Source organism: Poeciliopsis prolifica, unplaced genomic scaffold (assembly GCF_027474105.1).
Source record: "Poeciliopsis prolifica strain line A6 unplaced genomic scaffold, Auburn_PproV2 SCAFFOLD013, whole genome shotgun sequence".
NCBI classification, from domain to species: domain Eukaryota; kingdom Metazoa; phylum Chordata; class Actinopteri; order Cyprinodontiformes; family Poeciliidae; genus Poeciliopsis; species Poeciliopsis prolifica.
The window spans coordinates 9120651-9192739 of NW_026562388.1; the positions used below are offsets into that span (position 1 = coordinate 9120651).

Genomic DNA, 72089 nt, shown 5'->3' on the forward strand with positions numbered 1-72089 from the left:
TATAGTAGACTGTTCTCAAATCTGCTTTCTTAAACAGCAAGTCCATGACATCACTACCTATGAATGCCATTGATTGTTTATTTTCCTAGCTTGACCCACAGCATTGCTCAGATCATTTATGGTGACCTTTGTGTGTATGTGCGGTGACCCCGCATGAAGACAAATTCAGAGGAGAAGTCAGTGATACGCTCACAAGTATGCACATGAGTTCTTGTTTGGACATTATGCTCACGAGGTTTCTCTCAAGGCAGCCTGAGGTTAGTCTTAAACTCACCTCAGGTCAAATTTGATCTGGTTTTAACTTTAACAGATTCTATAAACAGAACCACTTGAACAATGATTTAAACCTTTACTAATAAACAAGTCCCAACATGCAGTAAAACCTCAAAAAGGTGAAAATAGAAGAACACAAATGTTTTTACACCAATAATGTTATTGCAGCATGTGAGATGAACTTTAACATTTTTTATAGTCTTTTGTTGTAGATATGTACTATACATCTACCAGCTGTGCAAATCTGGAGATGGAAAATTTAGCAATTTAAGATGTTTTCTTGGCAAATAATATTTGTCAAAGTTTGTAGCATCTTTGAAAGAGGAAAGATGCAATATAAGTTCAGTCCATTTATCATTTAGGGGGTTTTTAAAATAAACAGAGGCCAATTTGAAGGTGACAGATGCTGTTGCGATGCAACCGCAAATTTCTTTTAAGTAGTTTTTGATATATATCTGTAACATAGTAAATTGATTATGGTATAAAATGGCCCCATGTGCCTGGAAAATATATTACATTCCCTCTCACTCTTTTGAATCTATCTCTTACAATTTCTTCTAAAAAAATAATCCTATATTCAACTCAGTTCATGTCTTCTCTTACTTCACTGTGATGTTGCCGCTACCATGTAGCAGCAACATCACAAAGACCTTTTCCATGCCACTTCTGTCTGCTGGTCAGCTAAAAGGCCACGTCTTTGAATATTTCCAGAGCAATATCGTGTCTTTCTTCATATAATGACTTGAACAACTTTATGCCACAACTTTATCGCTGAATGTTTTCATACTTTTACACATCTGTGAATGAAAATAGTGATGTGAAGAAAGCATTATGTTTTAATATGTTTTATATATGTTGTGTTTTTTTTAAACACAGACTATGTACAAAGTGTGCTGTGCATTTTCAAGTAATTCCATCAGTTGTTGCCATCTAAAGTTTTCCATCTAAACTTTGAATCTATTCCTACTCTGATGTTAAGTTTGCCATCTAGTGTTCGTAAATGCTGAACTGCAGCACTAAGGTGTTTTGTATGAACATAAAAGTATAGCCTGTGGGAAGCTGCCAAGCAACGCCTACATTCTGCTTTAAATTCCTGTTAAGCTTCTGTTTTGCAGTAAAATTTGTAGCAACAAGTTTTTTAACCAAAAAATATCAAGCAATTTTTGTAGATACTTAAATAGTTAGAGTAACATCAGTGTATCTTTGGAAAGTGGTTCTTACCAGGCTTAATTTCATATATTGATGAATATGTTATAGCCTTTTTTTTTCTCTTAAGTGTTAAGTAAGAAAATATATTAGTCTTCTAAGCAGAAAAGTAATCCTTACATAAACCTATAAATTACCCCAAACATAAAAAGGCATGACATCAGAGGAACAAAAACTTTTTAGAAATAAATTTTAAGTAATTTCACCTCTGATTGGCTAAAGCTTTCCCATTTTATAAGTGATATCAAACCTGCTGCCAACCTGCAGATTACTTCCATGTGTGTATACCCTCTGCATATTTCAGTAGGTCATGCATTCTTTCAGCTCACAAAAAAATGTATCAAGCCAGAGGGGTAAAGTAGGCATCATCTAATTTCAGATAATTTCGAAAGGCCTTTTTTCCTTTATGCTGCATTCACAGAGTCATACAGTTGTGTCTGCTTCACACATAAAAGCCTGTATTTTTATCCTAATAAAAACATTAATCTCAGCTCAGTCATTTAATGAAAAGCAGATTTTTTTTTCAATAATAATTTTTCAGTCTTTATATCTCCTAAGACAGTTTGATATGTATGGATGTTCTGCCAGAAAACTGACAGCAGAACACGCATGGAACGTGGAAAAAAATAATCTTTCGTGTGCACTTTTGCCATCCACACATATGTTCTTTATTATACACTCTATGACAGTCAGTACATGGAAACTCATATAGAAAAACAGACTAAAACAATGAATGGAAAATAAAATAGAAATATTTATGCTTGATAATGTAATAAGGTGAAAGAGGAGTCAGTTTTATATGAATTTAGTCAGATATTCTTCTTTCAAAACAATGCAACAGAGATTGTGAACACCGGAGGGCGCAAGTGCACTCGGAAAAACCGCTGCAAGCAAACAGTTCCCAAAATCTTGCAATCAATTGTCAAGTATTTTCATGAGATGGACATGCAGATATGCATGTCATTATTCATCTTTTTAGACTGAAACAAGGAAAACAATGAGTCTAGCACACAGGAGAGCCAAGCTGCAGGACGTAGTGCTTCTTGAGTGAGAAACCAGATGGGAAGTCACAGCAATGGTGATTCCAGGTCTACAGTTGTCACAGTTTTTTCCACAAAAAGAGCAGATGTTTGTGGTGTGAAGACTATCCGTGTTGTACGTTCTTGTTGTTTTCCTTGCTAAAAACATACAAAAAAATGACATGATACTGGATATTTGAATCAACACTAAAATGGGAAACTGTATTTGTAACTAAAATGGGAAACTGTATTTGTAACATGACATTTATTTCCAGTTAAACTCACTCGGTTCATAGTAGTCATAAACCTGCAACACAGCATCCTTTACATTGGCTACTTTAAAAGTTCTTACGAGAGGAAGTGTGACACAAACTTCTGCCTTGGTGACCTGAAAATGACATAACAAGATCAGTTTTTCAAGTGATTATGAAGATGAGGCATAACATCGTGACCACTTGTAGGTGAAGCGCATAGAACTGATGATTTCTCCAGACTAGTGGTCATAATGTTATGCTTCACAGGTGTGTAATAAAGAAACTTCAAAGGCATCATGGCAGACCTGATGATGAGAGTTGCTTTTTTTTTAATCAGGGGTATATATATATATTTTAATCTACAAATGTTGCAGTTGAGGGCGTATTGACATACTCTTCATGATACCTGCCCTGCAGCTACAAACGGGTGCCCTCTGCTGATTTATTTTACAGAACTCAAATGCATTCTCATTTAATGAACAATAAATATTATGTAAACATCCAAGCAGATGAAGAAAATAACTTCAGAACTTACCGAATTCAGGTACAAGCTGACTCTTTCAGGCCCTATGTCCACTCTCCTAATAAAATCCGCCTGAACTGCAACTCCAGAGAAAAGACTGAAACCACTGAGCATCCCCACTTCCAGTATAGCCATTCCTGTCTGAGCTATTTCTTGATTATCCTTTAATCTACAGAAAATAAAATGAAATGTAAAAGTTTTACAAAAAATAAATAAAAATTCTAAAAGCATTCGGCATTATAGAGATTACCTTGTGCATATAGCCAACATTATGTGACTGGAGTCATTGTAAGTAAGATTAACGTTTAATATGAATGCATCCTTGTCTGTGGTGGGCTCAATGTCCTGTTTGTTCTTTGTGTTGTAAAAGATGTTCACCTGGATGGATTCATAGAATTATTTAAAAATGGAAGCAAAGAATTCAGACGAAGAAAAGTAAAGATGAAAGCTTTAAGTGCTCCCTCTTATCTAGATTCAGCACAAGCTGACAGCTAAAACCTGCAGTCCAGATGTTAACTGATGAGCGACGGTTATCATCTCTACATTTACATTTGTTGTTTTGAATCCACTCTTCTAATCTGAGACGTGCTGCGGCATTTATCATGCACAGCTGTTGCTGCGCATGATAAATGCACAGCATTTATTTAAATTATTACTGATTTATTCTGATCATGTTCTTGTGGTTAAACAATCTGTCAGCAATTTGTAGAACAAGACATAAAGGAAGAAGAAAAACATCACTTCTCTGCAAGGGTTCAAACAAGAGATCAGAAAAGTATTACTGCAACAAATGCTTCTTTCAAAATAATAAACTTTACCTGAAACACGGCAAATCCTATTCCTTCAACGGAAATATTTAAAGGTAAATCTTCATCAGCATTAATCTGAAAACACAAAATTGAATCAAGAATAAATAAAAGGTCAGCTTTTTAGAGGAATATAACAATCAGAGGATTGCATACAATCTTTATCGGCATAGATGCTATTTTAATAATTTGATGATGATATGCTTCTTCAATAATTTTTAAACAGAAATGTTGAGAGCTAGTTTGATTCTAGTTTCTTCTTTTCAAATACACACAAGATTAAAATTATGCTGGCATACACAAATAGTGTAAAGCTACACACCTTTTTTGTAGCTGTAAGCAAACTTTTGGCATGTGCCTAAATGTTTGGCCACTCTTCTTGTCAGAAAAAAGCCATGCGGCTGCCACCACCATGCTTGACAGTACAATATTCTAAAGTTTGAAATTCTTCCCTTTGACTACTCCAAACATATCGCTTGTCACTAAGGAAAATAAGGTTGCCAAAATAATCAATATCTCGGGAAGATCAACAGAATCTTGCATACTTTTCTAAGTATTCCACATTTGAAATAATAATTGTGCACATAAACATAAATGATTGATTTCCTGAAATGTGTTATTTGTTACCTCTTTGCTTTGATAAACTCGATAGTTGGTTGAATTGATGTGAAACAGCAATGCAGTTGAAGACACGGGGGAAGACATATTAACCCTAACATTGATGGCATTTGCACCACTAAATGCAGCGTAATAAGACAGAACCTGGAGAGCAACTACAGTGTCCTGCAAAAAATAGAAGCAAAACATCCTACGATTATCTCACTATTTATACTGTCAAACTTTGCACCAGACAAAGGAGGTAATTCATGAACCTTCTCAAGCCTGGTCTCACCTGAGTTGTTCCAAAGCCACCTAGATAGCTTCTCTGCATACTCAACCACTTAAAGAGTGGAATACTTTCGAGGAAACTGCCACGTAGAAATTGAACCAGCAGCACATAGGAGGCCATTTCAATCTGTGTTGAATGTTGCTGCTGGTTGTTAGATCTCGGGCCTCCAGAGACTGTCCACATCATGACACCATCTTGGGAGGAGAGAAAAGACAAACCATGAGAAAATATGCACAGGCTACTTCAGCTGCTTTGTTAAAGCATGTCCATGTACCAGAATGTGTTTATTTAAAGAAATGAAGGGTTATTCTGATACAATTTCAAATAAGTATGGACTGATTTGATCAACATTTCATTAGTCACAGTTTTTCAGGGATTTTTTGCATTTTTTATGTCATAAAATGCATTCTGTCTCACCTCTGTAATCAGCTCTTCGAGTGAGATCTGTGATCACTCTCCCCAGTACGTTACTTTTGCCCAGAGCTAAAGCATAAGCCACCAGACACATGGTGTAGTTGCTGACAATACCACTGGACACTTTGCTCTCTAGGTATCTCAGGCTCAAAGACACATTGTCCGCATACATCTCCTACGCACAAAGTAAATGCAAGCAAGTTATATTATTGCTGAAAAATATATAACTTTATTTTCAGTTTTGTGATGTTTCATGTTAGATGAAACACCATATTACATGAAATGGAGAGATCTTTTTGACTTACGGAGTAAGTATCATCTTCCAGAAATGCCAGAAGTACATAAGCAGTGAGAGCAATGGGGCTATCATCCTGACCTCCCCGCATTTCTGTGTGGATAAGCTCGCCGACCTCAGTAAACTCCCCTTGGGAATCTTGGTGTTTCAAGAGCCAGCCTGTGGCTTTGGTTAAGACTGTCTGGTCTATCTGCATGTATGGCTGAGCCTGGAGGAAGTATCGCAGCACAAGTGCTGTCAGCCTGGTTCATAAAAATAGAGCAAAGATAAAGAAATAAGAAGAAATGGTGAAAAAGAAAAAAAATCTATTTTATCAAAATGCAACCAAATTATGACCTACCAGGTGCTACCAGAGGTGTCATTTTGTCCAAAAGCGCTGAAGGAGCCATCATCTCTTTGGTAAGAAAGTTGTTTCTCATAACCTATAGTAAAAAAGAATAAAATGTTTGTAATTAAACATATAAGTGGCAGAACATTTTTGAGAAATCCCAAGACATTTAAGAAATGAACTTTGATGAAAGACTGTTTTACGTTCTACTACAAATATGTCCAAAGTTTTTGCTGTCATCCAATGGAAACTCCTTATGAGCCAAATAGAGTATTTTCTTTTTAATAGAGGTTAAAATAATTTTATAATTTTTTTCTAAATTAATCAGTTACTTAAATTAACCATTTATCTAAAACAACAGCAACATTTTAACAAAATGAACAAACCCACATTTTGTCAAAATGGATAAGTAAATTATGAAAGAAAATTTTTGTTTGCTGTGGTCAACAACAAGAACAGGATGTGCATCACGCAAAATATTTCTTGTATTATTACAAACATTTGTATTACAAAATTTTAATTAAATAAAAAAATATTAAATAAAGAAAAATAGTATTGAGAAGGCTTTAAGTTGCCCTTGGTCACACTTTGGACACCCAAGTTATCTATACATCATAGGATAACAGAGACACACAGGGCAGATCTAGCTATTAACTGCAAATAGCTTTGTGAATTTCTTCAATTTTATTTGTAGTTTATGACTGAAATTAGTGTTGCACTCCAACTTACCTTCCATCATGTAGCGAAGCGCTTTGTTTCTGATCCCTTCGTCATCCTGGTTTGATTTTTCCAGGTACTGGAGCACAAAGACACTCGGAGCAAAGTGAACCATGTTCTGCTCTCCACACCCAGTAGGCAGCTGAACCAGTGAATCCAAATTTTCAATTGACAAAGCCAAGATGTCACCTGTTAGATGAAGTTAAAGATGGGACAATTTAGCAGTTTTGTATTGTGTTTGATATCAGGATACAAGAGTAAATGCCCAGTACATATAATGTTTTCAATGTATAGGACAGTAATATTTGTGAAAAAGCCAAATAACCCTAATATAAGCATGGAAAAAAATAGGACTTCTATCTGTCTGTGTTAAGTGAGCCAATAATAACTGAAGAATGAGAATGTTGGAACATAATAAGATGAGCCAGAGAACATTAATGTATCTCTGATTATAAGTGTAAACATTCCTAATTGCAAACTGACACAAAGTAAGTGAAGAACGTACCAACAAGTGCTACATGGGCCCTCTGGCTTCCTGGTACCAGATTTGGAGGAAAAGAAAAGGTCACAGATCTGGAAGACTCTTGTTTCTTTGGTAACACTTCCAAGAACAAGGTGTGAGAGAAGATCTGTTCAACTCCTTCAGGCTAAATAAATATATAGGTATTTATTTGTATTATTAGATTGATGGAATGACACATTGAATTTGTTATTTTGCTTAAAGTAAATAAAAGACAAATCTTTTTTTTTTTTTTTGCAAACTTAGTATGTCTAGTCCAATCTCCTCATACGTCTTACCTTCACCCAGATTTTTTCAATAAGTCCATCTGATGTTTCTGCAGACACAGCATCCACAGATATTTCCATCTCACCAAGAGCCAAAGGCCTGATAGGGAATAAGGCTGAAGCAGACTCATGACTCCCTAAGGTAATTTTATGAGCATTTATAATAGATGCATCCCTTCGGTCCATTAAGACAAACTCAAAGGCATCACTCTGGGCTACCAACACAATCACCTACAAGAGAAAGATACTGAGTTAGACCAAAGACAAAATACATAAAGCACAAACTGAAGGAGCTATTGAACTGACTCCAAGTTACTTGAATTTATGTTTTAAAAAAAAAAGAAAGTAAATGTCCTGTCCAAAGGTATTCAATTAACCTCAGTTTCTTGCTCTAAATGATTGATGACATTGACTTCCAGGACAACCTCTTCCCCTTTGATGAGGTATGAAGGGACAACAAGAGACAAGGAGAAGTCTTTGGATATGGTCAGCTATTAGTGCAAAGACAGAAGACACAATAATAAGTTGGGCAACAGAACTGGTTTATATTGAAGCACTACTTGAGGCAAACATTATAATTTCATTACCTTTTGTGGTAGAGGAGTGAGACCTAAACCCATTTTCTCAGACACTGACACTGCTACAGCTCCTAAGCAGGTAACACCATTAGGTACTGTTATTTTCCCACTGGTCCAGTTCTTATCACTGAAAGACATGACGAGACAAAAAAGATGTTTTGGACCATCGCTTTAGCACCACACTCTGTTCAGATGACTAGCTTTAATCTCTTACCTAACGCTTATATCCAACAATAGCAGAAATTCAGCAGTCCCCATCCAGTTGTTCCAGTATTGCTCCAAAATTGACCTATTAGATTTATCTTCCTCTTCATGTAGTTGTCACAGAAAAAAGAAATCACATCATATACAGTGTATGAGGAAGAATGCCAAATGTGGAATGTGTATGTTGTAAATGATTTTAAGATGATTTCATCATTATATATCAACTTTTACCATTTCCAGGTCCATCGTCTTGGTTTTTCACATAAAATCTTGCGTTGGTCATCATCTTAAGATTATATTTCTGCATGAAACAACACATCTCATGACTACACTTACTTATTGAATTTATTTACAACTATTTACAAGAAAAATAGTACTATATTGTTTTCATTGTCAACCCGATTCTAAATTAAATAAAGATTGTTCTATTGAAAACTGAATATACAACAGACATACATTTATTCTCACACATACAGATACTCAGCACAGAACACTACAGGGTATTACATTGCCCTGTAGATGCTTGCAGGAATCTGCCAGAAATTCATTTATGATTTAAGGTCTGTAAAGATAAAAAATTCAGTTCCTTTAGTTTCGTATGGTCTACATGCAAACAGTTTTATGTGTGGTGGGATATAAAAAAGCATTCACTCGACAAACAAGGTGCATTTTGAGCTTGAATTGTTTTAAATGGCAGGAATGTGTTTTTTTTTAACTGCCTCTGCTCTGAGCAGCTTGACCTAAAAGCAGACATTCCCTTTGAGAGCGTTGGACTAATTACAGACTCACTGAATTGGAGGCATGGATGTTATTTTGATAACAGTCTCGGGACCATTGTCACCTAAACCATCTCAAATGTTTTAAATAATTGATTCTTCACACAATACAGGCCACCAGATATCTTTGTTTCCTTCATATACTGTCATCAATCACCCTTAGGCTCTGTTCCCAAAATAGTGTAGTTCCCCAATGCTAGAACAACAAGTCATCTACAAGCAAAGCAGACAGTTATATTACAGCATGATCTCCCCACAATGTCTTAAAGAAACAGCAGTGCTTAGGAAACTGGAGATATCTCTTTTGTAATCACAACAAAGGATGCATAAAGCAAAGACAGCTCTGTCCAAAAAAGCAACTTGCTCAGAAATTTTAAAAGAAGGTCAAATTTCAGATTTTTATTTTTATTATTTTAATGTTTATTTTTTTTGCATCTTTCAACATGGCCCAAACGTCACTTTAAGGATTAATCCCAGCATGAAAGCTTTTCATGTTTTATTGACTGCAAACAAAAGTTTAACTTAGACCTTTTTTTTTTCTAATTCAAAGTGTTCTACTACCTGTTCAACTCTGTAGTCCAGGTCAGACTGCAGGGCATCATTTTGCATCGCTGCGATCGTGATTCCAACTTGAAACCTGGATTCACTGCCAGCCACAGTGAGCGACACCTGCTCACCGGGCTGGGCCCTCTCACTGCTCCAGTTTAGAGTTACCTGAAAAGAGCAGGGAAACATTCTACTGGCACATTCAGAAGGAGCATTACATGTTTCTGTTATAAGAAACAGTATTTAAGCTGGTTTTATTGATGAAAAAATTATAAAGCAACATGTTTTCACACATGGTTGTACTGATGGATAGAAATGTAGGCAGTGTCACTGGTAAGTTCCCCATCAGAATGGATGTAGTAGACATTGACGCAGGCCTCAGGGTACCAGGACAGCTCTGGTGTGAGAGTGACTGAAGATGAGAAGTTCTTTGTCCCAGCGGCCACCACCTGACCTTTAGAGCTTATCTATAATTACAGTAACACAAAAGAGGCATCATATTTCTAGTGTATCTTGTGTCCACTCCCAATTAAGGTATCCATACCCATTGAAAATGTTCACATTGTGTCACTCTCTGACCCGTAAACTTCAATGTATTTTATTAGGATAGTTGTCCAACACAAAATATCAGAGACGTGAGAAAATAAATCGGAAAATTAAAAGTACATGTTTTTTTTAATCATTTTTACTAAATAAATAAGTGTAGAGGGCATTTATATCTTGCCCCCTTATTATGATACCCCTAAACAGAATCCAGTGCAACGAATTAACTTCAAAAATCATATCATCAACAGAGTAAGACAATAATTTTGTTAAAATGTTATATTAATGTTAATTTGAAAACATTAATGAACGGCATCATAAAAACCAAGAAACAGAGACATAACAGTTCATTGAAAAGAGCATTAATCAGACACAAAAGTGAAAAAAAGTGGTTTATTTACTAGTCCATGCAATAACTGACACATTTTAACTAACATACCACAAAATGAAGCCTCTCTGGTTTGATGGTGCTCTCCACATTAAGTTGAAGTGGAAGTCCAATCTGAGAGTTAATGAGATGAACCAGATAATCTCATATTCTTTCCACATGCAGTTAAATGCAAAACAGAGCAGAATGGGTTTAAAATTTACCTGTGCAGGCGATGTGTTGATTGGAGCGATCTGAATATATGAGCCAGTAGGGGAGGAGTAGTTAGTGAACACCTTCAGGGTCTCTTCAGTGATCTGGAATCTCGCCTGAAGATAAAAATAACATAAAGAGTTTGAAATTGTTTGTTCTGTGAGGTACACCTCTTTGATTCCAGGAATTGTGTACTGTACTGAAGTCACTTATGTTAGAAGCATCAAAACTCAGAATAGTACTTTTCCTGGAAGAGCTACTTCTGTGAGCTATGACTCATAATACTCACCTGTATGAATAGCATCTCTACTTGATCTTGTAATTTAAACCTTATGAGGACGTTGCCATTCTCAGGCACAGGAAGGGTTAGACTCATAGTCGTTGAGCTCATCAAAGATCTCTGAGTGACTTGAACCACAACAGAGTGCTTCAAATCCAGTGGGCTGAGAGACTTTCTGTCATATCTAACAATCCTCAGCTGTGAAAAGCAAGAGCAGATTGGTATATATTTTTGTAGGTGTTTAATACATTAATAAACTTGCAATTTTGAAATGACTCCACTTACATTTGTTGAGAAGTTTAAGGATGGCTTCAGAGTCGATGGGAAGTTAAGGAACATGAGCTGGAATTTGTTTCTCAACACATGAACTTCAAGGATTTTATTCACATTAAATCCTGGAACCACAGCAACAAAAACAAAATGTTGTGGTAAAGCGTTGAGGTATTGAAGACGTTGTTTAAAATGAAACATACCTGTGGAGTCACTTTTAAACTGGACAGCAATGTGTAGAACATGACTGTTGTTAGGTGATAAGGAGGAGTACAGAGCCTGAAGTTGGTCTCTGCTGAAGAAAAACTGGGCTGACCCATAGATCTGAAAGAGGTAGGTCTATTCTTGTCTATTCTTGCTTTAGTTTACTTTTTATTTAAAATAGATAAGAGTCAGTCATTAAATCTCACTTGTTTGGTTTCGGTTTGCAGAGATGGAGAGGTTCTGTTGTTTATCAAAGGCTTTAAGGTCACATCTAAAGTTCCATGTGCAGGTTGTCCATGGGGATAACTGGAAGTAAAATTATTTGTAGAGAAAATAGTGTGAAACAGACTCAAAAGCTAGTTTATTGGGAACAGCCAAACAATTGTTGGTCGTTGCAAGCAGTAAATTCGCCATAAATATTGTAGCAAATCAGTGCATTTAGATGTCTAGAGGTGGTGAGCTTGATGATGAATTTCAAACTGAGTAACAATGTGGAACGAAAAAGGGTTTAAGAGAACTTGAACATGGCATGGTTGGTACCACACTGTCTGGTCTGAGTATTTCAAAACCTGGTAATCTGCTGAAATTTAAACATAACTATCTCACAACTACATTTTTCAACATTGAAAGAGCAACAGGCATCAAATCAAATCAAAACAAAATGTATTTGTATAGCACATTTCAGCAACAAGGAATTTCAAGACACTTTACATAATAAAAACACAAAAATACAAAGTCACAGAAAACAGTCAACAGTATCTACTTCATCAAAAATGTAGATGAAGATTCCTTAATCAAAAATTCTTGTCGAGTGCAACCATGAAAGGTTGCACTCGACAAAGGGTTTAAGAAATATTTCTGACACTTTGTTGAATTTAAACCTTGTAAAATTAAGCCAAAATGGGGAGGATCTAACCCCCAAAAAGGCAATAAATATCTAAGGCTGTGATTACTGACAGAATGCAGTGAAAGGAACAGCAAAGACACTGCAAACTTTAAGCTTTGTTTCAGATTGCACTGGAATCAAAGCTTAAAGGACAAACATTGACACGATTGGAACACAGTTAAACTTACAGCACTCTCACCGATCCTGAGATGTCATCTCCCAGAAGGACTCGAGAAGATGTTTTGACCATCACATCAACAGGAGAAGCTCCTTCATCTGTCAAACATAAAATTATGAGAAAAATAAATATTCTGTTGCGTTTGCTGAGGTTCTGCTCACCTGGATTTGTTGCGAATCAAGTAACGTTCAGTTACGTCCGGTAACTGGACGTTACTGGACGTTTATACTAAAAATAAACTTTGTTATATTTCCAATTACAACATTGAAAGTTCTGGAAGTTGTGATATTGACATAATCTGTATAATATTTGGGATGCAGTTTCATCTGTGATTCCTGTTTTGACCTTTTGTTGTTAATTTATTTATTTTTTATTAATTACTTCAGTCCTCTGTGTGTTTGGCTGCTTGCTTTGAGTGGAAGGGTACGTTGGGCTATGTTCTTACCCCCTGATTGTGACCCAAGTACTTAAAAAAAATACATACATAAGTTGAACATTTTGGGATTTTCTATTTTTTTACCTGTAAATATTAATTTACAGGTAAAGTATTGTCAGTTTTAAAAATGCTAAAAGTCTAATAAAATTTAAAAAATAATTCAGTTTGACATTGACATTAACCAATATCAATCAATTCAGATAGCACTACATGTTAACTGGTCATTATATAAATCCTATCAGTAGAATCATTACCAGGATGTTTCACAATGAAGGATTTCTTATCAGTTACTCCCTGTCAAAAAGAAAAAAAATAATAATTAACACAAATTCTTGAACACATATTAAAGCTCAAAAGGGAGTCTTTCAATCTTACGTTCACTGTTGCTGTGATCATCCATTGTCCAGGGGGGGACATCAGGGATAAAATGAATTCTTTCAAGACAATCCCTAGATTTTGTGTGGAGTTCCAGCCTTCAACAAGTTTCCCACTGGGATCCTGTGTGTTAAAGGCACGTTAGCCAAGCTTTTAACTAAACCAGGGGTTTTCTCTAGAAAGCCTGCCTTACCAGCAGTGAAATGTCCACTCTCCCTTTGTATTGTTTGTTATCCAGTTGGAAAGTGACAACTCTGACGTTGACGGTGTCACCAGGTTTGTAGCTCGATCTGTCCGTTTGTATGAATAATGAAACCGTCCAGAGGTTGTAGGTGAGGGATGTGGTGTTTGTGAAAAGGAGGCGATTCTCACTGTAGCCTCTCACAGTTAAGCTTAGAAGTGAGTTTTGTGATAAAGAGCCAGGAAACTGGGAAGATGTTCAGAAAATAACATCAAACCTGGATATAAACGTTCAGACAATTTTAGTAAAACTTTACTTGGGATTAAAATAAAAATAAACCTCACAGGTGGAAGACTGAGAATACTTGTAGTACCTTTAAAAAGATAAAATTTTAGTATTCACTACCCATTCTAAATGTTAGCAATGAAATCAAACTTGAATTAGTGAAACCGAATCACCTCCTTGAAATTGTCCTTTTTGTGTGACTTTAGTGTTGCCATGTGCCACCTCCGCTGTTAAATTGCCATGGAAGTCAGCAAAAACAGTTATCGCGATAGAAGTGGGTGAACCAGCATTGAGCACCTCTGGACCCGAGATCAGAAACAATGTTGAACTTTAACAAAACAAAGAAAGAGACATTGGCCAAGCAAACTGGTTAAGTTGGTCTTCGGGGAGAATGAAAACTGTCATTTCATTCAGAATAAACAACACTACTTACTTGGGTGAATCTTGTGTCAAGCCAGAAGCAGCAAAAGACAGAACGAGGGTCCATATTCTGTTCATGTTGTTCATCTGTGATCTCGTTTAAAAGTGAAACTTTAGTTCCACATCCAAAACTTGCCGTGAGAAAATCCGTCTGACCATTTGAGAGGAAACAGTCCAACTGCTGTCCCAATACCAACTACAAGTTTTACCCAAATGTTGTCACACACAAATTCTTTGACAAAGCTGAAGGGCGGAAGAGGACGTTCTCATGTTCTCAGTACCTTCGGCCAGAAGGACAGGTTTTGTGTTTCTCACCATTCAGTGTTGTCTAAGCCTTATTGTATGCATAATCTGTGTCAAACATATTGAATATCTTGAAGCATGCAAGCTTCTGTGGAATATTTGATGCAAACACACTTTTCAGGCTTTAAACATTTTGTCAAATTGCAGTCACAAACACCAGTGTATTTTATAGACTTTACATGATACAAAGAATTACATAAATATGAAGAAAGGAAAATATACATGATTTTCAATATTAAATAGTGTGCATTTCTCCCCAGTCTGCCCCAAATTTAGTTGTATTTTAACTCACATCTCTGTCCCTGCAGATGAACATCATCTCCACAGCATGATGCTTTCACCAACATTTTCCCAAAATATATGTTGACCTAATTTGTCCCAATAGGGCTCTGGCAGTATATTTTTGGTGTCTGCATCCTCACAGTGTGATACTGCCAGGACCATGTTTCATAGTGAGAACTGTGTGCTCAGTACAAGGTGCAGCTTTGCTTTTTGATTTTGTAGATAGGGAAAATAGTTTGATTTAGGTCTCCTCTGACAACATCACTGGTATGTTCCCTTCTTAGTAAGCTGCAAACTGGCCTTCTGGCTTCTTTCCTATCATCCGTAACTCCCAAATATGTGGAGTCCTCTGTTGTAGACATTATTTCCTATCTGAGCATTACCAAATCTACCCATGGCCTCTTGACTGTTATTGATGCTCAGAGTAGGTTGATGTCAAAGTCTTTTTTACTTTTCTACTTTCTATTTTTAAATGACAAATTGAGCTTTGTTCTTTGAGGTGTCAAAAGCTTGGGACATTGTTTTATAATCCAAACCTGGAGATGATTCTACTTTAAATCTCTTCACCACTGACCTGTCGGATGTGTTGCTTGGCCCTCATGTTGCCTTTTGTTCACATATCTTCTCTAACAAACCTCTGAAGCTCTCATAGAATGGCTGTATTCATAATTAAAGTTAAGTAAACTCTAATGGTCTTTAGCTGACTACTGAAAGTAAATCAGTGAGCATAATTTATTTAAAGGTAGCAGACTAAGGAGATGGATAGAAATGCACTCAAAAGTTTGTAGTTTTGACATTTAAACAATTTAAAATTCAGGGGATATGAGTATTTTTGTAAATTATTGCAGCTTTTATTATAATAAATTATGCATTTTGAATCTGTATTAAATTAATGTGTTGGTCGTCACAAATATAAGCACATAGGATAAGAATTTACACTAAGACTCCAGCTGGGTTTAATCACCCGGGAGTGATTAAATGTTTCAGAGGGAATCCTCAAGTTCGCATGCATCACCTGGTTTTTACCAGTAGGTGGTGATAAAGCCTTACCTTTCAAATCACATGCTCCTCCTAGCTCCTAATGGGGGAAAGTCTCATTTTGAAACTAACCACCATAAATGGATAATTTTCTACATTATTGTCACAGTAGCTGTTGTTAAATGGTGTTACACAATTACACAATACTCACAGTAATATTGTAACACTTTATTGCTTTGGAATAAGCTGTTCACACTAGTTACATTTTGACATTATTTTACAGCTTCCAAAATTTGGCACATAAATCTTTGGCAACAAACCTTGCTTAAACATGTAACAACAACAGCAGTTATGAATTATGAGGAAGCAGAAAGAAGTGTGATGGTGTTGAAACTGGATTTAAAGCTTGTATAAGTAAGTATTTGTCTTTGTCACTTTATTTGTAATTCAGATAACAGAGAACCCAATCGACACTGGCAGACTAAAGGGGTTTTCAGGATGCATATGTTAATAATCATCATTTTCGACCTGACAAGACCCTTGCTTCCGTCAGTCATTCAGTACTAAACTCGACTATGTAATCTGAAGGCACTTTACATGACAATAATCAATTCAATCACATCATAAAAGATGGGTTAAAATTAAGATGTTGATTCATAGTGAGTGGTGTGTCATTTCAGTCAAATTTCCTTTTGTGACACAAACTGGTCAAAGGTTATCTATCAAAGTAAGGCCAGCAATTTGCATTACATTATTGACTTCACATCAGCTCTTCCTCTTGAGCCATGAGGTGATAGTGGATGGTTTGCTGCATTTTATCATTAACTTTGCAGCAATCTCTCATCCTGAGCAAGTATATGGTAATAGTGGAAAGGAATGACTCCCTTTTAATGGGAAGAATCCTCAAGCCTCTAAAAGAACCCAGATTTATAATGTAGAGCAATGGCATCTCCAAAGTGCACATCCACAGAGTACCAAAGCATCCAGTAAATATTGCATCTTTGCACATATAAAAGCAAAAGGAAAAATATATTGACAATTAAAACCATAGGTAGAGGGAAAACTGCTGTCTTTTAGTATACAGTACTTACTACCAGTAAAGTACCAGTGTGGAGACACTTACAGTAACTTAGCATCCTCCACAAAAGAATGCTTGAAAAAATATATATTCAATGCTTTTGAACATTGAAGGGCATATTTCAACTTGTATCAGTGCCAGAAACCCATAAATCCTATTAATAAATATAAAAAAGTCGCAGTCCGCCTTTCCACAGCACTGTGGAAAGGCGGACTTAATTTATAAATTAAATTATTTTATTTAATTTATAAATGAAAAAATTTCAAAAGTAAATTTTTTGGCGACCTGTCCAGGGTGTACCCGGTACTCTTGCCCGGAACGCTGCTGGAGATCGGCACCAGCAACTCCCGACACCATTAGGGACAAGGGTGAACAGATAATGGATGGATGGATGGATGAATGGATGGGAGGCTAAACTCTTCTGCAGACTTCCTCATCACTGCTCTCTTCTTGATTGACAATTCTGACTTTATCATTCTTCAACTTGTTTTTTGACTGCCTTCTGTTATATATATATATATATGTATATATATATTTTTTGTTGTTGTTTGTTGTTTTTATCTTTTGGAAAGAAAATTTCAAAGAAGATTCCTAAAAGTCCTGAAATATGCCCTTTATTGATCGTTCTCAATTTAAAAGCTAAATATCTAAGAAGTCGCTAAGTGTAAGTAATTTTTGGATCCTCTGTCTTCAACTATCGGTCATATATTTTGTATAGTGCACTTCCTTGACTCTATTACATGAGGCACTAGCTGTAAAGCACGCAACGCAGGTTACACCCTTGTTTTGACCTTTTCCAGAATAATTATATCTGGACCAAGTTGTCTTATTAACTATCAACTATTGCCAAAATGTGGTAAAGTTATAAAAAATGTGTATGTTCTTCAAAATATTCCCCTGTATCACCTCAGTATCTCATGCGGTCACATCTCAAAGTGACGGTAGATGCTCTCCACATAACCCAGCACCCTCTGCCAGTCAGGCCCACCTGCTCGCAGCGCAGCATCTCATCTGCTGTCTGTTGGAGAAATATTTCGGAAAAATTTACCAGCTTGAACACAAACCAAATGTACTTTGAACATGGAATCAAGGAAGTGTCCCCTACCAGTGATGGGGAAATCCCCACAGTCTCTCCTGTTTTGAATGCCAGGCTGAGATTTTCTTGCTAAAAAAGGGGCAAGTTGTTAAGTTAAGTTGAACATGAGCAATAGCTTGGTTTAATCCACAATACAGCAATGTGTGCATTTTGTACCTTGTTCTCAGGACTGAGGCTGCTGTAAGGGATGTGTGAAGGGAGGTAAGTGTGATAGACAGCACAGAATGCAAGGCCATCTGCCCAGCTGCTGCTGAAATTTGTGATGTCAATATTCTGAATGAAGAGGAAAGGTTAATTCAACCTAGAGATGTCACTTAACTAAGACAATAAAGAATCTTTCCATATTTTACAATCGTAGTTTCGAATTAATACAGGATAGGATTGTTCTGCTATTTGCATCTTGACTTGAATTCAGCATGTATGCCCATGTGAACTATTTGCATGACAATATATTTGGACTGATTTGTTGAGATCTAAGGCTCTAGTGATACAGAAAGGTATTTAAGGCTTGAGGTCCTTTGAGTTTTTGCTTGTTTTCACTTATGTAACATTTTGTGTTTTAGTGACTACTTATGTTTTTGCATTTTTGGTTACTCTTTCATTTCTGTTGGTAATTTGATGAGTTCATCTTCTTTAGTTAACTCTAGTATGTTTCCTAGTAGCATTTTCATATTGTTTTAGTTATTCTGCACCAAACTATCATCAGCTCAATCAAGATCCTGGCTTTCCTCCATCAGCTCCAAAGTGTTAATAATCAAGCACCTGCTCTGTGGCCAGTAATCAGTGCCCCAGCTTAAATACATCCCACTAAAGTCACCTCCCTTCCAGATTCACCTATTTGAACTGCTTTATATGGTTTTCCTTTACAGTCCCCATTAAAATAAATTTAATACCACCTGCCTACTTCCTGTTTAAGCCTCATTTCAATCACATAACAATGCAATTACAAATACATGAAAAACTACTTTTATGACAGCTAAAAAGAACTTCATGTAGTCCTTTATAATTACATTTTAGTCATCAATATTCAATTATATTGAATTTAAATCAGATTAGTCTTAATTTAAATCCGATTAATAATAGTGGCATACATTAAGTTTAGTACCATTATAGTTTATAGTTCCTAGTTCTTTTTATTCCCATCTATCATTATGGTCATTGAGGTTCAAGGCCTTCAAATACTCTGTATAGAGGCTGCAATATGTAGCAAGTTGTGGTTGTCACCCAACTAGAAGCAATTCCAAAACTGGAAGACATTCTTTAGTTATTGTTTGAAATGTGGAAAGCTGAGACAGTGTGCTAACAGTAATCTAGCTTACTTTAAAGCATTTATTGATTAACATTTACGAACAGTGTTTCCAATCTGTGAAAACTGTGTTTAGTGTTTTGGAATCCACAAAACATTAAACTGATTCTTGACTCACCTTGTATCCTTGGGTTCTGCTCTGACACCAGCGGAGCAGCGAGTTTCTCTTTGAGCCTCCATGGCGACGTAGCAGTAGGTTGAAACCATCCTGGGACCTGACAGCAAGATAAAGAAAAAAGATCTATGAGCTGAGCTTTTTGGTTTTCTTGTCTTTGTACAGCTTTTTTAAAAAGGCAGGAAATTTCAGTAAAACGTCAGTTGCAGCAGGGGGCGTTTGTTGTCCCTAAAATGGAGACTTCAACAGACAAATTGGATCAAAAGAAACAAAACAACTTTAACAGGATGTGGCAATTCCATTGGCCTTGATGTCAGAGGGGTATGTGGATGAGTGTGTGGACTCACTTTGTGGCTGGCAGCTCGGTGAGGGCTGAGTTGTACTTATTTAGAGACTCTTCACGTTTTCCTGCAAAGAAAGCAACAGGATTTATAAAATCTCTCAAGAGTAACCAAAAAAAGTCTTCAAAACAGCTGGTAAATAATTCACCCACACAGAAAAAAAATATTCTATTGATTCATTTATCTGTAAATTCTTAAAGAACATTATGTCGACCTTCTAAAATATCACATGATGTAAAGTAAAGCATGCCTTGACAAGACAAAATTTGCTTTCAAATACATGACACACACAAGGTATCAAAATTGATTTGATCCTGTGCTTTCAATCTTTCTTGTCCTTTAAATTCCCCTTATCTTCAACTGCAGAGGAAAAAGACAGAAAATGTCCTTTTGCTATATAGTGTTGCTGCATAGTGTTTGCTTTAAGTCTTCTATTTTCTCATAGATCAGCAAAAAAAAAAAAATTCCACTCATGCTTAGTGTTTATTACATTTAATTGTTGAACTAAAACAGTTACAATTTATTTGTTGTATTTAATTTAAATAAATTGATTCTTACACATTGTGGTCACGTGTTGTTCATAGGATTCCAATCCCTTTGACACCACAACAAACAATTTAACCTAATCCAGGTTACTGGGTTTTTCCAGATATGCCAAAAAACGTTCTGTAGCATGAGAGTCAAAACTCTAAGACACTTGGGTCAGACTATATATATATATATATATATATATATATATATATATATATATATATATATATATATATATATATATATATATATATATATATATATATATATATATATATATATATATATAAAGGACAGAGACAAAAATATAATATATATATATATATATATATATATATATATATATATATATATATATATATATATATATATATATATATATATATATATATATATATATATATATATATAGACTTTGGGTTCTTTGTTGCAGGTCTTTTCTCGTCTTTCTCTTTCTACCTATTTTCAATCTTATCTGTTGCAAATAAAGGCTAATGCCAGAAAAACCTTTAAAATGAGACACCTTATATTCTGTACCAATCAACTTTCATGCAGGTACTCCTGAAACATCACAGTAATTATCCAATAATAAGGTTACATAATCTCATACTATGCTACATCTGCACTGACAAACATTCACTTACTGCATGTTGATTGGTTGGAGCAGCTTCAACAACCAGCAATTCCAAACATTTAACGACTTTTGATTATTTCCAATAGTTATTATACCATTCAGGGGAATCAAAGAACATTGACTTTTTATCTCATGATGGTAAAAGTAACTGTCCTGAAGAAAGTCACCATTGTAAATTGACAGTCTCTTTCCAAATTCATACACACTGTACTATTACAAATTCACTGCTTTTCCTCCTAACTCCCGATGGTGTCAATATAGGCCAGCATCAGCCTAATTGTGCATCTCCCATCATAAAGCTGAAAGTAAATGGGCTTGAAAAAGTCTAAATCAGTAAATGTCTTCCGATTTGAATTTCCATCCGTAAAATTGTGCAAGCACAGTGGTAACCAATAGTAATCAGCCATTTTGCTTAATAATCTCCAGAGTTCTCCTTTAAATAATCAAAGCATTTTTAACTGCGACAATTTCCACCTCCCACAGTAAAATGTGGGTCAATGTTTTAGTCAAGCTGCATCCATCAACTTTGACCAGTTTCTCTGTCTCTGTCCTTTTTGTGTCAAACATTGGTGACTATCAGCCCCACTACAGCACAATGGTACATTCTGTGCAGGTCACAGAATGCACCAAATTGTATTTAAAGTTATCAGAGCAAACTGATCATTAAAATGCTCACTACACTTTGAAGTTGTTTATTTCCAAAACCTTTTCAAAGTATATTTCCTTTTCCTTCTAATTTATGATGCACTACTTTGTACTGATGTATCACAAAACATTCCAAATAAAATCTATTGAACTTTATGGTTGAAAAGGAACACAATGTTCAAGGGGTTTATAGAACTTGCAATGAGAAGACAAAAGCTAATATGAACAAAGATGAAGAGCAAAACCCCACTGACCGCAATCAAGTGTGTGCAGAAATGTTATGGAGAAACTAACCAGCATCACTGGAAAACTTGCCGTCTTGCCAATCCAGACTTTTTCTTCCTCTTAGTTGCCCCAAGTTCTAGAAGACAAAACTTCTGTTAACTGACAGCATAGATAAGGGTTAACTGATCTTAAATTAAATTACAATAATTTTTTGCCAGAGCTTGTATCTCACCCTGTTGGTTGACCCCAGTGTTGAAGTGGAGTTAATCTGGAAGGTTCCATTCTGGTTGGCAGCATTGTCTGAAGAAGCAGGCAATCTAGACAGGCTTCTAACACATAATAACAACAGACTTTAATACCTAGCAATTTTTCACGGGACAGTTGTTTCTCTCAGATCGAGCTTTGAATTAATCTGATGAGGTGGGCCTCATGCGGTCCCACGGAAATCTGTGGAAACAAATTCAGAGGAAACCACAGCAATATCCCACCTCAACATGGTAATTGTTAGCCTTCTTTGTAAGCCAAAGATAATAATTGCAAAAGACACAACAGTTTTGTTCAGAAAAGTCTATCAAAGTATACACAATTGCACAAAGTGCAAATATATTTCCAGATTTCGGTCATTTTAAAGAGAACAGTGGGCTTAAGAGTTTGTCTCACCTTGACCTCTCTGAAGTTGTTATCCTTCGCGAATTACTGGACTGAACATCGGCTCTGTCCTGATCCTCATTGGTCACATTTCTCAGGGAACTTCTAGTCATACCTTTACAGTCTATTATTGAATCATCCTCAACAACATTCTTCACTACAAGATTCGGACTCTTACTTTCCATCCTTTCTCCCCCAAGCCTGCACAATCCCCTCACCCTGCCCCGAATGGTCCCCTCTTTGCTTTCAGATTCATGGGATTCTCCATTGGATCTCTTTAGCTCCTGTCGTCTGTGAACTTCAGTTTTGTTTTGAACCTCTGTAAAAACAGACAATTTTTGCCTGGTTTCCTTTAGTTCTCCTTGTAGAGTGACGAGCTGATTTTCAGCCTCTTTCTGTCTCTGCTGAGCAGCAGTCAGCTCCATCTCAATTTCCTTGTGCGCCGTTCTTAACGCCATAAGCTCTTCTTCTGCCTCGGCTTTCAGGCGGTCAGCCACTGACACAGCCACCTGAAAGTCTGCCTGGAACTGCAGCCATTCCCCACGCTCTGTCTGAAGGGAAATAGTTGGCGTTACTTAAAAAATGACATTTCACCTCATTTTAAAAACATGACAGAGATTTAATGCACTAGTGAGCTACAATTAATAAAAATATCCAAATTTTTGCCCCCAAAAAGATCAGGTTTTTTAAGATCAGTGATCAGCCAGACCTGAGCAGTAATAGGTGCACCTCAAGGGATTTCCTTGCTTCAGCATATGTGATTTCAATTTATGACTTTTGGTGAACTACAATCATCTGAATCCAATATGTTAAAGCAGGGAAACATCTAAAACCTGCAGGCCATTGCCTTTATGACCAGGGTTGGGAATGAAAGGAGGTGGATGCTGGTTGTTCTTCATATGAATATAAAGTCTATACAGTACCTTTAGCCTCCTGTGTTCATTGTGTTTTCCCATGTGCTTTTTACACTTTGCTAATGTTTTCTTTGTTCTACCTCTTAATGTTACCGTCTATATCTCATCCTTTGTAATGAGTCCGGGAGTCCACGATGTATATCTGACAAACATTACTTGAGACAGTAGCTACTTTCCTTTGAGGAACTAATAGTACAACAATCTTCAGTGTAGCGATTGTTATTGAGTAAAGAAAACTTAGCTCCATTCAGCACAACTCAGCTGTTTAAAAATGAAGGAAACAGAGGAAACCAAAAAAAAAAAAAAGTTTCAGAAGCTTCTCAAAAGAACACTGGGTGGTCTCATCTAGTAGAAGCCAAATATGTCAGATAACAGGAAACTAAGTGTATCGGAGAAAATTTGCTTCATCTTTTTAAAAACTACATTTCTGTCAGAGATTGTTGGGAGTACAGATTTCAGCTTTTATGTAAGAGTCAGCTTATTTCCAACATAAACTACATCCTACATGTGTATCGTCTGTTCTGAAGCAGGCATATTTATATCAGGTTGTGAAAAGGAGCAATCAAATATCCATTTGGCCCACACAAGTTAAACCAAACTAAACAGCAAGACTCAGCATGCTGAAAGGAGTGGAGCTCCAAGTCACTTCTAAAGAAGCATAACTAAAAGGGTCAGAAGTGTTGAACATTTTCTCTTTCACACCAGTCTTGTATTGTGAAACTGCATTCTATGTCTCAACTCCTTGGGAAGTGATCCAAGGATGTTCCTTTGTTTTTCACATATAAGCAATACAGTTTCTGAGTAAGATTCTCATCAAATTGACTGTTTCGCAACTTCAAGAATGACAGAAGAAAGGTTTGTGAATATCTGAGGCTAACATACTGAAATAAAGAGGGAAAGGCAAACATCAAATAAAACAGGGATCAAAAGAGGAAATCTGAACAAGCAAAGCCAAGAAGTAACTGATAACAGACTATTTTGAAAGTCAAGGCAGTGATTACTGTAAGACGAAACGCTAAAGGATATGGGGAGAGAAAGCAGAAATAAAAGTGTTTTAAATCGCACACATGTTTCAAGCAGAGCTACGTGAGCCAGGAAATTGAGACTGAGAAGCAGAGGAGTTGGGAAGGTCAGGGAATTAGATGAAGAATGGATGGAGATGTGAGGAGGAGGGGAAGTCTGAGCCAACACGTTCCCTCATCTGACCAGTGACTCCAGACCGCAGCTGGGCTTGATTACACTGAATGCACGCACACACATAATATTATATTCCTTTTTCTCACTCCCACACATACACCCTTCTTTTTGTTCCACCTCAAAATCAAACCTCACTGTTAGCTTTACTGAAAACATTAAATGAAAAGAAACATAGTGTTTCCTGTTTGAAGCTGTGCAAGTTCTGAATTAAGAAAATCCTAACCCCCACCCCCACCACTGTTTTTCAATGCTCGTGTCTGTGCGGCGTATTTCTTATCTGAATGTGGATGCACCAACTGGAGCATGTCTGTTTAAGGAAACAGGAAGAGGTGCTACTCAGTTCATACTGAGATAACAGTGTGGATTTACACACAAACTGACCCAGTCCCAAAAGGCCTGACCTTGTTGTCCCCCTGCAAGGCCAGATGAGGTATCCAACCTTGACAGGGACAAATATACGTCTATGCTTGTCTCCAGGCACAGCTGAAATCCTGACTGATCCTGGGAAAGGTCCAACACACTTGGAAATGTCCTCTGAGTACGTTCCACCCATCTATCCCTTGTTCACCTCCACACCCAGTTTTTAGAAAACATTCTTGAGGGATCTATCCCAACTGCGTAATGTTTCTTCTCTTCCGTTTTCTACTTTTCCACAGTTTGTAATGTGAATTCAGAGAGTGTTTAGAAAGCTCTTGAAATGTAGTGCCTGACAAATGGAAAATATCTTTTAAAACATTTTGTCACAGTGGAATTAGATGAACCACACAAGTTTTGTACCTATTTTCCTACAGTTTTTTTTTAAATCACTCTTTAAAGGGTTTAATTAGGAAAATGTATTGAGCTATGCTTCAAGCTGATTATTTCCTATCTTGTGCACAACTGCTTCTTCCAACTCAGAGAGATAGAGAGCAAAATGAATCATGCGTTTAATGAATCATAAGTATTTCACTTGGTATTGGTATCAAGTTCTAAATCTAAGTATCTCAATGACACTGCGATCTCTGCTTTGAATTATGGTGGTGGCAGCATTATGCTGAGGAGATGGTTTTCTTCAGTACGGTTAAGAAAGGTGGTCAGAGTGGCTGCAGAATATTTGGGACTGAAGCAGTGGTTTACTTTCCAGCAGGACAATGACCCTAAACATACAGCCAGAGAATTAATTAAATCAAATCTTATTCATGTGTCATCAAAGTGCATTAATTGAAAATCGGTGGCAAGATTTTCAACTAATGTTCACTCTCCATCCAATCTGCCAAAGTTGTATCTATTTTGTTAAGATGGACTAGTTAGGATTTTTTGACACTTGAGAGACTGACCTCCAAAAGACATCCACTTTAAATGCCAATTGTCACACTGTGGTTAATCACATTGACATGCTGTAATAAATTTTGAAAAACAAATATGCTTTTTATATACATTTATAGATACCAGTGGCACAATTTCTACAAACAATTCAACTTAAGGAGAGTCAAAGCCTGCAGATGCAATCACCAGTGAGCAACACTGCAAATCTAGCAGAGAATGAACACAAAAATCCTAACTGGTGCACAGTCTTCTTCGAACATGTGACTAGCCTGCATGACCTCCGTGTGCAGGGGCCCTTTTTAAGGCTTGTTTGCAGGAGCAGTCTAGTGAGCAGAGAAAAGAGAACCAGCAGATCATTTCTGAAAATCTCCAGCAGCGTTCACCTGGAACTGATTCCAAAGCACGGCTTTGAGAAGGTCTAACGCTATGAGAAGGTCTAACGGGAACACAAATTCATCCAGCCACCCACGCGGTAACACACATACATACAATGAATAAGCTGATTTTGCTTTTGCTAGTTAAGACAACTGAAAAACATAAGCACAGACAGATGGTGCTCTGCTGCTAGAAGTGTATAGGGAAAGCATTCTGACTCTTGGATAGACAGCACGACAGAAAGATTTTTGAACGTGGCAAAGAGAAAGCACATAGAAGAACCTTGCTGTAAAATGTCACAGGAAGAATAGTCGGGTACTTAAACAGAATAGAAAAGGGGTTAAACAATCTCCAGATATGGTGAAGAAAAATTCAAAGTCGAGCTCAGATAAAAGGATAAAACAAATGAGGGGAGAAGGTGAGACAAAGTAGAAGAAAGGAGAGGAAGTGTGAGATGAGTCAGGAAGGAGTAGTGCTGCAAAAGTGATAATAAAACTATTGCAGATTCATGCTCTGTTTGTATTTTTTTTTCACCTCAAACCAGCACAAAATAATCCTAATGCTTCTTTAAACAATTGTTCAAACTCCAGGATCTTTTTTCCCCATTCTGTCACTTTACAACAACAAACTTTAATGTGTTTTATTCAGATTGAGCTTCACGTCTCCAGAGTCATTGTAAGTCTCTGATTAAAGTGCTCCTTGTGGGATCAGTCAGTTTACTACTAGTATTGTCACACCATGTACTGCTTTGTGTTTGTCTATTAAATATCCCACATAAAAAATTGTGACATTTGTGATGGTAATGTGACAAAATGGCAATGAAGTTCAATGCACTTGAATTACAGGGCACAAGTTGTTTTTTTTTTTTTTTTGTTTGTTTGTTTGCTTATTTGTTTTTCCAGAGGGAATAAGAATGCAAAGCAAGAAAAAAAAGAGGGGGAAAAAATCTGCTTTGTAAAAATTGCATGTATTTTCCTATGGGACACAAACAACAACATATACTCAGTCAGTTACACTCAGAGCGCAACCCCCTCCACCTCATAGCAGAGCACAGAACAAAACAGGTTTTGTCTCCAAAACAACTGAATGTGAACCCCCGCTCTCTACATAGCAGTTCCATTTTCAACAAAAAGAGAATCCCAGGCCTTCACAGAAGAGCGGGAGGGCTTAATAAGAGGAGCTCTACATGCTCATATCACTCTGCTGAGGGCTCATGTAAACACGAATGCTGAGCTGCCCCATTTCCACGACATGTTGGCCCCCTCTCAGTGCTGTATTACTGTTTATCTAAGGTTTCCTGACCTGTGTGAGTCTGGTGTTATTAAGACCCTAATTAGAATGTTTTAAAGTTTACAAGAGATTTAAGAAATAGTAGAAAAATCTTGAAGTGAATAAACTGTTCACATCATTGAGGATTGGACTACATGTAGAATGTCAGATTATTAATGATAAATGATGGAAAAACATATGCTGCCGGAAGATGAAGTAGGTGCACTATAGGTCATATGCAGCTGTTCAAATCTGATGCAGATCTAGAGGAAACTAACAGCATCTGCCCACAGAGCTTATAAGGGAGGGAAAGGCATTAGAATTGAGTGACTGACAGGAAATTACCAAAGAATATCATCATCCTCATGAAGACACAGAAAGCTTTAGCAGTAGAATAGAGGACTACTAAAATAAAATTGAATTCTCAAAGGAATTCAATTTTATTTTCATCGTACTCAGGTTATTCAGGTTGGGCTTGTTTATAACATGTTTGGGAGGAAATGTAACGTTGAAGTTGAGACTTTTAACTTCTTACATTAAAGTGGTGTACAAGTGCCAACATTATCTGATGTAAGGTGATTTCAGATTGCTCTCTCTTTCTACCTCTCTCTGGCCTCTGAGGACAAGCAGAGGACAGGAAAAGCTTTAATGAACAAGGCTTCAGCTCGCAGCAGGCAGAGTGGGGCTCATTCCAAAGTCTATTGTGGTTTGGGAGCTGGGAAGTGACAGAATGTGTGTGTCAGTGTTATCTCACAGCTGAAAGGTTATAGCAACCAACCTGGCTTGTGGATAACTTCCTGTTTACGTAAGAAAAGTAATTTATCAAATGTGCTGGGGAAAACGAGATTACTGATATCAAGCATGTATCTGGAGGTCTAAAAACAAATCACTGCATTTATACAAAACTTGATATATACTGAATTGTTTTTATTTTGTAAGTGTTGAATGAAAATTTAGTGGGACTTCCATGTTAATAGAAATACTAGAAATGCATTTACTGTAAGAACTTCAATTTTACCTGCTGTAAAGGCAAACTATAATCCTTGAATGATTGAAATATATGTCAGCGCAGCCCTAACATGAATATTCATGACTTGTCACCAGTCACAGTTCAGTAAGCACGTAACTCAAAACTCACAAGGAAAGCTATTGTTTACCTGCAAAGTAGTCTTTAAACTTTTTACTTCAGTAAGCAGTTGCTTCAACATTTCTGAGGGGGGCGAAAACAAAAATCATGAGAAAGAACATGCAAATCAAGCAGGAAATGTGTCAAAGAAAATTTCTGCAGTTCATAATCACTTTGCATTAACTACAGGATGAGAAGCTTTGACCAACTGAGACAATCCTTGCCTGTTGTATTTGTGGTCCCATCCTGTCTGTCTGTGACACCCAGTGTAGTCCTACACTCCTCCAGCAGTTTTGCTAGTTCTTTGCTTTGTTTGTCTTTGTCTTCATTACCTAGCAGGAGGGACTCACTCAGACTACTGTTTCTTTCTTTCTTGCTCTGCTCCAAGGAGATGGTGGCAGGTGGCGCGCTGCACACCAACGAAGGACTTTTTATAGGACTAACAGCCACACTCTTCACTTGGAAGCCTGAAGTTCTAGATGTGGCGGTTGGTAGGCCGCCATTTCTCCCTGAAGAAGCTTGCCCCTTGCCTGCCACAATACTGCCAGTTTTCTTGAGAACAGGGCTCACTGCAGGATTGACTACAGAGCTGCTTGGGCCACCTGGTGGAGGAGGCTTCCAGTCAGGAGGGGGGATAGGGCTTCTTGGAGAGCATTGGTGTGGTTTCTTCCCACTTGAAGTGATGGTTGCAGCTGGTGATGGGGATAAATTAGGGGATGTGGTAGGGAGTGGAAGTTGGGGAATGCTGCTCTGAGGAGATGAAGGTGGAGTGTGGAAACTCTCCAAAGGTGGCCCTAGGAATAAAAAAGGAATTAATGAGAAGAGTCCAGTTCTAAGTCCAATTGAGAATCTGTGCCATGAATTGGTATTGTTGTCAGAAGCGCCAACTATGGACTCTGATAACACTTGAGTAGTTCTGCAAAGAACAGTAAAGGATTTTAGCACAAACATAGCTGGTGGTGACATAACCCCAAAGATCTTCAGCTATAATTATCGCAAAAGAGCACCGTTTTCATGCTACTTCACAATATGGTGGTTGTTAACACAAAAAAATGTGAGAAATGTTCCAAGGAGTATAAATCCTAAATCAGTATTTTTAAACAATGGCACATGGAAGAGCCTGCAAGCATCATATTTTATGATCCGCAGCAGCAAGACACAACGAAAACAGCTGGATTGAAGCCAGTGTTAAGAAAATAAGCATTTAGTCGTCACTAGTCTTGCTTGTTGACACTGAAAACAATATTCAGTGGGATGGCTCTCGCAAAACACCCAGGCTATAATCATGCATGGAGTCAAACGCTGCAACGTTCATTTCCCACATTAAATAACACAGGAGGTGACATTTTGAGCATCGTAGCATTGGGCTTCCAATAAATTATCAGGTTAGACACAGAAGCAGACATTACTTTCCTCTTTCTGGGTTCAGCAATAATTATACCTTAACCAATAATAGGAAAAGGGGAGAACAGTGTTTTCTTTTCTTTCTTTCCCATGTTTGGGCAGACGCTGCCCAACTAGCAAAGGGATTGTTTTTGTTTTTTTCAAAAGTGATGTAAGAGCTGCATTTGAACATTTGTAAAGTTATGCACCACCTGCTGCAAGGAAAAATTCACTCATGAAGAATGACAGGATTGTCTAATAAAGATCTAATGCAACACTTGCTTTTTTTATCTTCCATTCCAGCTCTAAATATGTTCCCTCGCTCATGTGTATGGGTGGTAAAGTGACTGAATAAGGTAAGATCTGAGTTATTTTAACAAAGTTTGTGTGTGTGTGTGCGTGTGGGTGTGTGAGTCAGACAGTATTAGGCCTCCTATGATTAATCCGCTGCCCTTGCAGTGAGCAGGGGAATTCTGCCGATTCATCACAGCTGGCTCGGCAGGCCCAGGACGAATCACACAGGGACACAAGGAGAATGACCACTCACTGAGCAACACGAAGGAAGGCTGCCAAGATTCCTGCAGCCACACACATACAGCCTTTGCCTTTCCTTTCCTTTTGTTGCCTTCAGTTTCACAATCACGACCAAGCCACTTTTTGGGAAAATTTGTGTAGTTGTTCTTCTCTTCTCCTTTCCCTTATTAGATACATTTTACTTTCTATATTACAAAAAATGTTTTAAACATTATATATATTTTAAAAAAAAAGGTTGAGTGGGTCAAATTATCATTTACACCTCTTTAAAATGAATCACTTTCCAAAAAAGGAGCCAGAGTTCAGTTTACCATTAATTTTAATGCATCCTAAAATAGTTTCCGACTGTTGAATTTTTACTTTAAATAGAAAAATTAGGATTTCTATTTCTTTCTCTTTTTTTTTCATTTGCCGATATTTACACACAGACTACATATTTGTAGTACAATATTCATGATGATTCCACAGATATAGATTTTTCTGTGGAGCATATTATTCAAAAGAAATTGCAGCTTAGGAATCTGAAATATGCAAGCGCAAGGGGGCTGACATGCTATTGGCTATTAGCACTTCTAAATTACAATGAAACCAATTTATGAGTGCCATTATATTCTTTGATGATGACTGGCTCTTCCCTCAATAGTATAAAATAAGGTACTGTAGATAACAACTTCTGTGGTAGTGCTGACGGTTTCTATTGTGCAGATTCAGTTAAGGTATTTATTTTGAACGATCAAAATAAAAAGGTGTTCTTAGAGGGTGTAACTTCGCAGATATTAGCTATTCACATTCAGCTGCAATTCCTAACCCCTGCAATTACCAGAGGTCTCTCTATCTATCTCTCCAGCTAAAAAAAACCATGAGTTACTCTATACAGGCAAACTGATTTTCGTTCTCAAAATCTCCAGCTTGTGTTTTTGAGAACAGAGAAAGAGTATGGATTAGCAAGTGGGGGGCCAGCAAGTGGATGCCCAAGGCACCAATCTTGCAAGAACTGCCCCTGCTGAAAGCTGCATTTGGTGTGCTGACCTACCTGTGTTCCCATGGTTGTCCTTGGTGGAAAAGTTGCCCATCTTGCATCAACAGAGATTGGGCCGGGGAAGCGGCCTTGCAGGTACTTGTTGCTCTTGGTGCAGACCAGCGCTGAGGTGACCTGCACACATCCAGTAATTTGTCAGGTGAGGTCATGCAGCAGCAAACAGCTTCCTAAAAGTCTGTGTTTGCATAGCGTTAATAACGGACATTCGCCTGTTAAGAAAATCACAATGTTTACATAAGGAAGCTAAATTATAGTTGGGTGAAGTCCTGAGCTGAACTTAGACGGTCTAGTTTAGTCTAGCCAAGAGAGATCAAAACAGAAAACAAAATAAGCCGTTATGGGCTTCAAATTTCAGCAGAAGAAATGCGCAGAACAAGCAAACGCACCAATCCGAGCCACAGTGCACTCAACTTGTCCGAGCTGTGAATAAAGCAAACATCTTAATTCTAAAAACCTCTTCTCTCAGCCTGAAATGTTTTCCCCCAATCGCAAAAAAAAGTTTATTCCTCCATAATTATAACATGAAACTAGATACAAACCTTTAAAAGTGAAATAAGTAATTCCAAGAATCTTCAGATCTGCTTAATGAGAAGTCGTCCTGCTTCTTCTGCTCCTTCCCGCTTTACTTTGTGTGTCTGAAGCGCTGCCCAACCAGAGGCGCTTCTTCTGCTGCTTTCTTCAGTGTAGAGACGCAAAGGCGGCTGCACTGACCCAGCCGCAGCTCTTGCCGTTCAAACTCAAACACAAGCGAGACTTTTCCCCTCTAAGTGTCGCCATTATAAAAAAAAAAAGGGGGTAAAAGGAAAGAGAAAGTTTCTATCCACGTCACACTGAAAATATTTGTAAACTACAACACCTAAAAACAAGTCCACACGTCTGTCCACTGGAGGGCACAGTCAGGCTGTGCTGGTGGGGAAAATCGACAACCCTCTGGGAAGTTATGACCCGCCCTCATTTGTCCCTGGACCTGATGAAACAGATGACCTACTGACCCACTGCACCACAGAGCTTCTGCTTTTATTATTTAAAGATTTGTTGTTTGTAAATTCTGTACAAACAAAATTTTAAAATATGGTTTTGAAAATTCTTTACAAACAGAACTCTGAACACCTGCGACTTTTAATTTTAGAATCCCTGAGTTTTTTTTTTTTTTTTGTCTAATAATATCACTGGAAGTTTTTTAAACACATAACATTTTTGTATGTAGTCCATGACTACTATTTGTCCTGGTGACAGATTCTTAGACCTATTAACAAATGTTAATATCTTCACCAGCATTAAGTCAAGCTCCTATAGCTGTGTTGTTGTTTTAATCAGTGATTGATTGGTCAGTCACTGTACAATCAAGGAAAAAAATTTAATGTGGAATTTTGTATTAGAGTATCTACTGTGCAGTTAGTTTATTTTAGCATTTATCTCAACAAATTAGTGCATAATTGTGAAATTAAGAAAAGGGATATAGGGCATTCAAAACAACAACACATGTCCTCACTCTGAGGAAATCTCGATTGTGAATAATATCAGTGGAGATAATATGCTGTCGGAAGGATTTTCCTCATCAGGTTGATAAAAGTATTCAGAGTTGAGGTTATATACAGGATTACCTTGCAGAAAACCTATTAGAGGTTTTGAAATTTTTGAAGCGGGGTGTTGGTTCAGCTTCCAGCAGGACAATGCCCCCAAACATTCAGCCACATCTAAAATGCAACAGTTTATTTCAAAGCATTTGCATGTGTTTGAACGGCCTAGTTCAAGTCTAAACCTCAATCCAATTTAGATTTTTTATTGTGACAAAAAACTGAGTTATCTAACGTGTTTTGTCAGTATTCTACAGGTCACTGCAAATTATTTTCAAGAAGCACTTTTAGACTTTTCTCCCAAAATAAAACACAAAACTATGAGAAAACCATGGAAGTTATTTCCAAAGTCCTGCTCCATTTTTTCTTTAATATTCAGTTTTGATCTTGTATGCTTTTGATTTTGTTGTGAATGTAGGTGCAGCAATTGTCAATTTAATATGACCATATGACTACAAAGTACTTCTCGTTACCTTTTAAATTAGTTTAAAATTAATTCATATAATTATATATGTGAATATATATCATGCATGGTAGCTATATAACATGCAAACAGGTTTTACTTGTAAAAATAGTTTACACTCGCATCTATTTTATGACTTAAAATATGATTTCTTTGTTTTAAAACTGTTTGTTCTTGACTACCAAATGTAAACATTTGTATTTTTCATTAACAATGTTGTCATATCTTTCCAACAATGAATAATTTAAGCACATTAGAAATATTCTCTTGCTTCCCAGTGTCCCATCAAACCAAAACAACATGAATGGTAATTTAACTAAAAACATTTATTTCTTTTTACAAAAAATAGAAAAAACCCCACAAATGTTTGAAAAGGCTGTTCGACTAACATTTGTGACTAAAGTGCAACAGCAGAAGTGATCTTGTGCAACATGAATTTATTAAGTATGAACTTCTACAGACAACATCTCTCCTTTATTTAACAGATCTGAACTACAATTCACTTATAAATGAGCACTGGTTTGTGACACACAGTAAGCTGACAGGATGAATATGATGCCTTCAATCATCCCCTGCATTTTTAATCCGCCACAACACAATATGTCAGTATTCTGTAATAAGGTGCAGAAAACTGAGAGAAGCTTTGCTGCGATGGGGAAAAGAGCATCCTCTCTTACTCTGATTGAGATCAATACGTTTCCAGAGGGCTCGGTGTGCAACACTGCAGTATAGTGAGGATTTATCAAAGTCAGTCAAGTGCACTACACAGCCTTCAGCCCATGACCACAACGATTTCACAAATCCTCAGAGTGCAAAGCTTGAACATGGCACCCAAGTTGTGACTACTTTCTTGTGACTACAGGCAAAAAATGATTTGTCATCCATGTTACTGGTGGATTTTTCAAAATTTGTTACCATTATAATCACATTATGTAACTGTTAAAAGATGCTGTCCTGGGCAATTATTCTGTATCTGATGCCAGTTGGAGCTGTCAGTGTCCCCTGCTGAGTGGATTATGACCGTTTTGGTGGAAACATGCTGCGCTATTGTGAAGAAGCACAGGTGGAGCTTTAAGACACTTGCACCTGCTCCAACTCACCACTCTGATGGATAAAATCAACTTTCTCAAAATTTTTATGTGTTCTCACATATGAATGTTCTGCACCTCTTGCCAAGACAGTGTAATCCCATGCAACCAATAAGGCACAGCACACGTTCTCAACCACACTCAGTGTCTCGACATATCTCAGGTCCCCTTTTCCCTTTATGTCTGCACAATTAAAAAAGCAAACAAACATTAATATATATTTTCTAACTCTGCTTATGACTCAGAGAAATGGTGGACACTGCAGGGTGAACGGCACGTTGTTTGGTCACATAGGAACTGCTTGAGTTCCTCAGGTCTTTGTCTCTCTAATTCCAGATTAGCATAACGAGTGTGTGTTGATTTTCCACCAAGGTTAATCCTAGTAGGACAGTTTATCCTGAAGGAATCGCCACTCTGCTTTGCCTGACGGCCAACACCAAAGCCTCAGACACAAAACCTGCAATAGTAATCCTGCACAATGTAGCTGTGCATGAATAGTTTACATTCCTGGATTTCATATTTTGAAACTGTTGCACATTTGTCCTTCAGTAACGCTCTCCATTGATAGTATAGTCTGTGTTGCACTGACTATACCTGATCAGAGAAAATACCATTGAAGTCATGGGCATCAATGTGCTGGTAAAGCACTAAAACGTAGTTGTCTGCTTTGTAAGACTCAAAGAAAGAGGGGCAATGCCAAACTTGATGCTTTTTAAATACCACAACTTTAGAATAGGGAAAATATTTTCAAATTAAACAATCTGACTCGCAAAGTCAAACTCAACACAAGTTTGGGAAGTTCCAGCATCTGTAATATACTCATCCAGTCACTCTTATTAAAAAGTGTCCTGTCAGTACCTTAAAGTTTGAGTTATTGTTACATCCATTGCACTACGTAAGGAATTCCATGTGATTATGTTTTTTATTTACGTTAAGTCAGGTATCTACACTTACTCATCTTCAGAGAGCACATGGGCCTCACTGCAGCTGCAACGGGCCAGCATAGCTACAATCTGAGTTGTGAGGAAGTGTAGCTACAGGAACTTTAACTTCAATGTTTTATATTCTAAAGTCATGACATAGTAGCTGTTTTTAGGGAAATTTCTGGCCCACAAAGGATGGAGGTGGGATCTCCTGAGAGGTGGGAGCTCGGCGGGTTACATCCAGCACACCGGTTCTATGTGTCGCAGCACCAGGACCGCCAGCGTCAGTGTGCGTGCCAACCCAGTGCAGCACACGAGTGGAGGGCCTGTGGTGAAGGGCCAACTGCCTGGAGCTGTAGCCACACATCCCGATCCCTACAGCCCCCAGCAGCATAGCCACACCAGGCATGGTCTTCTCGGCCGGAGGTGTCACAGGTATGTTATGGAACGCCTGGGTCTGACGGGAAAGAAAAAGCGACAGCTATCAGTTCTCAAGACCTCCCACCAATCCTTTTCATTCTTTACTAAACTGTGATTTTTCTCTTTAGAGAAAGAAAAGACTTGTCATTGGACACAAACAGTTTCATATGTTGCTTTATGGGACACAAAGATGAGCAAATCATAAAAACTTAATCTTTTCCATGGCTGCTGTGTCACAGGCAGTTAGGAAGCAATTCCTGTGTTCACTCGTCCACTGCTACTATCTGTGTAAAATATAATTGACTGTCACGATTCGGGTTTCTCAGTTGTTTGAGACATAAACAACCACCACAGTGCAAAAATAAAAGCCGTTCTACAATTACAGGCACAGCAGTTTGGAAATATCTCCTAATTGTGGATCATGAGTGTATATTAAGAAAGCGCTGTGTTTCATCATCTTGTCACAGCAGAATTTATTGAGGCAATAGAGTGAAATAAATGTCAGCATTATGGCACCAAATGGCTTAGGGGAAATCACTTTGTCAAAGACGTTGCAAGTGCAGAAACAACTCACGGGAATTTTCTTAACACCAGGATCAGGATCAGTCATTAAAGCTTTCTCTTGTCTATTGGGTATTAAAAAACTTTGCTTCTCATGCAAAACATTAGATTATCTACAAACCAGATTCCTCAAGCAGTTAGCTATGACCCTAGAACATACAAATTGAGATTTTGTTTATGTAAACGTTGAAAGAAAAGTTGTACTTTGCTCACCTGAAGCAGCCTGATGTAACCGGGAGTGAGTGTTGGGAGTCTGAAAATCATCTTGGAGCCTTCCACCATGGACTTCTTTTAAAATCCGATGGAAATCAGAGTTAAAGGCCGGATCACCTGGGCTCTATTTTCTGAAGCTCCTCTCCCTGGAGTCCCTGGAAGGGATCCCCCACTGACAGATTGGCAGCCCTGTGTGTATGTGCTGACTGTCTAGCCTATGACCTGTGCTCTGACATGAGACAGTCTGGTTAGCCCTTATACCAACTCCTTCTACTGTTTGCATAACAGGAAGGCTGCAGGAGGTGAGACTAAGGAGATTAAAGGACTAAGAGCTCAGTGCAAAGAGAAACATTTGGAGATGTTTTCTAGATGATGTGTTGACATTAAAATAAAATTTAGGGGGAATATATTGTAAAAATGCATGACACTGCTCAAAAATGTTATATTATGGTCAAGATAATGTTTTAGACTAGATTCCATGGGATTAATACCCCCTGAACCTTTCCAGATTTTATCAAAATATAACAACAGATTTCAGTGTCTCTTCCTATTAGGACTTAATATCAATGGCTACCATAAAGTGGTGCGTGCACATGTGCAGAGGATGGAAAATTATATATATTTTTGTACTTTTTATGAATGAAAAAGTAAAAATGAGGTATTATATGCTTAACTCTAAAACCTCTAAAAAAGTCAGCTTTTAATAACCCAATTGGTTACTTTTGTTTTAATCTTAGTATGAGTTCTGCAAAAGCTTGCTAGAAAACAAAAAAACACCACGATTACCAGAGAACTTTGAACAATAATTGATACGACATCCAGAAAATATAAAGACTGGCTGGCCTTGTAATGAGAATATTAATCAATGAAGCAGCCAGTGGAGCTCTAGGGCAGCTGCAGAAATCAACATCTTATGTGGAATAATATGTTGAAAGGACGGCTTCTTAGTTCCGCACTCCACAAACACTATGAATGTGATGACAATCTATCTGGAGTTCACCACGTAAAACATAATAACATCATGTTGTTCTTCACCTGGGAGAGAGAAGATGGCCACACTTGATTACTGCAAAAGTCATCTAAAGTAAAAAATTAAAAAAACACACCAGATTGTGTCATCTGAATCTGCAGTTATTTTGTTGATGTCCACCATGGCCTCTTTTGCTATTTCAGCTGTTTTTATTTCAGATGTAATATCTCTCTTGGCCGCCTTGACCACACGGTTCCAAATCTAATAATGAGGAAGCATTGCTGTGCTGAGTATCCCTTGTCGTGGTGAAGTGTAATTGTCTCCAGAGGGAGAATCCTAAAGTAACCCTGTCTCTCATCAATGATAATAAATGGCTACTAATTCATGCATTCATAAACAGTGTCAAAGTTTGACAATAATACATCTTTTGATGCCAGAATCTTTTTTTGTTTGCACAAAACAGATGCATATAAAAGTGCAAAACAAGATAAATCTGATCCAAAAGGCTGTTATGTATCAATGCATACGCCAGGAGATTTCTCCTCCAAAGCCACAAATATGAATATAATGATATGAAAACAGATTTGTTGCCTGGAAAACTGAAATATCTACTCTAAGACAAGTTAATAGAAAAATTGAGAGGGAAAAAGAAAAATAGGACCAAAGCATGTTGGGTTTACTTGGCCAAGATCTTATGTATAAGAAATACTTTCATGAATGACAAAATCTAAATTACTGAGTATTGGCTAGCAACCAAAAATGTTAATATGAAAATGTATTGCACCAATTAATATTCTCAGAGAACTCCTTGATAGTTGGTGCTGTGGTGCATTTGCAATTTCCTGAGACAAGGGAAAAAATTGAGATAAAAATATATTTATGCAACCACAAACAACTATAACTACTTAAAATATAAAGTACAGTTCTAATAAAATGTACAATGCAAAAGTGAACTGATAATATATAATTTTACCAAATTGAATTTCTTATGACAAAATCAGCAAAAGTATGCAAATGTACTGCTTTTTTAACAACACAGGTTACTCTATAGATAATTTACATATTCTGTACAAAAATGTGAGAATTATCTAAACCTGACACTAATAAACTCGCTGTTGTTGGGAAGATAATTAAACAGTTGATCCAGCACTGAAAGGCCTCGAGCTGTTAAGTTAATCTAAAATCTGTCCATTAATCTGCAAATGATCACCCCTGTTTGATCTCACATAATCTCACAATGTCTGCCCTTATTTTCTCCTCTGGCTAATATCATAACAATGAGAATCTGAGCTCCCATCAGGTGCACCACCTGGTCTCCATTCATCCACAAACACAGGCCACAGATGGCTGCCTTCTCTTAAAATACCCAGTCATCGGTCACACATATCTGTGTTGTGAGTCGTAACCTGTTGCTCTCCACTGGTGTGTGCAGTACCGAGAACAACACTTCCACTGAAGGTGATAAGTCGCAAGCGGCTTTGGCTAAGGCCACCGAATTGTCACCGTCCAGCTGAGATAATTATCTGGCCTTTCACTGAACTCATTGCTGGATAGTAAGCTGTGTGAAACTGTTTCAAAATAGCTGACGACAGGCATTCAATGGAAATGGCGTTAAATCCCCATGTGGTATAGGTTTAAACTGTTTACCAACAAGAGTGTATGTTAGCATTTAAAGCACGTAACCGGTGACATAAAATGCTCAATACACACTTAGCACATGATCTGGGTTCCTTTAGCATAAATTATTGCATCAGTGCAGCACAATATGGAGGTAATCAATCTCCAGCTCTGTTCAGATGAAATGGAAGCCCAGGTTACTTTAATAGAGGCCTTCTGGTTGTCTACACTGTGGTCTGGTGTCGCACCCCCTCCCCGAGCTTTTATGTCAGATGATTTTGCTGGTTTATCAAGCACAGTTCCACCATGGTCATTAAGCCTGGTATTTTTATTGGCAGTGTGCTACACTAGATTTTTTTGGTAGATGGCTATAACTTTGTACTTAATAAAACGCTGAGGCTTGTGAAGTGGCTCCCTAAATCATCGCTGATTCATTCTACAACCTTTTTCAGACTTTCAGTTTTACAAAGATAAACTTCATCTGAAAGGACGTTGGATCACTACGCTGTTCCTTTTCTTCTTGGACTACATGAGATACTTCTGACATTGTCTCAGACTCAGAAGCATCTTAGCCCAAAGACAATAACAAAATGATGCCCAAGCCTTGGATACATGTCTGGTGCCTCTTACAAAAACCAAGTCCAGCCAAACCCCATGCCTTGTGACACCACTTTCCACTAGTACGTTTTGATAGCAATGTTTGATGTCAGTCACTGTCATAACCCTATCAATGGATTAAGTAAATGTAACTTTTGAAAAATAATGTTTCAAGTGTAATGAGTCCCTAGAACCAGATTTTGCTTACTTTTTTAAATAAACTATTTAATGCAATTTTATCTACATGCTCCAGAGAATAGGAATTAAATGACAGGAAAGTTAAGGAGGTTACCTAACTTTTAAAAGACTTAATTAAATGTCAAGAATCCCCTTGTGGTTAATGGGCGTTCACAGATTTCATTATTCCTTTGAGGTATTGATGTCCCTTGGCATTAAGACAAGCATCTGTTAGTGTAAACCATATGTGTGAGGTGGGTACAGCATGTCTGCTGTTATAGCATGCTGGACCTAAGCAGGACACCTGCTGGCTAATTGTGTTGAAAAGGTGTGAGGTCTCAAAATTGCAGAAGCAAAACTGTAGTAAACCCATTGTTATGGGTTTCTTTTTTAAATCAAATTAATTTGATTAAGAAGAGCATAACAAAAGAAGCATTTTACAGTTGATATGTGCTTTACTTCAAGATAACTCATACAAAAAAGAAAAAAACTTAAAAATGTTCTTGTTCACATAAATAAGGACAGAAAACTTGACACAGCAATCCTTAAAATATATTTTTTTTCATTTTCTTAAAACAAAAAAGTGAAAATAAATCACTTTCAGTAGAGTCCAAACTATTTCCCAAAAAGCACAAATAATCCCTCTGTACGGTGTCTGGTGTTTAGTTGCAGACGGTATTATTGCTGTGTGGTTAGAAGTCTTGCCTCCTTGTCTCTCTGCATAGGAAGAATCTCTGTGATCCAGTATTTGAAAAGGGAAACAACAGCATTGGCTTCCTCTGCAACAGAAAAGGACAGACTAAAACACTCTGGTTACTGCTGACAGCATAAAACCACATGAACAATTATGGTTCATGACTGTTTTTTCTAACCAAAAATGTGCCAGCACATCATTTGAAAATCTGCTTCCCACACATTTATTTAGAGACATCCTCCATCCAAAAGACGTGGAATCCTTTTTTTTTTAATTTCTTCAAGTTTGAGCTCAAGTTTGACTTGTGCAGAAAGTAAAAACAAATGGCACAAGGAAGGCTTGTTGAGATTATTCATGGAAGACTCTCAGAGTGAACCTAGACATGCTTAAAGGAAATCTGCTTTAAATTTGGTCTTGGAAGTCAATTAATTGCCATCCCTGGGGGGTAGATGGAATAAGAAGAGCTTTGGAAACTTTATTTGAGGAGCTTTAAAAGCACGCATTCACCTGGATTAGCTCATGCATGCCAGTGAATCTGGATTACACTAAAGCACAAGATACTGCTTGAATAAGGTGGATGGTGTTTGAAATGCTGAATAAATCCTAAACATGTTCATTTCAGTGATTCAGAATGATGTCAAATTTAGTAGAGATATGAAACGTTTTCTTGTTCATACCCCTGAAGGCTTTAAATTTAGAATTATTTTAATTGAACCAAGAAGTTTCTTTGGAATGGGAAATACCATACAATAGATGCAAGAGTGTGCCATTAATTTAGGATAAATTATATTACATTTTAATCAATAATGCTTAACAAATGTGTTTCTTGTTTTAATTTACAGCTAGCTTTTTGCATCTTTCCACTAGTATTGTGTTGATTTACCTTTTGTGATTAGTTGTTGGAAGCCTTGCATATCCTAAAACTCCACATCATAATCAAGTTATTGATCTGGTTGGATCAATCCAAAACTTTAATATAACTTCCAGTCAGAACAAACACCTTAATCAAACTGAAAGATTATTTTGAACATAAATCTGTCAGGGCTGTGAATAATTCTGGCCTTGGCAGTAAACATCAGCAGTCCAGGAAGAAAACATAATTATGACATAATGCAAGCTAATAAAAAACACAATGAAAATTGTCACATGTTAAGTCCCAATCTATACATGTGAATAGAAGCATGACTCATACAGTAGGACGACAGCTGCAATGCTTGGGAGTTTAAAAAGCTTTGAGGCAGATATAAAACAGGTGGGTGGAAAGGATTCTTTTGCAAAGCAGAAAACCAGTCATTTTCATGACACCTGAATCCTCTGGTTGGATTTTCTTCAAGCTCATTCAATGTCTGTGCTCATCCTATTCATACAACACAATCTGCTTGCCCTCCTACCCCCAACTTCTCAGAAAAGGTTACAATGAAATATACAGGAGGTGTCGGGGGATGCAAGAAAGGTTTTGACTGGTGATGGCCTTAAGACAAGACAAAACATGTTTGCTAAACCAGGAGAGGTGCATTATGGGCAAGATCACCTCTGGTATTAACCAAACAGAGACAAGTAGGAGCATGTTTAGGCTGAAATAGGCAAGTGAGGGTAATCAGCTGAGCAGTAAATACTAATAGGAGGCAAGCAAGAGCAGAGTGAGGCAAGTATTAACCTGCAAGGACGTGTTTGAGAAATGCCAGGGGTAAGCTCCAGCAACAACCATGGAGTGTCATTTAACAAAAGCTTCTTACTGATCTATTTGAATTACACTTGCTATGATAATTTGACCCACCTTCAGACATATAGGCGTCGTTGTTGAGCTCCGCGAGTGCCAATTCTAGACTGTCAGCTTGATTCTGTTGAACTAATTTTTTAAGACTGTACAGCTTGTTGAGAACAGAGTTTGGGTTAGATCCGCTTTCTAGACACATTAGAAGGCCATCCACTGTAGCAGAAAGATGAGGAAACTTGACTCCATGAGGAGAGGCTGAAAATACAGTAAATTAAAAGAGATTTGATATACAAGGCATTAATGTAAAGTTTAAAATCTTATAAATCTTATAAAGGACATCTTCAATCTATCCATCTGTATGGAAAACATTCGAGACAACATGGACAACACAAAGTGCTTTGCACACAATAAAAACAGGAGGGGGCTTCAGAAACATGGGTGACCAACCTGTCAGATTCAGTAGCGAAAAATATTTGTTTGCATCATAAGCAACGTTATATAGTCTACTTTTTGTGCAGCTGTGCAAGATTTAAGTTTTTCTTCCAATATGACTTTTCAGTCCAGCTGACAGGTGTGAGTGCGGTAACTGTGTGGACAAAGGTCTTGCTGGTCAGACAACAGCCCAATGTCAGACCACAGAGAGGCTCTCAACTCTTCCTTTGTTATGGTGCTGGAAGCATCAGGTGGTTTAGAGACATCAAATTATTTCACCCTTTTCTAAAACTACAATGACAGAACTTTTGTTATACTGATAGATAAATCTTGATAATTGTTAGATATTTCATCTTTTAACATTAAAATTCAAGTCACGAGAGTTGTCAGAGTTGAGCGAGTGTTTGTGAGATTTAAATGCACACAAATTAAATTATTGGGTTTACATAGATATGTGCGGTCAGATCAGTGCCACTCCACACCGCACGCTCAACAAAAAGGCATAAATATCACAACACACAGAAAAGACTGGGACAGCAAAATACATTTGACTACATCCCCAAGTCAATCAGTGACTAGCAGTTTTCTGATGTTGCATTTCAGCCTGACTTAGCTCTCTTGAAATGGGGCTGATGCCATGTAACCATTACTAATGGAAAACTCTTTGAATCGGGCAAAGTGGATTTGAGCCACATCATTTGTTTGGCTACTTCTTGTTTTGGATCAGTTATTCATCAGTAAATATGTTTTGACTAGGTTGACTCATTTCCAGTTAATTCTTTCAATCACATATTCAAGTGTTCCTTTAAATGATGTCTTAATCCAAAGAAATATTCAGTCATCTTTTTGGTTCTTTTATCAGAGCACTAAATAGATTGTAAATGGAATTAAGTTATGTAGCGCTTTTGCAGTCATACTGACTGGGCCACATTTACCGATTCACACACATATTTATACACCGTTAGGAAACATGGGGTTAAGTGTGTTGCCCAGGAAGCCGGAATTGAACCTATAACCTTTCGATTGCAAGACAACTACTCTACCTACTAACTCACAGTAATCCATCCTGCAGGGAAATAATCCATTCTACAGACTGAGAGCTGCTTTAACAAAGGGTACAGGCCTGAGTGCAGAGACAGTGATCAATACCTACAATGGCTTGCAGAGGAGGTGCCAATACTTACAGTCTGACAAATAGATTTCCAGTGTTGTCTTCAGGAACTCTGACACCTCAGCAGCTTTTCTCTGGTTATCTTCCTCCTCCTCTGCATCTCTACTGTAAGTGAACTCCAGAGCAGCAGCACGGGTCATCAGTCCGAAGGACAGCAACTTCTCTTTGTGCCTCTTCTTCTTCAGCTTTCTCTTCTTGTTCCTGCTAATGTGCTCGCTTCCTCTGTCCACTGCCACCTGACTCTGACCTGACCCGTCGCTCACCGGAGGGCCATCTTTCCAAGAGTCTTGAGAAGGGCCTGGCTTCTTCTTTTTTCTTTTTCTTTTTTTCCTTTTCTGGTCTTCCATCTCCTTTTCTTCATCTTCCTTTTCATTGTTCCTATGCACACTTTCCTCTGTTAGAAGTGAGGGTAAACTGCTCATCATTGAATGTTTGAAACTATTGTTTCAAAAGATCAAGACAATTTCCAGATAGCGCTCCTCATTTTAGTTTGTAAGAGGATATATTCAAAGTCACCCTTTTAGATGTCCTTCCAAAAACCCTCTCCTAATATTTTGAAGACTTGCAAAATCTTACTTATGCATGCAGTTTTAATGTGTTGTTTTCATAGTTCAGAGTAAGAGAAAAATCCCATTATTTCTTGACATTAGTTTTTTTTTTGCTTTGTACTAACCAAATCACCAACTACACATTTCAGTTAACATAGGTGATAATATTCAAAGAGTTATAGTATAAAATTACACATACTTTGTCAATTTTAATTTAGGCCGCACCTCAAAGATGAATTGTCAGCTATTGATGGCTGAGCTAAAGAATGGAGAAAAGTAAGGATTCAGTCGTAAACAGTTTTTTCAGGTTATTTGTTGAGTGTGTATTTATAACATAAAATAAGTATCTGTAACCGATTAATTTATCAGTTTGCCATCTGCGCAAATTATTTTGAGGAGAAAAAAATATTTATTCAACTCAAATACATTATTTTTACATATATTATGTTGGTGGGTGGTTAATATTTTTTTCCTTTTCATGTAAAAATAGATGCAAACTTGGACAGGATTATTCAACTGTGCTATATGATCAAGCTGCTTCAGACAAGCAAGTCTCAGAAAAAAATATACAGTTCTATAAAGTGATATACAAAAATATTCACCCAAGATCAGCCATCAGCTGCACTTCAATAAACTTAATCTCAGCTTAAAAAAAAAAAAAAAGATTATAATTATTTTTTTACTGGTATTTCCAGTATAACCCTGCATCAGAGCTATGAAGACAATCAAAATGAATGACTACAATGCTTGTGAGAGCAAGCCTAGTGAAAGCCCATATCATAAATCTCTGCGAACTAAATGGTGCATGGCAAAGTCCATAAATGTTAAGACTATGGCTGTCTTACCAGCAGGATCTTCTTCACGGTTTACGCTTTCAAGCTGGAAGAGTGTGACAGATTTCTCTGCATGTACATTATAGCCTTGAGGAGGAGGTAGGACTGTGTACATCCGGCGGCATTGACTGGCTGCATTTTGTGGCTTCTCTGTATCTCCTGATAAATAAAAAACATATAAATCTAACATAAAACAAGAGCAAGGATGTGGAAAGGTGTGAGCTTACCAACTGCATTTTCTTCTCCGCATGTTCTTTTCACATGAGTTGTTGTGGCCTGATCTTCTGAAATGGCTGATAAGTTTTCTTCCTTTCCCTCAGTGGTAATTGCAGGATAGAGCTTCTGGAGAACTTTTGATTTAAACACTGTAGAAACAACACAGTAATATCTCTTAAATTGTTTATTTATTTTGTAAAACATATTTAATTCCTTTGAGAGTAAGAAGGGCCTTTTACATACAGTCCTGTTGAATCAAATGCTGCATCATTTGACTCTAATGGACCGTCAAACTAAATAAAATCAAGCAAAAACGAAGCATGTAGTACTCAGTGCCTTGTAAACATATTCAAATGCTTGAACTTGTTCATTTTGTACATGTTACAGCCACAAAAATATTTTAAAGAAATACTTTAAAATATTTCTTTTTAAAGTATATTTTAAAAAGAGATATTCAACACAAATATGTTTTTGGAAATTAGAAGGATAATTTGCGGAAGGGCATGCCACCCTGCCATGTCACACTTGTGAAACATTTTTAATCTTACTATGAATAATCTTTCACTTCACCAGCACGATTTGTGTTGCTTTTTCACACACAATTAAAAAATTGTACTGTAACAAACTGTGTAAAACTCCAAGAGTATGAATACTTGTATAATATTGCATCATCATCTCAAACGTGTCCTACCCACCAATATTTTAAAACATTCTCGTTTTTTTATTCTTTGTCATACTAAAAGAATAATACAACTGCGGGGTACCTTCACCAAAAAACAAAAAAAATAATGTACACAATGAAGGATAAATTTATTAAAGTCATTACATTTAGCTACACGAGAAAACTGCAACGGAAGAGGAAAGAATGAGACACGTGCATTTGTTTACAACATGGCTAGTTAGCAACTTAGCACGAGACTAAAGCAGCTAGCTGCATTATTGAGACATATTTGTAGAAATATGCTGTAGATATGGTATATGACAAGCTACTGTAGGTGACACAACGGTTATAAACTCACCTTCTTTTCTGTGCGCCATGTAAACATTTCCAGCCTTCTCGAAACTAGGAAGACACAAGTATCTTAGCAGAATGCTAAGCAATTTAGAGAGCTTATTATGCTACCAACATTCTAGCTTCTGCTAATCCGACATTGGTTATCTGGAACCTCGCATAGTTATTTACACGCTAAAGCTGATCCACAATTAGCCAACTGATTATTTAACTCCGCAATAACTAGACTAACGTCTGAAACTCGTCTCTTCCTCGACAACATTCACCGCCCTCCCATTTGAAGGTGGAAACAAACAAGATCGCGAGGGTTCAACCACAGAGCCAAACTCTGTTCACTTCCCTACGAAGTTTAAGTAAATGTACTTTTCTACATAAACAGTTTCCTTATTACGAGGGTTCAATACAGCGAACGGACGACTTGAACTCACTCTTCAAATCGGCAAAAGAATTGTGCTTGTTTTACAGAATACCAAAAGGTATAGGAGGTTAATATAACTGAAGAATCGTTTAAGTAGACGATTAGGAGAATAATCGTTTACATAAAATAGGTAATAAGCAAATAAAATCTAATTATACACAGTACGAATTAATTTCGAGACGAAGGGTTTTAGAATGGCCCACATGAATTTATTCAGACGTCAATCAATCAATCAATCAAGATAATCAAAATTTATTAAATGTCGTGATCTATTTAAATGGATAACTTTTTTCTCCTAAAAAGTGATAAATCAGTCTAGAGCTCCCCGTGTGTTTGACTCCTGTAACAACAACGACTTAGGGCGTGCGCACACCAAGCCTCGCTGTAGGACAGGATTGAAGCGAGATGAGAATACTAAGCAGGTACCTCATGGCTCAGTGTCTGCACGGGATGAGTTGAGATTTGCGCACCCATCAAACTTGGCTTGGGACCTCAGCATGTGAGCGCACTTTTGCAGAAGGAGAATCCGCCCAGGATGTCAGCTCTGAAGAAGGTAAATCCCCCCGCCCCTCCTTTCTCCCACTATAATATTGCAGCACACATTTAATAATGTTACAGTAAATAATTAGATGCATCGCATAGAGAATTTGGTATGTATTTAATCTGGGCTGGCTGTGAGATTTTTAGTTACTATGCAGGGGATTTGGATGATGCATTATCTACATGCACTTATTATCCACAATGTATATATATTGTTTCTTTTTGTTGTTTTGTATGCACATAATCTGTCTACAACTACCCTTTAAAGTTGCTTTTATTCCATAGAAAAACTTGTCCGAGGGGAGGTTAATGCCAAAAAGTCCCTGGTGTCTTAGATTAACTTCTAAAATTAATTATATATCATGTTTAATCCACCTAACACATCCTTTTAGTGCGCAGTCACGTAATACTGAAAGTGCTGTGCTGACTGTAGTTTCTGTGGGTGGATGAGCTTCACTGACTGTCTAACAGCACCTTGAGCAGTGCTGGCAGTCGTGAATGAAAGTGGTGGTTCTTGAAGCTGAACATATACAAAACTACAGAAATTTGAGGTAATATCTTACATAACACATTGCAGGGAAGATTTCAAGAGCCTATGCAGCATTTGGACTGAGTATTGTCTTGAACTCACATGACTGATGTGAGGAACAGTTGCTGTTAGGGAACACTTTAGCTACAATAAATTGTATCAGCTGTAAAACAGTGACAAATTGTGTTGTTAAATATTCAGAGCAGTTGTAAGTGGTGATGGCTGAACTCCAGCTGATTCTCATGATTGAGTGACACAAGAAGTTGGATAGATTGCCTGCTTCAGCAGGTGAATCCAGAGCAAATGTATGGCACTCAGTACGCACCGTGAGTGACAAAGTGCTTGCTGGCAGCACTCACACAGTCAGACATCATAATCAAAGAGGCACTAAAAATAGAAGACCATATTCGCTGCAACTCTTCAGAAGCCGTGTGGAGTTGCTGCTTCTTAACCCAAGCGGCTCAGAAATTCACCTGAGTAATATATATTATATTATATATTTTAGACATCAATGGTCAGACAGTACTTTATCAATGAAACACATTTGTACGCTTGAAACTTTGCTGTATGAAGACTTGGCTAAACTATGCATTGAAAATCAGTCAATGGAAAACATGTCTGTATGTTTACTACAGACCTGTTGTTGTCGTAGTGAACAATGATAATTATTAGCTGTAATTATCTGACATCCCATTAACAGAATCATGATGCTTTTCTGTGACGACACGGCCGGGCTACTTGGTATGTATGGATTATTGTGTAATTCACAATGAATAATTGTGAATTACACAATAATTCGCAATTATTGTGTGATTCACAACAATTGTAAATTACACAATTATTGCGATGTATGGATTATTGTGTAATTCACAATGAAAAATTAAAATGAATTGTGAAAAGGCTAAAAGAAAATGAGTACATAACTTTTTGGTACATAGGAGCTGCTCACTAATCCACATCTTTGATTTAAGAAAAATCTCATTACATGTGAGCTTCCTCTGCTGAACCAGGAAACTGCTCACACTTCCACTAAAAAGTAGATGATTCATATGAAGATTTTCCACTAAAAAGTAGATGATTCATATGAAGTTTTTTTTTTTCATAATTCTCACAATCATGCTCCTCTGAAAAGAAGACAGCCTAATTAAAAGATACTACTTGGGGTGGGTAGATAAAAGACTAAAACACCCTAAGACTGCCTTTTTTTCAATAGATTTCCAAGGCTGTGAAAGCTTCCACAGGCATACGCTCTCACACAAACAAAAGAGCTTGCCTGGACTTTGCCTGCTTCGAGGTGGTGAGATGAAGCTCTTTTAGTCTATTTGACGAAGCATGGCTTCCCGGAAACTTTAATTACAGTGCCTCGCAAAAGTATGAATACCACTTACCATATTACATTTTGTCAATCACAACCAAAAAGCCTTAGTGAACTTTATAATCTTATGTGAGACCAACCCAGAGTAGTACATAAATGTGAAATGCAAGAAAAAAGAAATCAAATTTCTTTTAGAGAGGGTGTAGGAACATAGTGCCATTTGATACCATAGTCAAAAAACTATGTTGCTTTCCCTTGTTGCCGCACATATCAAGCATAAGTTAAAAGACAATTTGACTTCATAATTTGATACCTTGAAATTGGTATCAATTTTAAGAAGTGCATACTCTTCATGACACTCCGCCTTCAGTCCGTCATCACAATAATTCTTCTCATTTTGCCATTCACATCCATTCTTCAGAGCATTGGTGTCTTGTTTTAATAAGTACAGCAGATGTGAGGTGTTTGCTAGTTGCTGCTGTCGCCAGTCTGGTGAAGATGAGTGGGGAAGAAACTCAGGGGAGCTCAGTGGAAGCATGGCTGGTGCAGCTCTAAGCAGAAACTTTGTAGAAATAGGTGGTGCTTTGTGGAAACAAACATTTAAGCACCCCAGGGAAATTTCAAGAATTTCTCATACATGCATAAAAGAATCAAAGCAACACTCAAGGTATATTTTCGATGAAAGAGTAATATAACACAATATAAAGCTCAGAAGAATGCATTTTACAAAATCCTCCCTTTATAAAGTAAACTTCAAAAATTTAGTCTAATTATTGGAATTCTATGGTTCTCTGGTGTTTGTGGTGACACTTGTTTCAAGCTGTGTAAAGAAGTTTTCATGGTAAGAGGTTTTGGTCAAGTTATGGAGAAACTACAACCAAGTTGCCTACCTATTAAAATCATAGCTATTGCCTTTTTGAGAAGGAAATGTTTGTTTTAATTTCCTCTGAAAAACTGAGCATCAGATGAAGAAAGATCATGTAGCAGCTCCTTAAATCCTCCATAAATGATGGGCTGATTGCAGTCAGGTGTAGATGCTACAATCAGGCCAACCCCACCCCCAGGAGAGGTCCTCTGCCAGAGGAAGAGACTCACTAGACTTACATAGTGTGCTTTTATGTGAGGAAACCACTTCAAAGTTGCACACAATTGTGAAATGGAAGGAAATTAAGTTTTCAAAATTATTTATAAATTAAAACTTCAAAAACACGGATTGCATTTTCATAGAACCATCTTTCTCTGCAACCGTAGATGTAACCAGCTTTGCACATTTATGCATGGTGAGTCTATCACATTACACTGTGTGGTTATAACCAGACTAAATACCCTCCAAAATTCAGTGGTTATCATTACTCTTGATAGGCACTTTTTAAAACGTGTGAAAAATATTCTTGGCATCACAAAAAAACACACAAAAAAACTAGTGAATGCAGACAGAACTGCTTTAGAATAAAATTGTCAAACACTTAAGGTGGGATCATTTCTTATTCATTCACTGAAAACCGATGTCTTACTTCCCATTTGCTGAGTCTCACTGTTTGTATGCTGAATATACACACATTTCCTATAATCTCTTTTTATTTACACCAGGCACTAATTTTTTTCTCCCCTTTCTGTGGTTTTCCATTATTCCTTTTATGTCTCTCTTTATTCACTGAAAGGTGTCCCTTCACATCTGCTGTAGTTTGGCTTCAGCAGAAGGAGCTGAGGATTGATAGGTCTTCTGCTTCATGGATCAAATGACAGCCAAGTGTGTTCATGTATGTCTTGTCCACATAGAAGGACTGACTTAGTGCTAATAGTAGTCACAAATCTTTTATGTAGGTGGGTCTCATTGTGTTTTGCCACAGTTGCTGTTAGTGCCGTGTTGCTCACATATGTCTCAGCTGAATGCAACTCTGTGCAGGATTAACTAAACCAAGCCAAATTTTTCTCATAAAGCATAAAACATTCTGAACATAAAAATAAATTACGCTTATTAGAATGCATCGGAAATAAATGCAGTGGTGTCATAATTTTGGGTTTGTATGACATTTGTATGTTTTGGTTATTCCCTTTTGTTTAGTTCTTTCTCCTTAGTTAATTCTGTTGTCTTCAGTTTAGTTTATCTTTGCTTTTCCTTCTATCTGTGTTTCCCTTTGCTCCATGTTCATTAGTCTCCTTCCCTCAGCCTTCATGTCTGGTCTCCTCTCACAGCTGCACCCTGTCAATCAGCTATTTGTCTCATGTCAGCCCAACAATGTCTCAGGCTCTTAACTTTCATTCTCTCTCTGATGGATTCTTCTGTTCTGGGTTATCTTGGTCCCTGACCTTTCTTGTGTACCCCTTATGTTGTTCAGCTTTCCATCTTAACTCTCTGAAAGTTTTTATATTTATTTCTTTATTAATGGCTCTACATTATATCTCCTGTCAGTGCTCTGCCTGCATTCTGGGTGCAGCTCAAGACACATTAAGACACAATGAGAAAAAAAACATGAAAATAAACTTAGCATCTTATATTAAAAGTTAAAAAAAACAACTAGGTATTTAAAAAATATTTTGTGGAATACTTATGCATTGGCTTTTCCAAAAGACACATCAGATTTTTTTGAAGACTTGAGGCTTGTTTTAAATAACAGACTCATAAGACATTTTGGTATTAAATTCAGAGGTTGCATTAGATGTTTTTCATTGTCATATTGAATGACAAGGTGAAAAGAAATTTTCCACATTGAGAAAAAAAAACATAAATGTAACTGCATACAGTGAAACTACATTAATGTACTTAAATTATGAATGTTTCACCTGCTGTGGCCTAATCACACAGTTTGTCTTAATTTGGATAGCCCTGAATTGAGCACTTTTTTGGAATTGCTACAGAAGCTTTTATCATGAGGTTTTGAACTTTTGACTCATATGTTTTCTCATAGATGTTTTGATGTTTATCTGGAGGCTTAAACTATGCTATGCTGCAGACTGGAATTACAAGCACTTTTCAGCCATTTTTTTTAAATCACTAAAGTGATCAGAAGTGTGAATGAGGAATTTTCTGATCCCATAAGCATTCGTTTCAGTGGGCGCAGCCTGTGCTTCTTCTACTCCAGTGGTTCAGCTGTGATACCTAAGGGTCACAGACCGCAAGAACTCCAAAGCCTTCATAACTCTTTAACATGACATTATCTCCCAAATAAAGAGATGTGTTGAGCATAAGTTTTATGGGCAAGCATTTTACCCTGTGGGACCCCACATAAAAATGGAACAGAGACCAACATAAAAAAATCATTTGAAACAGGTACAATATAGACTAGTCTATCATAGAATCATGAGATGCACAAATTAACTACACACACTGAAACACCTCCAGAATGTATCCATTTAACAGAACTAGGATTTCATGAATCAGATGAACAAAATGTTGTTGGAATAGCCACAACAACTGAAACCCTCCACAGCTCATGTTCAAAGCTTTAAAGAGACATAAAATCAGACTAAAAAGCATTACAGCATAATTTTCATCAATATATTTATAACCTTTCACCCATTTTGATTTCATTCTTTTAAGTACTCAATATTTGTTGCATATTATTTTCCATCTTATTAGACCAGATTTTACTTGGGGGGACAACTAATTTTCAGTGCAGCTGTCCTTTGATAGTTTGTACAAAGATAGTGTCTCATCAGCTGCAGACCTTTGAAAACCTCTTACTGAAGACAAGAAGAAATCATCCTTTGCTCTGCTTTTAATGCCTTTTTTCATTACTGCTGTGATTCTCTTAAGAAGCACATATGTCTTGCAAAATAACCCTCCTTGAAAAAACTTTTTTTTGTCAAAATCTTTTTAAAGTGCATGGATTTGATCTGAAACTGAAGGAGACTACAAACAACAAACAAACAACAAACAAACAAAGCAAGATATTTGAGAAGGGCAAGTAAGAAAAATAATTTAGCTCCAATGAATTGTCTGCTCTTTTAATTATCTCATTGTGGACAGGCCATTGAAAACTGTATATCTCCTTGAGAGCATAAAAACAAGTCAACAATAGAAGCATTGTAGGGATATAAAATCCCTGGTTGTTTTTACTTCCACAATGTGGTCTCAAAAAAACTTAGTGATGAGAGATTTCTACCTCAGTTCAGAAGATTAACAATAAAATATTTCTGTAAAAAAAAACAAAAAAAAAAAACAAAAAACTTCCTGATTTAATAGTGAGTGCTTCAGCAAGAAAAATAATTGAAATGTATTGGGGGGAAAAAACTGAATATATGGGTGGCTGACCTTTTTTCTTTCAGGTTGGTGTTCTGTCTTTGTTGGCCTTCTGATAGACTTTGTGGCTGCTTTCCTCTCTTCAGTTTTTAAAATCCAAAAATTTTATCTTAATGAGAGGCAGGATGTTCCTGCAACTTTATCTCTTTGCGTTCCACTCTTGCATTTGTGCATTTTTTGCATCTTGCAAATGTGGAGATAGTGCAGTTGTGTTCCACTTGTAGTTTTGGCCGTCATGCATGTTTCTTAACAGGTTTTAGTACTTTGAACCACTCTACCCTCTGTCCATCTCGAGGGGCTTCCACCTTTTCTTTGTTAGTATTTTAAACTGCCGGGTTAAAGTATTTGCCCTTTGATCTGTTTTTGTTTTTTTGTCAAAGAACACAGACATCTGTCCTGCTGTCCTCAAAGGCTAGTGTCCTGCAACTTTTAGATGTGTCGCTGGTTTGAAACAGCTTTAACTTCTTACTAAATGTAAGAAGTAGTTTTCAAATGGTATTATGAAAGCTAACCTAACCATGAGGAAAACAGTAACCAGCCTTTTTGTTAAATAATGAATTAATCCAACTATGTTCTCAAAACATTGCAATAATACTGAATATTGAAGGTCAGAGTGCTGTCTCCCCTGCAACACTGGAAACCTGCTAATGCAGTAAAATGCACCAGGTCATGATGAGGCAGATGTACAAATAGAACCCTACTAAAAATAATTACATTGTGTCCCCTGCAGTCAGACAGATAACACAGGAGTAGTTCAACCTTTTTTGTCCACCTTAATTTATGAAATTGCACCATGCTAAAATATTTTCACATCTTTCTTCCACCATGACATATTTAAGAAGAAAAGTTCAAATTTAACTGCCAGCCAAGCTAAAAATGTTATTTTAGAAGCTACTTATAGATTGTGCTTTATCTGACTTTTTAACTCCTATTGAAAATGTTTAAGAATCTTCCCTCTTAATCATGTACTCATTCTTATGTTGTAGCATCTTGAAGCAAATCAGAATCAAATCTATCTCAGTGAAGATTACCTTGTTTTTGCATTAGTCTAATTATTAGCAGTACTTTCTTTATTATTTTCCATAAGAAAGGAAGTGGCTTCATGTAAGTGCTGAACTAATCTAAAGCTAAGCTAATCATAAAGCTTTTTTCAAAGAGATCCAAGTGTAAGCCCATTTTAAAAAGCTGATTTAATTCTCTGAATGATGTTATTTGTAATCTTTTTTGTGTAAACACATTTTTGCTATGATTTAGCTTTATTTAACATATATTTATACATTCCCTGCGTACATTATGATGCATGAAGGTATTTTTTATTGCACACATTATTGAAGGGAATTCAGTGAGGCCTGATTTTACTGTGTCATTAACAGGCACAGCAAGTACAAAAATATTATGTTGGTAAGAAAAATTTTCATGTGCTCAGTATCTACAGTGAGTGCACTGCGATTTTTAAGAAGCAGCATGTCCTGTGATGGACATGCAGCCCAATGATGGTTGCACTCTACTCCTCAACAGCAGGCAGCAAGAGATCCTATTATGCGTGTGCCACTCGTGGTAATTGCCTGTATGCTGCAGATGCAGTATGGAAATTAGAAGCGAGTCACTCTACCCGTGTGTGCACTTGTGTCAGTGTAACCTGGCCCCCATGCTAACTAGTTGTGAGAGTCTATAGTGAATAAGGCTTTTGTATGTCACATTAAGTAAACTGAAAATGAAAAGGCAAAAACCTTTAGTTGATTTTTTTATTTTTATTTTGCAACTGTTCTTTTCTAAACATAGGCTCCAGAATTGCTGTTATGAACCATATTTTCATTCTCATCTTTGAGGAAGCCTCAATCAAAAACTATCCAAAATCATCTCCAAGGCTAATGGGTAGTCAAAGAATAATCACTAATATCTGGGGCTGTTCTCAGAGGGCAACTTCAAATGATCTGTCTGATTTGGCTGATTTCAATTAATAGTGATACCTTCAGATACTTCTTTTTTTCCAGTGACTTCAGCAAACAGGGCTACTTTTAAACATTTTAGTATCTACCACATTTATTGACAGACTAGCTAAAGATGTGTAAACATGTGTAAAGAATTCATCTTTTATTGCACTAGCATTATCTGCATTTATTCTATTTAGTCAGACATTTAATTAAATTACATTTATCTAAAGAATTATAAATCCTTTCCTGTCCTGTTTCCATAAGCAACTCTTTAAAATGAATATCTCGTCAATGTAGGATATATATGTGTTGATTTTGATAAGTTGAATCAATTTTGATAAGTTTGATGGCCTGAACTTGCTCTAAATCTACTGGCAAAGAATGGTTTAACTCAATCTAAAGCTTAGTATCTGCAGAGGGGACCTAGTTCTGAAGCAAGACATCAAATGGATTTGATTTTGTTGTCATACTTTATCTGTCGCTTTTCTTCTTAATCGTTAGTCTAGTTTTGCTTATTCCCTGTTTTCTTCCTATTTTTACATCTGTTTATAATCCATCTCTCCAACCCCAGCTTCCACCCCCACAGGTGTTCCATATTATGTTAATTAGACTCTCAGGTTCCTCACTTTGGCAATCAATCCTCCACAGCATTTAGACTCCCTGTTTAACATCTTGGTTTGCTTAATTCATCTGCCTTATGCTGTTCCGGTCCTGTTTTCCAAATGTTTCTGTCTGTGATTTCTTGGCTCTTTTTTGTTTGTTTTTTCTTTCTTTCTTTTTTTTTTTTTACCAGCAGCATTTGGGTCCTGTAAAATTACAAATCTTGACACACTGACCACTCAAGCAATACAAAAAATATTTAGCCAATAAAATCACTGTGCCTCTCCTCCACCTAATCCAGAAAATATGTAATGAGCTGTAAATAAATAGTCTTTATTCTGTCTTCACATTAAATTAAACCATTGGGTTAAAATTAGTGATTCAGATCAACAGATGTTCAAATTTAAGTTTGTACAAATACCCATGTCCCGGTTAAGTGTCCACATGTCTATTTTTGATGTGTTCATAAAATTTTTTAGCTCACAGCAAATACTCTTTTGTGCAAATCTCCAGTCGTAAAATAACAGATATCCTACGACTTTGTGCATGCAAAATTTGAAGCATAAATGAGAGACAAGTAGTAGCAATGTTTCTGACAGCTTGTTTTCCACACTTGTCCGATACAAATGGCACCATTAGTTCTATCTGGCTGTCTTGGGTTTGTGTTTTTATACCTCTTTTAAGCTTTCTGATCTGTAACCTTTTTTGCAGGCAGTGCATTACAGTATCTGTCCATTAATTCATCCTGTCTGTGATTTTAAATTGCAAGTTTTATATTTTAGTTTAACCACATTGGGTTTTTTAATATCTACTATGAATACATACTAAATTTTAGAGTCTATGCAATATCACGTTTGTTATAACAAGTGTTTAAAGGTTGAATGGAAAGGTTATATCCTTTCTTTCTTTTGCATGTTTGTCCCTCTTGGGACATCGAACAAGTGCTCCAGACAAAGAAAACGTAAGGTAAACAAATATTTTAAAATAATACTTTTTGACATTTTAGTCTGGTGCTATGTGAAAAACCAACCACCATAGTTATAGTTATCATCTAACTACGACTATACTTTTTATTGATTTTTTTTTTTTTGTTGAAAATTGAGATACATTTTTTATTTTATCACTAATTACTGGCAGACCTCTGTGTTTAGGATATTACTTAAATTGAATATGGCTGACTGGATGAAATAAATTAAAAGATCTCAGAAAAGCTATAATGTCAGAATTTATCATGGTGACAATATAAAGTTTGCTATTTCTCTTTCATTGGACTGAAAAGTAGCTTTTGAAAAGTCCACTGCAAGTCAGAGGATCAATTACTAAAAACAAACCAACCATGTACAAATTCCTCTGAATTTTATCCGATGAAAGGTGGTATATTTCTAGATCTTTCTGAAAAGGTCCTTACTCTGCTATTGGAGCCCAAATGTTATTTTTGTGCTCAACATCTATAAAGTTTCCTCAGTCTTTCACGCTGTCATTGGCTTGTGTCGAAACACCATCTGTTAAGAGCTTGTTGCCCCAAATCAGCTGGAAATGAGCAAAAGAAGCAAAGGAGGAGTGGTGGGTGTCTCGGCTGTGAACAAATCACCACCCCATTCCAAAGACAGACAAGGAAATAAAGAACCCACGAATTTATAGTTCAATTGTTGTTAGGAACAGTTTGATTATTATTTCTTTTTATTCTTCCTATTAATCCAATTAAACTCAAATAACACCTATAAAAGCTCTTGTTTATTTTCTTTAATTATTGTGGGCATCTTGCAGTTCTATTTTGATAATTGTATTTCATAAATTAACCTCTGCTGTTCTCTATCTTTTAAATTCAAAATATATATATTTTAATCTACATTTTGAATTTATTTCCAAGTACTTGAAATAAATTTCAAATACAATTTCAAATAAATTAAATGCATGTATTTCAAATAAGTTAATTTGAAATAAATAAATGAAATCCCATTATGACTAAATACAATAAATGTAAATATAGGTAAACAGCAAAGAATATAAACAGCAAAATATATACAGGTGTCGAATATATCCAGGTTATCATGTTCAATGTTTTTCTCAGAAAAAGTATCTGCCTCCAAACAGTTTTATTATATAACATATTTCTTATGTTCATTGTAGTTCCTTGAAAAATATGTAATTTAAAGCTTTTTCTAGACATTATTAGTATGAAGTTTTTGTTGGCATAGAAAAGTGTATGTGCTTAAGGCTTTTTGTTTAATCATTTCATCATTGCCCATTTGAATGAATTTCTGTTTTTAAATATCTTTTCTCTCTTTGGGAGATGGACTGTCATGTTCTATCCTTTTTAATTAAAATGAAGTCTTATCTGATGTTTCTTATTGAATCCCTAAGAGAAACAAAATTAGTTTGACAGATGGTAGAGCCTGAGATAACCATTTAAGTGTATATGTAAATTAATAATGAACAGAATAGTAGGACAAAAAGTAAGAGTGCCTGTCTATATTAAATCTGCAGTGGTTACAGACTGTGATGGAGTTGTCAGTCAGCTGCAAAGACAAAGAGGCATTTGTAGCCCCTGTAAAACCACATCTTTCTATGTCTTTGTTCTCATCATTTTCTTCTTGTGAAAATCCTAAACAATAGCGATAATATTCTGTGACACAGCAAAGCTTAATACCATTTTTGTAAAAATAAAATAGATTGCAAGTTCAGCTTTCAATCTTGGAAAAAAAATGAAGGGGGAATAATGATTCAAAATGTTTGCAGCTCAAATTTAACTTCAGATTGGTTAAAGATTTAGTGAGCTCACGGGATATGCTGTAGGCATGCATTATTGATTAGTGTGACCACCTCAGGCATGCGAGTATTGCAATTATGTTTGCAGCCACAATTCCCTGGAATATCAAAACTGTTGGTGACTAAAAGAAGGCTTGTGATTTTACCACCCTGTTTTTCTAATGTAATTTTTATAATAGAGTATTTTACTTTTTTTTTCATATTTACATGCCATTTCACCCACCTTTGACTCCACATGGACAGAATTTGAAATGGGGAGTTTATAAATGCATCTTCCATGTACATACCCACGCTGCAGCTATCATTTTGTGCTGTTCTGCTATGATCAGTATGCACGAGAAAAGTCTTGGAGAGCTGTGGAGGCTTCTGCTTTGATGCTAATGGTGTCAGAATTGGGTATCTGTTTCTGCTCTGTAAATGAGGATCTCAGCATGTGTCAGTGCATCTCCTCAGAACTCCAACTTGTTTATGTGCTTTGAGCTTCTGTGATATTAATGTCTTTCCTTCTCCCTGCTTTTTTTCCCTTCTGTCGCAACCCTCTCGGTGCAACCCCCATTCCCATGTTGTTTCCTGGAAGGTGTTACCAGGCATACTGCAGAAACATTGCTGTATCTTACCTGACAAGAACACAGGTAAGGACTGAGCAGAGGGTCTCCTCTCTTCTAAACCCTCAGCACCAGGATAAAAGCAGAGTCACTCTTTATTTTAACGAGTGCGTGGTCATGCTGAGGTATGGACAGTCAGATGAGGAGGGAAGGTTGTGATGCAGGGGGGTTAATATTTGCCTGTTGATGTCTGTGTTGTGTTCCTTTACAGCTTGATGGTACTATACTGTATCTCACACAAAGTGTATCTTTGTTGTTCCTCTCTGTCCGAATGAAACTGATGTCAGTTTGTGATTATTTCTTTTTCAGCGTTCTGTAATTATTTTTGAACTACTAACTAACTAGCAACACTACCAAATTTTGACACAGTCCAAAAAACATCATGGTTTTGAGAGATGCACAGGGAATTCAGCCTCCAAACAATTTCGAGTTAGATTGGCCCTTGCTGGTAACTGGGGGGTCAAAAACTAAAATAATCCGTTTTTGAAATAAAGGCTGTTCTGACAAGGACACTTCCATGTGAATGCCATTACTGAGTGGAAAGAGTTTGAAGTTGACTATTTTCAGTATGGTGTTAAAAAATAATAATTTAAAATAACTATTTGAAAGGAAACTTTTTTTTCTGTCGGTGGCCAATTTAATGTCTTTGTCAGTATATACTGTAAGTTTTCAGATCACCAGAAACTATTTCTCATAAAAGGGACTAGAAACAGGTTTGAGAAAAAAAAAAAAGCCATGAATCGTTTTTATTCTTTTCAAGTGCAGTAGTTGCTGCCCTGCTGAAGCACTCGCAGGGTAAAGTCCTTACTCAGCAGTCCCTTCCAGCTGAAGTCAGAGCCCCTCCCTAGCTACTTGTCCATCCTGCTAATCAGTCGTGCATATGCAAGCCCTCCACTGGCTGATCCTCTGACAGTCAGAGCAGAATGTAAATAGAAAATGATTGTTTTCTAAATGTGGCTCACATACAGAAAAAGTAAAAAAGCTAGGGTTAAAACCAAACTGAACTTTAGTAAAGTAGACTTAAAAATTAAATTGAATTATTTTGAAATGGTTGAAAGGACAGGGGAGGCAAGAATGGGAGAGATTATAAAGGACAGAGACAATGAGACACTTTTAATCTGTCTGTTATGAGGTGCAGTGGATTTAGAAACATTGGAAACTTTTTGGAAAGTTTTAAAATATTTTCGAAAAAGAGTTTAGAAATAGTAGCTACTCACTACACTAATTACTCTTATTACATGCTAAACTCTAATAATTTTGTTTCATTTGCAATAACTACATTTTCAAGCTGTACAGCACATAGTGGGAATTTTATTGTTCCCAATATAAATAATTAATAAGTACTAGTAGCATAAAGAGAAGAATAAAATATTTGAACCCTATTTTAGCTATTAAAAGAAAATTACATTTCAATAAATTATCAGCAATTCAAAACTTCCGAGAATGTGCAGATTGTAAATGGGCCACAAGTTGATGCATCTCTAGGCTTTGGTTTATTTTGTCAAATTTAATTGACAAAGGGAGGGACACATTTGGGAGCAGTTACTGTGACTTGTGATGATGATGGGCTTCTTCACATCATTTCAGGTATGAAGAGGTTGCTGATGAAATTGAAGAGCAGGGAAATATATTCAGGTACCTGATCACTGTTCTAACCATAATGACTTTCTTTGTACGTTTTTATGGGCGCTCCTTTGGCAACTCAACCTCCCTAGCCCCTCGATTGCAATGAGACCGCATGCAAATGGGTTCACACTCCATTCATCTCATTACCAAAGCTTCAGATGCTGCTTGAGGTGCGGGGGGATTGTCTTTTTTTTAAGGCTGATGTCAATTTTTTTATGGCAATAATGCACCTTTGATTATGACCTTGGTCTTCTGTTTGGCATTTTGTTTTTTTTAGTTGCTACTACAGTGCATTGTCCTGATGTGACAAACAGAATCACAAAAGGGTGGAGCTGCAACCTTGAGTGTAATTAAATACAATGATGTTTGCTACTGGGCACATGTAACAACTGCAAGCCATTTCCATGTGTGAAATTAATATTTTACATACTGCCAAAGGCACTGTACTGGCATCCAAATAGTTGAATCTTTTTCACTAAGAATTTGGGACAAAGTTGCGTTGGATAGAGCTAACCTTGCTTTCACTTTAGGATTCCTGAATCTGCATTAAGTTATGTGCAGGCCTGTGAATGGAATCATGGTAGCAAAATGAATTTGGCTGTATCAGCTTGCGCCCTCAGTTAAGGTTGTGAAAAGCAGTTCACCTCTCTGAAAATGAAGCTTTTTCTGACTGAATGCATTTGTAAGAAAAGCACACAGCACATCATTTAGAAAAAAAAAACTGCTCCATTAAAATGTATTGATCACTGCTGAGCTGAATGAAACCAGGGCTGCTGCAAAATAGCATTTACCTTGGCATCCTGTTGCCATAGAAATAAGGCTTGTAGATTCTAGCTTTGTGTTCAGTCCATTTGTTAGAAGCATTACTTATTTGCATTGTTGTCAGATCTCAAATTTTAATGACCAGTTGGTTTAAGTAAATACATCATTTGGTTATTCTAATTAGAAAGTGCATTACAGTTCTAATATGATCTGAGGACACTTGTTGGTGTAAAATTTTGAAGTGGAGTGAGGCTATTTCTTAAGCATGACTTAAGATCAAACAACAGAAAATGGATTTAATGTACTGGTGATGGTTATTGAATGCAGCATTCTGTGTTTTTATGTTTACGTGACCTGCTGTGCTATGTTATATTGAATTATGGCGCCCTCTTCTGACCAGCCTCTTAGATCTCACAGTTTGCACTCAGAATGTTGTCCCATCTGTTCTCAAATTCTTCTCTGTGCTTTGACAGCATTTGCATAAAAAAAAAAAAAAAACGGAGGGGAAGAGTCTTATCTTTCACTCTGGCTGTCACTAGCATCCCCCCTCTGCTCCTAATGGACTCCATATGTAGAACTTCTGTCCTGATGAGCACTCTGTATTTCTATGCAGGCCTTTTCTATTTATAGTGCCTCTTCGCATCTTCGTGCTTAAAGTTCTTACATCCTGCCATCATGGTCTTCCTGTGGCTCCGTCAAAGCCAAATTCTTGCGTCTTAGTGATCACATGTTCAGAGCCACTGAATGAGGATGAGGGATTTTGCTGCACATAATCAGTAGAATTTAGCGAATGTCTCACAGAATCTGATGCCTTTATTTAGGTGTCAGCTGGAACTTCACAGTTAAATACTTACATTATCTTTTAATGTATTGGGAACTTTCCATTTAACATGTTCTTGGAGATTTTATTTTGTTTCTCTTTTACTTGCTAACTTTTATCACATGCAATTGCTCAAATTTATTTATGATGCAGCCTCCTTGTTTAAATTTCTGCTGTTCATAGTGCTACTTAGCATTGTTGTTATGGATATTTTAAAACCAGGACGTAGCTGTGGTTGGGCCTGTGTGACACTTACTAACAGCATGCTACACTTTCAGTTGCATGAGCAGAGCATTCAAAGAAGTAGCTTTGCATGGAGCCTACCAAAAACGGTGAAACTTTTTTTGTTCTAGATGTAGCGGCATAAATCCTTTCAAAAAGGTCCAATTTTTTAGGCATTGGTCAGAATAAAAAATGACTAAACCTGCAACAGACCTTAATGTTGAACATCATGTTTTACTTGCTAATAAACTCAAAACATGATTTCAAGGATACAATATTGATAGAGCAAATAATATAGGAAACAGTTTTATGACACAAACTGTTTTAAAAATAATAAGGTGAATATTTGTGGCATTTCATGTTTTTTTTTTGTAGACTAATCAGCTGTCACAGTATTTTCCTTGTATCTTCATCTCTGAAGTATGTGTTTGTCAGCGCAGCTCATAACATTTTGTTTTGAAGGGTTCCTCTGAATCAAACAAACAAACAAAAAAAAATCAATAGCCAGATAGTACCGTATATTTCCCCTGCAGTATCCACAATACCTGCTTATGCTTGCAGAGTTGTGGTGGGGCTGGTACCTATCTGTAGCTGTCATTGGGTGAGAGGAGAGGTAATTCCAGGGTGGATCGTCAATCAGCCAAGACAAACAACCATGCACTCACTCATACCTAAGACAACTTGGAGAAACCAATTAACCTGACAGTCATGTCTTTGGACTGTGGGAGGAAGCCAGAGAACCCAGAAAGAATCTGTGCATGCAGACTTCAGTCAGAAAGACCCAAGGCTGGAATTCAAACTACATGACCTCTGCAAGCCAACAGTTCTACCAAGTACACCACAGGATATAATTTATTGATTCTATACTGTATATGTATACATATATATTCATTTATTGTTATTTCCTTTGGAAAATCTCACAGATCTACATGTCAGAGGTGTTTTAGTCCTTCTATTACTCGATCCTACATAACAGTCTAAAACGTTTTCCATTTGTCCTGCTTCAGAAACAGCAAAGTCGCTGAACTACACCAGCTTTAATGGCTCTTGTGCCTTATGGAGCCTCTGTCTGGAGTCACAACATGTCCATCTTAATGCTTCACATGTCCTGCCTGAGCTTCTTCATCCCACTGTGAATCTTTCTGACATGAGAATGAAACAGCAGCTGCTCTATTAGCCCGCGTAATTAACCGGCGGGCTGTTGCTTTCCTCTGTGGTGTTGCAGAGAACACTCTCGCAGTACATCCTTCCCCACATTTCAGACACTTTGCTTCGGATATACAAAGAATATTCAGAACTTATGTAAACTCCACTTGCAGGGAGAAGAGCAAATTGATGAGAGCTGGCAGTCTAATTCTTTCCTAATTCCTGCAGTGAGTGTTTACCCTTGACAACCAGCTCATCAACTCTCTCTTTTCCTAGGCGCTCCCTCCACCACCATGAAGGCAGACTCACTGAACTGTTAAGTGGGTAGCTTTGCAGCAAGACTTCCCCTCTTCTAATTATACATACCAAACAAAGTTTTATGTTAATAGTACACAAAAAGATCCAGTTATACTGCATCATAAAGAAACTTAAAATTTACCATCCCAGATTCTTTTGATCAGCAACAAAGTAAAAATTATTTCATATAGAAATCATTTTAGTACCCTAAGGGATCATCTTAATCGTACAATTATCTCCTGCATGATTATTTTCAGCTCTTTGCATCTCACCTTGGTAATAAGATTATTTATGTTTGTCAAACTTTTTCATAATTGTTAGAATTTTATTTTTGCAACAGTGCTGATGTAGAAGTTCCTAAAGGTCTTAAAAATTTAACAATTTAAATTTGCTCTGTTTTTTGACTTGTCCCTTGAGTTAATAGGTTTTCATTTGACTATGAATGGTACCTCAGAGTTAAGTTCAACCAGACAGTTCAGTACAGAACCATTTTGAAAAGAATAATTTGGTTTTGCCTTGTATTGTTTCAATTACTGGTGTGACAATTTGATAAAAATGAACAGCCACTGTTTTTTTTGGAATTATGAAAATCAGAGAGCATGCTGATATTCCATAATTTAAGTATGTACTTTTTGTGCTTGACCCTGTGGAGACTTTTCTCATCGAAGTTAGTCAGGAATACACCTGGCCTCAGTAAGCTGCATATTTCAGCCTTTCTGACATAATGAGTAAACTGGAGAGGAAGATTTGATTCAACATTGAGTCTGTAAGTCGTTTAGGTAACTTGTCAACAGATGAATGACAATGTCATAGAGTTCAGCAAGAAAGGCGATCTGCTGAAAAGCCTTTCATTTTCTCCTCGTCTCCTTGCCTCCCTCCTCATCGGCTCTCTGATTACTTCAACACATTGTGTTTCTGCGCTCATCAACAATCAGTTCGCAGCCTATACCATCAACATGATTAGAGCTGTACTCTGTTTTGACTGTTGCAGCAGTAAAAAAAAAGAGCTTACTCCTTCTATGTTATGTTTTGTCAAAACAGAAGGACAATCCTTTGCAATAATATTACATTTAACTTTATCTGCTTATTTTTTCTCTAATTTTCACATTACAACCACAGATTAAAACTTATTTTGTTGATATTTTAAGGGTCTAATATAATGTAGTGTTTATAAAAAAGGAAGCATGATGATAAATAAAAATCTGCACAGCACAAGGCGAAAAAATATATTTTATTGTCATACCTTGAAATTAAATCCTGTGCAATCAAATACGTTTGGATTATACTGAATTACTAAATAGAGTGCACCTGTGTTTAGTTTAATAGTATAAAAACCAGTTTTTCTGTTAACTGGACAACTTTTTGCATACACTCCAGAATCTGGCTTGTCCGAATGAAAATGTGTGTGGTTGTAATGTGACATAATCTGATAACTGTTAGGGATATGATTGCTTTCCCAGGTCACTCTAGTGTTAGAGAGATGTTTATATTGAGAAAATGAAAGTGCAATTGATGATACATCGTTCTCGCTTAAAATGGGATCATGCAACAATAGACATTTTTATTGTATGCTGAATTTACTGTAATAAAATAATTTGTTGGCACAAAGGAAGGTGGCTTTCCTCAAGCTTCCTCTCGGCATTCTTTGAGGAAACCTGAGAGGAAACTGCATCATGCTACCTGCATGTTAATACCTCCGGCTTTCATGGAACTGCTTGATAGAATTGGGGTTGCAAGGTGAAGTTACCGGGTGATTGTAAAAGCTTGTCTGTAGTCTGCAGCATGGCTGATCAGTTAGATTGCTTTCTGAAGTACAAAGTTTCCTGAAAATTTATCTGTGGATAAAGATGGTCAGAACATGCAAAAATAATAGCTTGTAGTGATACTGAAGAGAAATGCTTCACAATTAGTTTCTATGGATAATCAAAGCTCTTTAACATGAACATGAGAGCACTAAAACTTTGAAATTATTTTAGTATGTGTTTAAAAAGTATAATAAAAACTTATTGACTTTAAATTGCACATACATTTTGTCCCAAATATAGGTGTGTTCTTTATCTCATATGTTTCTGTTGCTGTCTGTGCTTTCTCCTCTGTCCTCACAATGAAGGATCAAGGATGCTACTGAGCATCTTGTCAACATTTTAGATGAGTAATGGAAAAAACAAACCTGCTCTATAAATACCAACCCCACAAATTCAAAATAGTTTTTCTCACCCTTGTCTGCCCAAAAGGGGGAAAAAAATTCCCTCATTTCATGTTGAAATGAGTGAATTTCACTCATTACTCAATCATTACTCAATCATTTCATTACTGAAATGATTGAGTAGTACAATAGTACTACTCAGTGAGTAGTAGAATACAATGTCTTTAAATTACACACCATAGAGTTGTCTCCTAACAATGTTGTCATGCCCTTCTGAAGAGAAAACCTGGCAATGTAGAATTTAGCTGTTTCCAGTTTCCATTTGGCAGATCAGGACGAGTTATCCGTAAAATCTCCCAATTCCGGTTCAATTTCTCAGTGGCTTTAAAAACAGTGAGAAGATAAATAACAGATATGGCTAGATATAGATATTGAAGATATGAAGGAAAAATATTTTTTTTTCTATGAATTATTTTTATTTAAAGCAGCCACTCCTGTATGAGTAGTTGAAAAGCCTCAGTGTTAGACCAGAAGAGAGGAAGACGAGGCTTTCCTAAAATGATGTGATCCAAAGATTGCCTGTCAAACCTCAAACTGTGTAAAATAGTGGAGATTTCATGTTTATGACAGTTCAGCTCAGACTACAACCCAGTTAATCATTTTGAAAGGCCGTGTTGGATACACAAACATTTTCCTCTTTGAGATCAAGCAGTTATTCTCATTTTACCTTCTTTTATCCTGCTACTTTCCCTGCAGGCCATGCTGTTGTTGTACTCAATGTTCTGAACATGTTTCTCCCACTGCTGCAATTATACTGAAACAACACTACTTATCCCAGTTCTCATTATTAACACGGTGGCAGTTGTGAATAGATGGAACTCGTTTAGTAGCCTGGAGCTCTCTGACACCTGACGAGGAGAGTTGAATGCTTCTTTTCTTGTTTCAAGCTTGCAAACAATGCAACAATACCAAATACATAGCATTCCTCTATTTGTTATTGTATGGGAACCATTGTACGGCCACAGTTCCACTGCTGTTTAAACAGAACTGAAATATAAAAATGAAAACGGCAGTTTCATTGGCTACATTTGTCCTACTTTTTGCTGCTGTCAGATGTGTAAGTCCCAAGAAATGGGTGATAACTCATGCTATCACCTTTAACAAAAAGAAACATTTTCTCTGCCTGCCAGCCTATATTTTTGTCTGTGTGGTATTTACAGAGGCTCAGATTTAGTTTTGGTGCAATAATTGTAACAAATAACAGCAGCCATGTCTGCTTCCGACATCCGTTTGTTTTTTAGAGGAAAGGACATTATCTGTGGAGGAGCTGCAGCCAGTGGCCTGGCTATTGGATGCATGGAGAAGTTAACTGTAATTTGATTTTTCAGGATCAAACCAAACATGAGAGAAAAAAACTCAAATTGTTGTTCTGCTCTGATATTTTTCCCTTGAATATATATTGTTGGTATTTGTGTGTAGATATAAATATTCTCAGTAAAAAGACAATATTTTGGCTATAATTTTTATGCTTGTTGTTTTTTTACTTGTGTAAACATTATATAATCCCTTCAGAGAAGTCCCATTAAATATCATCTGACTCTAAATAAAGATGGAGTGTTGCAAATATTGAGGGGAAAATGGCTGTGATACAGAGGGGATAACAGCATTAATAAAGTTGAAAATGTATCGCAATAACTGGCAAAGTACAACCCCTCACTGCTTCTGTAATGATGTCCTGCCTGCTTGATTGCACCTCTTATGGTGAGAACCATGCATCTGACTGGTCAGACGATAAAAGATGACCAGTGTCAGACTCATTTCGCAGCTCATCAGGACAACGCGGGCCTATCGAGCAGAGAGCATTTGGGTGAATAAAAGCAATTACAAAGTTATTAACTAAAACAAGCTGAAGAAGTGGTTCCCTATTAATTTTATTAATTATAATTGATTAAAAAAGAAAGACGTTTGGGATTATACCAGTGGTGTTATTTTTGATACACTTTTAATTTTATTTAGGGAGTCATAAAGTATTTTGGAGTTTAATTGAACTGAACATATTGAGAAAATCGGAGTATAAATCATACAGTTTATTTATTCAGTTATATTTTATCAGTCAGCACATCCCTTTTTTTTCTGTGATGTTTTTTAAGATTTATAATCTGTATCCTGAAGATTATAATGCATGACCATAAATGAATATATCAGCTGTAATGCAAAAGCAAATCCAGATATCAAAATATTTCAAGCTAAAACCAAAAATTAGAGCAAGAGGATATGTATAGTACAATGACCCTCTTAATGTTGGTTAGAATTATCATTTACAAAGACATGCAAGTATTTTGAGGAAGATTTCTACACTCCCATTTTGTTGAGAACTTAGTCTTTGTGTTATAAAATCCTGGAAAATCTTATTTGAGTCAGAAGAAATATTGAGTTTTGAAATGGGTAATGAGTGTTGGTCAAAGTCAACAGAATCATAAAATAATGATAACTTTATCTGCTTTCAAGATAGATCCCATACATTTTCTGTCAAGAATTGAACTCTGCTTTGCAGAAACTGCCCTTATGCTCCAACACACTGTCACCTATTGATAAAGCTTAATGAAGAAGTGTCTCAACACAGCAAACAGAAATAGACACAGTTGATCAGAAAACACATTGGAGTTACTAACACTTAACTTTAAACACAAAATCATAGACTTTTATAATATATTCACTGTATGCTGCGGATATTTAGACCAGAGTACTCATCATGCTTTTACAAAGAGTTTCTATTTCTTTAATTAGACAGATTTCTGTCATTCATTTTGCCACCCTCGGATACAGAAAACACAGTAACTCTCATTTGTATGGATGCAGAAACCAATTTTGCTACTCATGGCCAAAAAAGGTAAGGGCTCCAAGAAGCCACTCCACCCAAATGAACAGACAGACAGTTATGAAGACACATGGCTGTTATCTTGTCCATCCATCTAGTGTGCCTGACAGCACAGACCTAAATGAGAGCCTCTTGGGACCACCACAGGGGAAACCGGGGTCTTAATAGGACAACAGAGATCGTGTTCTTATCTTCACTGTCTAGCATCAGCAGAGAACATCGGGGATTAATGATAAGGACACGCAAAGCTGCCTTGAATTTATAAATTGCATTGTACCTCATCAGTGGAAGTGAAAGAAAACCCAACTATCACTCTATTTTAAAGCTAACTGTAATGAGAAGTTACAGGAGATTAGTGAGTAAAAAGTAAGTAAAAAAATGTCAGCGTTTCAGACTTGTATGATAGCCCAACACATATGTGTATGTGATCAGATAGAAAATTATGTGGGTTTTCAAATACTCAAATACACATATTTTACAAAAGTTTCTCTTGCATTTATATTAAGATGCTCTGAGACAATATTTTGTTAACCTTTTTAGGGTATGTCTCTATCAACTTTAGATATTTTGGGAAATATATTTGTCCCACTCAACTTAATCTCTGACCTGTCTAGTGTATTTCTACTTAAATAAAATTACAATCAGGTGCAACTGGTTGCAATGGGCTTTATGTAAGACTTATGCAGACTGTCACTTCATAAATATTTCTATTTAAAAAGACTGTTGAAAACTAAGTATCATTTTCTTTCTACTTTGTGACTTTGTTTGACTCTGACATACAATCCTTGTAAACCTCAGGGTTGTACATTGGCATGTGAAAAGTCATAGAGATATGGTGCTTTAGCAAGGTGCTTACACATAAGGTTTTATGCAAATGTTCACATTTGCTCTTCTACCTTTTCACCTTGTAAATGTTTCTTTTTTATTTGGAAAGAATCAGTGTCTGTCAATAGATAGAATCACACTTTGCAATTCTTATGACTTCCGGAAAGGAAAAGTAATCTGATTTTCTAATAAAATCTGTGTTTAATCGTAGCAAAACATAATCATCAGAAGTGTTTTGGAACTCTAAAAGGACTGCTGAATAATAATAGTTTGAACTACAATTTAGAAATTACAGATGAATTTCTTAGTTAAGCCATGAGATGGTGCTATGTGTCTAAAATAGGAGCTTTACTTTGGGTTGGATAATTACTTTATTGAATACTGTAACATTGCTCATGTCTATGTAGAGGAGTGCTGATTAATGGCTTTTAGCTTATTAATTTAAAAGTTATTTCTGGTGGTTAGGCATAGATGGTTTGTTTCTGGAGGAGAAGGGCTGTGCAAGGATACAGGAAGCTGTAACTGCAAAGCTCTTTTAGCCACTTTTTTACTCCCCAGCCTCGTAATAAGATTCACCCGCACTGCTTAGCATTCACCTGTCATGGACTATGAGCCAGCTTATCTTCAGTCGACAAGACTGAGAGCCTGAATCTCAGTGAACGGGCCTTTGCTATAGATTTTCACATCACTTTTTCATGGTACAGATTGCCTGGGAGGAAACGTGCTGGAATATGGGCTATGAGAAGAAACCAGGGACCCGTGAAGAATTTTCTTTGCTCTGTGACATCAGGATGCATCAGCCCAGCAAGTTTGTTCTGCTTGCAGCAACACACATGAACAACAATTTAATAACCTGCTAAAATAATCAGACTTCAATTCAAATAGGGAGGGAGGCTTAATTGAACATCATAGTAGTTCTGTACGCAGGCTTGGAGGATAATTGAAAAGTAACTGGAGATTGATGATCAATAATTATCTTTGATCTTTTTCTAACTGCTTCTAATCTGTTCCCATATGTTTAGTTGTGATCAGTATTCCCATATAATATTCACTGTTTCTCGTTTACTATTCATAGTATTTTGACCACACATTAAAAATGTTCACTGTTGGTGCAGTTGAATCACTTGCAAAATTGAGGCAATTAATCATGATTGGGACACTCATTATTACCATTAAGCTCTGCCAGGAAGTGATCTGAGTCAGCATATATCGACAAGAGTCCATTTAAATACTTTAATTATTAATAAGTTGTCCTGCATAGCTGGGGATTTACTCACAACAGAGGCCAAATGCTAAGTCTGTTGAGATTAATGTAAAGGCATAGGCAGAAAAATATGTACCACTTTGCAGAACTACATACACCCCTAAAATGTACTTTGTGTTGGTCTGTGAAATAAAGCGCTGATGTTATAACAGGTATAATTAAGTACAAAGAAAAGAATTCATGATTTCCAACCTTTTGAAATAAATTAAATATGTCTTCCATGCATTTATGTTTGTTGAATCACTTACAATTGCAATTATAGCTTCTGGTTTTTAGTTTATGATTTTACCAGATTTGCCCATTTTTCTCTTTAAAGCAGCTCAATTCAAGGCTAATGTCTTTCCA

At 36.8% G+C, this 72089-nt stretch overlaps 4 protein-coding genes across 4 annotated transcripts; all 4 read right to left on the reverse strand.

Moving 5' to 3' along the window:
- Window positions 1-2141: 2141 nt before the first annotated feature.
- On the reverse strand, window positions 2142-14412 carry cd109 (CD109 molecule). Its single transcript, XM_055038176.1, has 32 exons — window positions 14266-14412; window positions 14006-14160; window positions 13892-13920; window positions 13560-13793; window positions 13367-13489; window positions 13246-13285; window positions 12566-12653; window positions 11698-11797; window positions 11491-11611; window positions 11303-11412; window positions 11027-11215; window positions 10749-10853; window positions 10597-10659; window positions 9908-10081; window positions 9630-9782; window positions 8524-8593; window positions 8303-8396; window positions 8098-8215; window positions 7888-8001; window positions 7523-7741; window positions 7230-7371; window positions 6737-6913; window positions 6020-6101; window positions 5690-5921; window positions 5388-5559; window positions 4974-5164; window positions 4709-4864; window positions 4094-4159; window positions 3526-3653; window positions 3288-3444; window positions 2784-2886; window positions 2142-2657 (listed from the first exon to the last, which is right to left on the reverse strand). The coding sequence occupies exons 1-32, from the start codon at window positions 14337-14339 to the stop codon at window positions 2455-2457; spliced, it is 4182 nt and encodes a 1393-aa protein (XP_054894151.1). The 5' UTR covers window positions 14340-14412; the 3' UTR covers window positions 2142-2454.
- A 3404-nt stretch (window positions 14413-17816) lies between these two features.
- On the reverse strand, window positions 17817-32568 carry si:ch211-195o20.7 (cytospin-A). The gene is given in 13 exon segments (XM_055038451.1): window positions 17817-17876; window positions 17879-17911; window positions 17999-18058; window positions 18146-18262; window positions 19414-19510; window positions 19758-19818; window positions 21856-21922; window positions 22019-22115; window positions 22447-22985; window positions 28652-28704; window positions 28845-29414; window positions 31571-31690; window positions 32116-32568. Coding segments are annotated over 12 exon segments (1794 nt in total). The 5' UTR covers window positions 31611-31690; window positions 32116-32568.
- Window positions 32569-34036: 1468 nt separating this feature from the next.
- Window positions 34037-37138, reverse strand: zgc:193593 (uncharacterized protein LOC564090 homolog). Its single transcript, XM_055038439.1, has 2 exons — window positions 36822-37138; window positions 34037-36084 (listed from the first exon to the last, which is right to left on the reverse strand). Exons 1-2 carry the CDS (start codon window positions 36888-36890, stop codon window positions 35797-35799), a joined length of 357 nt encoding a protein of 118 aa, XP_054894414.1. The 5' UTR covers window positions 36891-37138; the 3' UTR covers window positions 34037-35796.
- A 3492-nt stretch (window positions 37139-40630) lies between these two features.
- On the reverse strand, window positions 40631-47225 carry LOC129365304 (glutamate-rich protein 1). The gene is made up of 6 exons (XM_055038438.1): window positions 46813-47225; window positions 45805-45942; window positions 45590-45736; window positions 44210-44590; window positions 42654-42848; window positions 40631-40961 (listed from the first exon to the last, which is right to left on the reverse strand). Exons 1-6 carry the CDS (start codon window positions 46829-46831, stop codon window positions 40861-40863), a joined length of 981 nt encoding a protein of 326 aa, XP_054894413.1. The 5' UTR covers window positions 46832-47225; the 3' UTR covers window positions 40631-40860.
- Window positions 47226-72089: the final 24864 nt, after the last annotated feature.

What these genes read in the sequence shown, in the direction of transcription:
- cd109 (XM_055038176.1), bottom strand. Translation starts at nt 14,339, where the DNA reads ATGAACAACATGAACAGAATATGGACCCTCGTTCTGTCTTTTGCTGCT. An exon ending in GTTTAAAAGTGACTCCACAG is followed by an intron (nt 11,413 to 11,490) that starts GTATGTTTCATT and finishes CTGTGGTTCCAG; the next exon opens with GATTTAATGTGAATAAAATC. An exon ending in TAGGATTTGCCGTGTTTCAG is followed by an intron (nt 3,654 to 4,093) that starts GTAAAGTTTATT and finishes GAATCCATCCAG; the next exon opens with GTGAACATCTTTTACAACAC.
- zgc:193593 (XM_055038439.1), bottom strand. Translation starts at nt 36,890, where the DNA reads ATGGTGGAAGGCTCCAAGATGATTTTCAGACTCCCAACACTCACTCCC. An exon ending in GTTACATCAGGCTGCTTCAG is followed by an intron (nt 36,085 to 36,821) that starts GTGAGCAAAGTA and finishes CTTTCCCGTCAG; the next exon opens with ACCCAGGCGTTCCATAACAT.
- LOC129365304 (XM_055038438.1), bottom strand. An exon ending in CGGAGAAGAAAATGCAGTTG is followed by an intron (nt 45,737 to 45,804) that starts GTAAGCTCACAC and finishes TTTATTTATCAG; the next exon opens with GAGATACAGAGAAGCCACAA. An exon ending in GGAAATCTATTTGTCAGACT is followed by an intron (nt 42,849 to 44,209) that starts GTAAGTATTGGC and finishes CTGTATTTTCAG; the next exon opens with CCTCTCCTCATGGAGTCAAG.